Source organism: Macaca mulatta, chromosome 14 (genome assembly GCF_049350105.2).
Source record: "Macaca mulatta isolate MMU2019108-1 chromosome 14, T2T-MMU8v2.0, whole genome shotgun sequence".
Lineage (NCBI taxonomy): Eukaryota > Metazoa > Chordata > Mammalia > Primates > Cercopithecidae > Macaca > Macaca mulatta.
This window is the reverse complement of record NC_133419.1, coordinates 5,546,028-5,614,540: the sequence shown is the minus strand read 5'-3', so window position 1 is coordinate 5,614,540 and position 68,513 is coordinate 5,546,028. Positions and strand designations below refer to the sequence as shown.

General features: G+C 57.1%; 1 protein-coding gene and 1 long non-coding RNA gene across 24 annotated transcripts; one reads left to right on the top strand and one right to left on the bottom strand.

Annotated features, from left to right (window-relative positions):
- The first annotated feature begins 9,823 nt into the window (after positions 1-9,823).
- TPCN2 (two pore segment channel 2) lies at positions 9,824-47,205 on the top strand. Of its 23 annotated transcripts, none has more exons than XM_077961833.1 (26): positions 9,824-9,998; positions 14,904-14,968; positions 15,592-15,668; positions 16,046-16,223; positions 18,604-18,720; positions 24,010-24,116; positions 25,011-25,083; positions 29,232-29,331; positions 30,736-30,801; positions 31,237-31,301; positions 31,840-31,940; positions 32,529-32,610; positions 32,816-32,902; positions 38,049-38,168; positions 38,301-38,360; positions 38,458-38,586; positions 39,467-39,516; positions 40,914-41,013; positions 42,827-42,898; positions 44,088-44,164; positions 44,549-44,630; positions 44,726-44,808; positions 45,387-45,468; positions 45,904-45,998; positions 46,111-46,346; positions 46,651-47,205. In XM_077961833.1, the coding sequence occupies exons 1-26, from the start codon at positions 9,890-9,892 to the stop codon at positions 46,695-46,697; spliced, it is 2,460 nt and encodes an 819-aa protein (XP_077817959.1). In that variant the 5' UTR covers positions 9,824-9,889; the 3' UTR covers positions 46,698-47,205. The 23 variants fall into 23 exon arrangements, 13 of the variants coding, with proteins under 13 accessions (XP_077817959.1, XP_077817958.1, XP_028688929.2 ...); XM_077961832.1 differs by having other exon boundaries at positions 29,229-29,331; XR_013403440.1 differs by lacking the exon at positions 39,467-39,516.
- LOC144334066 (uncharacterized) lies at positions 17,521-19,727 on the bottom strand. Its single transcript, XR_013403464.1, has 3 exons — positions 19,424-19,727; positions 17,985-19,287; positions 17,521-17,682 (listed from the first exon to the last, which is right to left on the bottom strand). It is a non-coding gene; the product is annotated as an uncharacterized LOC144334066 (long non-coding RNA).
- Positions 47,206-68,513: the final 21,308 nt, after the last annotated feature.

Genomic DNA, 68,513 nt, shown 5'->3' with positions numbered 1-68,513 from the left:
ATCAGCTCACTACAACCTCCGTCTCCTGGGCTCAAGCAGTCCTCCCGGCTCAGTATCCTGAGTAACTGGAACTACCGGCATGCACCACCACACCTGGCTAATTTTTAATTTTTTTGCAGAGACAGGGTTTCTCTATGTTCCCCAGGCTGGGCTTGAACTCCTGGGCTCAAGCAATCCACCTGTCTTGGCCTCCCAAAGTGTTGGGATTAGAGAAGCAAGCCACATGCCTGGCAAGAAAAACTTATTCTCAACCCAAGAATGCTTTTTATTCTTGAAAGATTGGGGCATTTCCATCAGTTCTGGGTCTTTAGTTAGTTAGTGTCATCAACTCAGTCTCTCAACCATAAAAAACATCTTGTGGGCAAGATAGTCCAACCCCCTGGAATGTAACCCAGTAGGTTTGGCCTTATCTGGCCTTTATTCAAGATGGAGTCACTCTGATTAGGACGCTCTGACAATCCCAGTGAGCTGCTGTGGGTTGACCAGTGTATTAGTCCATGCTCACGTTGCTAATAAAGACATACCTGAGACTGGGTAATTTCTAAAGGAAAGAGGTTTAATTGACTGACAGCTCAGCATGGCCGGGGAGGCCTCAGGAAACTTACAATCATGGTGAAAGGGGAAGCACATATGTCCTTTTTCATGTGGCAGCAGCAAGGAGAAGTGCCAAGTAAAAAGGGGGAAAAGCCCCTTATACAGCCATCAGATCTCTTGAGAACTTATGATCACAAGAACAGCAGCATGGGGGTAACTGCCCCCATGATTCAATTACCTTTCACTGGGTCCCTCCCACAACGTAGGGTTTATGGGAACTATAATTCAAGATGAGATTTGGGTGGGGACACAGCCAAACTATATCAACCGGCCTGGGTCAGCCTCACCGTCCCGACATCATCCTACCCTGGGTGGGTCCTGGCTTCATGTGAAACAGTGGATGACGTACCAGGGCTGCTTCCAGACACTGTGCCACCAGCCCTCTGGGCGATGCAACATCACAGAGTCTCTCTAGCCTCGACTTTCTCATCTGCCAACTAAGAAGAGTGACAGTGCCCTCGGTTCACAGGCATGGGAAGTGGGGTGTGGGATCTTAGGAGGTATAGGAGCAGGCGTGTACCCAAAGTCTCGCTTACCACTGTAAACTTCCACGCTACATATTGTGGTAGGCAGCCTTCTAAGATGACTCCCAAGGACTCCCACCTCTTGGTGGTCACGGCTTCGCTGTTCCCTCCCCTTGCGGGTGGGCTCGACCTGGTGACTTGCTTCTACCTGATAGAATACAGCAAGAGTGATGAGATGTCACTTCCGAGATTAGGTTGGAAGGACTGTGACTTCCATCTTGTTAGTCTTCTCTTGGGCTCTTCTTGTTTGCTTGCTCTGGTGAAGCCAGCCACTGTGTTGTGAGTTGCCCTGTGGAGAGGCCCATATGGCAGGGAGCTGAGGGAAGCCTTTGGGCAACAGCCTCTGAGAAACCAAGGCCCTCAGTTCAGTAGCCGGTGAAGAGCTCAATCTAGCCCACACCCACTGAGCAAGCTTGGAAGAGGACGCTTCCCTAGGGCAGCTCTGTGCTGTTGTAATATAATAAAGAGTGTATATCTGGTTTTCATCTAGGGTTCCTGGCATAGAGTTTCTGAAACCACTGGAATTTCCTAAGTGAAATGGGTGAGAGAAGTGTCTTTTGTTACTCATAATAAGCCCCCTTCAACCATACTTGAGTTTATTCTAATGAAGTGACTCATGGAGGCTGGGGGCTGGTAGCCAGAGGAACCAACCACGTGATTGAGGGTTGCAACTTTCATCCTCACCCCCAGCCTCCAGGGAGGAGAGAGGGGCTAGAGATTGAGTTCAATCACCAGTGGCCACTGATTCAGTCAATCACGCCTATGTGGCGGAACCTCCATACAAACATCAGATCTCATGAGAACAACAGAATACAGAGAGCTGGTTTGGTGCACGTATGGAGGCTCTGGGAGGGTGGTGGGCCCAGAGAGGGCATGGAGCCCCTCTCCCATACCTTGACTATGCATCTCTTCGATTTGGCTTTTCCTGATTTGAATCCATTACAATAAACAGGTAATGGTATGTAGACTGTTTTTGTGAGTTCTATGAGCCATTCTAGCAAATTATTTACCTTGAGGAGGAGACTGTGGGACCCTTCAATTTATAGCTGGTCTGTCATTAGTGCAGGAGACACTGGACTTTCAATTGACATCTGAAGTGGGGGCAGTCTTGTGGGATCCCTTAACATGTGGGATCTGCATTAACTCCAGGAAGACAGTGTCAGAATTAAATGGAATCGTAGAACACTCGCTTGGTGTCCAGAGAGTTGGTTGATGTGTGGGAAAAAAATCTCAGACACTTGGTGTCAGAGGTGGGAGTAAAAACAGGTCAGAGACCTTGAGATGACTGCAGCCCTGGCTGACACCTTGATTGCAACCTCTTGGGAGACCCAGAGTCTGAGGCACTCAGCCAAGCTGCATTCAGATTCCTGTCTAAGAAAAACTAGGAGATCATCAGCATTGTTTTAAACCACTAGGTTTTGGGGTTGTCATATGGTCATAGATAACTAATACACATATTTATTTTAACAGCTCTTAGAAATATAGAGCAAACACATCAAATTGAGTTTTAGTGTTTATTACTTACAGTGAAACTAAGTAGAGAAAATGAATCAATGTAAATCAATTTGAAGAGAACCGTAAGATAAACGGAGGTACAGATGGGTGTGGGATGGCAAACAGTAAGGGGTGGAAGGACAATGACTGAAGTTTGGTAAGCACTGAGCTAATTGAGCTGACCATAATTCTAAAGCCATAGTATACATGCTCAGTGTTAGGAATAAGGAAGGGTTACGTCTGTCTGGGTGCAGCAGCCTACAGCGTACAGCCAAGTGCTTCCATTCCCATGGTGAGTTGTGCCCTGCCGAGGGGACTGCACATCAGAATCATCCGGGTTCCCACTGCCTGCCACCCATAGCTCCCTCCCGTCCCTAGCTCCTTCTTGCCTTACCCCCAGCCTCTATGCAGGCAGCACGCCCATCATGGAAGGAATGACTTCGTGACCTGTTTGCTGTAGCCCTGTGTCCAGTGGCCTGAGGGGACTGGAGATCCAGGAACCCTGGTTCTTTTTTATTTTTATTTTTTGAGATGGAGTCTCACTCTGTCGCCCAGGCTAGAGTGCAGTGCCACAATCTTTGTTCACTGCAACCTCCACCTCCCGGGTTCAAGTGATTCTCCTGTTTCAGCCTCCCCAGTAGCTGGGACTACAGGCGCACACAACCACACCAGGCTAATTTTTTATATTTTTAGTAGAGATGGGGTTTTGCTATGTTGGCCAGGCTGGTCTCGAACTCTTGACCTCAGCTGATCTGCCTGTCTTGGCCTCCCAAAGTCCTGGGATTACAGGTGTGAGCCATTGTGCCCGGCCAGCATCCCTGGTTCTAGGACGACTTCTGCCATCACCGAAACAGGGACTGCGGAAGGCTTATCTCTCTTCTCTGGGTTGGGGAAGAGGAACAGTGGTGGGTAGGGTGGAAGAGAAAGGAGAGAGAAAGATAAGGGTAGGGGATAGGTGGGAGAGGGTCAAAGGATGTCACTGCCCTGCCTCGAGTCCACTGTAGAACTGCCTCCCAGTCTGGGGCACCTGAAAGACCCATGCATGGGGCAGGCGGGAGGACTGGTAGCTTCACACAACCTCGGCTGCAGATGAGGGGAGATCTTGGCCAAGCCCTTCTTGCCTCTGGGCTCAGTTTCTCCCTCCCTAAAAGGATTGTGGGGGCCTTTCTAGACTGTATAGCCTTGAAGGGGAGGTGGCCAGAGCCACTGAGTCTGTGCCCCTTCTTCTCTGGGTCTGGGAAATGCAGTCATAGCCTCCTCTTTCTGGGTTCAGTCTCCTCCGCTGGACCAGACAGACAAGGAGCTCTGAGGATGGGGCTGGGCACTCAAACTGTGCCTACTGGAAGGATGCCCCCTTCACAAGTGCTTCCCATTGGCCCCGCTTCTGACACATGTCATTTTGTTTGAATCCTCCCAACAGCCATGTGAGGTGCAATTCTCTCCCCACCTTACAGATGGGGAAACTGAGGCTCAGAGAGGGGGTGATACGCCCCGCATCTCACAGCTGGGCCAGTGTAGGCGTGGAAGCAGTAGAGCCAGCAGCAGATCCCCATTTTGCTCTCCCATCTATTGTATCCACAACACCTAGAAGAGCGCACAGCACATACGAGGCGCTCAGCAAATGCTTGCTGGGCAGGGCTGGCTAGGGGGCAGTTTCTGGTCAACCTCGCAGAGCAACTGGTCCCGAAGGAGCAGCTGGAGCCAGGGTCTGGACCTCAGCCATGGCGCTATGTGTGTCTGGGAAGACCCCCTTCACTCCGCACGGGGGCCTTGGGCTTGTTATGCCCCCACCTCACGGAAGAGGCAACTGAGCAGTCAAAAAGTGCTGTGACTTGCCTGAGGTCCTGCAGAGGTTGGGCTGGTGTCTCTCTAGTTTTTTCTTTTTTGGGATGGAGTCTCCCTCTGTTGCCCAGGCTGGAGTGCAGTGGCATGATCTCGGCTCACTGCAACCTCTGCCCCCTGGGTTCAACCAATTCTCCTGCCTCACTCAGCTTCCTAAGTAGCTGGGATGACAGGCGTGGGCCACCATGCCTGGCTAATTTTTGTACTTTTAATAGAGACGGGGTTTTACCATGTTGGCCATGCTGGTCTTGAACTCCTGACCTCAAGTGATCCGCCCTCCTCGGCCTCCCAAAGTGCTGGGATTACAGGTGTGAGCCACCGTGCCTGGCTGTGTCTCTCTAGTTTTACTCCCAGGCTAGCACTGCTCCCTGGGTGACCGGTCCCTAAGCCAGGGCCCAGAACACCCACAAATGGTGACTGCCAGGCTGCTGTGAGGATGGTGCTCTCCCTCCCGACACCCGTCAGTACGTGGCAACAGACTCACTGAACGCCGGTGAGGGACGCAGCCCAGATGCCATCCGTCCGCGCCCCATTCTGGCTGTGCCAGCGGCAGGACATTGCCATCTCAGTCTCAGCTCCCTCTTGCGGGACCTCGCTGGGTCCTGCCCCCATCGTTTTTTTCTGCCCCTTCTGAGCTCCCTCCTGCATCACGCTCCACATGGTGTAACTGCTTACTGGGAACCACATTCCACAAGGGCCTCTGGGGCTGTGTACCCAAACATCAAGGGAATTCTTTAGTGGCAATCAAGACAACTCATTGAGATGTGCTGTTTTTGCAGAGAGCTGCATGCATCTATTATTTCCTTTGTTTGAAATAAAAATATCTTATACTTCTTTTCACGTTTTAAAATGTATGTTCCTTGTTAAAAAAACAAAAAACAGACAAACAAAAAAACAAACGAAAAACAGACAAAGAACAAAACTCAAACCTGTGGCCACATCCTGGGATCTCTCTCCACTCCACTCTGTTCCTCAGAGCTGTGTCATCTTTTAAACATGTGCTGACTTAGGAGTTCAGTGATTTCATTGTTACTTTAATTTGCATCCCTTTGTAGCCTAATGAGATGGAGCTTTATTTCAGGCGTTCCTCATTGATATTTCCTCTTTCTTGGGAACTTCTGGTTCAAGTCTTTTCCCATATGCGGAATTTAAGGCTGAATTTATGGGATTTTAAAGGCTCTGCAGGAAGCAGAAGTTTGGCACCCATGGTCTTCACTCCTGGTGTCCTGCCCATGGTTGTGTTAGATGAGATGGCAAAAAGGATTTTGTAGACACAACTGAAGTTGCTAATGAGCTGATCTTAAATTAGGGAGATCATCCTGGATTATCTGATGAGCCCAGTGTAACTGTTCCCAGAAAGAAGTCCTGGTCTAGAACCCAAGAGACGGTTCTTGGATCTCCCGCAAGAAAGGATTCAGGGCAAGTCCACAGTGCAAAGCAAAAACAAGTTTATTAAGATAGTAAAGTAGGCTAGGTGCGGTGGCTCGTGCCTGCAATCTCAGCACTTTGGGAGGCCTAGGCCGGTGGATCACCTGAGGTCAGGAGTTCGAGACCAGCCTGACCAACATGGTGAAACCCCGCCTCTACTAAAAACACAAAAATTAGCTGGGCGTGATGGCGTGTGCCTGTAATTCCAGCTACTTGGGAGGCTGAGGCAAGAGAATCGCTTGAATCCAGGAGGTGGAGGTTGCAGTAAGCTGAGATCGCGCCACTGCCCTCCCGCCTGGGGGACAGGAGTGAAACTCTGTCTCAAAAAAAAAAAAAAAAAAAAAAAGATCAGGCGCAGTGGCTCACGCCTGTAATCCTGCCACTTTGGGAGGCCAAGGCAGGTGGATCACCTGAGGTCAGGAGTCTGAGACCAGCTTGACAAACTGGTGAAACTCCGTTTCTACTAAAAATACAAAAATTAGCCAGGTGTGATGGCGGGTGCCTGTAATCCCAGCTACTCAGGAGGCTGAGGCAGGAGAATCACTTGAACCTGGGAGGCAGAGGTTGCAGTGAACCGAGATGGTGCCAATGCGCTCCAGCCGGGCAACAGAGTGAGACTGTCAAAAAAAAAAAAAAAAAAAAGAGAAAGTAAAGTGGTGACAGAACAGCTGCTCCATAGACAGAGTTAGGATGTTCCGGAAAGTAAGGAGGAACGCATCCGCCCTAGGTACAACACTCCTTTATATATAGGATGATAAAAGATCAAAGATCATGAGGACATGTGTTCTGCTAACAGGGTTTGTGATAAAGAATTTTCTTAATTACTGTATTTTGCAAGGATCGGTATTATTCTCTTTAAAGCAAAATTAGGAATGCTTCTGTTCTCAAGATATCAGGATATCAGGACACTCCCAAGTCTAGGTCTATTTAGTAAACATTATCAATCTGTTCCCTTAATTGTGAACATCTAGAGGCCGGGAATGCCTCACTTTCTGGGAATGCAGATCAACAAGTCCCGGCCTCATTTTTCCTAGTCCTCACTCAAGATGGAGTTGTAGCAAGTCCCAGCCTCATTTTTCCTAGTCCTCACTCAAGATGGAGTCGCTCTGGTTCGAATGCCTCTGACATAATCATACGAGCCCTTGGCTCACTGCAACCTCTGCCTCTCAGGTTCAAGCGATTCTCCTGTCTCAGCCTCCTGAGTAGCTGGGATTACAGGCGCCCGCCACCATGCCCGGCTAATTTTTGTATTTTTAGTAGAGATGGGGGTTTCACCAAGTTTGTCAGGCTGGTCTCAAACTCCTGACCTCAGGTGATCCGCCTGCCTCGGCCTCCCGAAGTGCTGGGATTACAGGTGTGAGCCACCGCACCTGGCCTGAAAGCAGAGTCTTGACAAATTATTTCTACATCCATGTTCACAGCAGCATTGTTCACTACAGTCAAAAGGCGGAAGCAAGTCAGTGCCCATCCATGGATGAATGGATAAGCAAAATGTCATGGATACATACAGTGGGGTATTATTCAACCTTAAAAAGGAAGGAAATTCAGACACATGCTACATGGATGAACCTTGAGGATTTTAGGCTAAATGACATAAGCCAGTCACAAAAGAACAAATACTGCAGGATTCCACTTATATGAGGAACCTAGAGTTGTCAAAATCGTAGGTATAGAAAGGAGAACGGTGGTTTCCAAGGGCTGGGGGAGTGAGGAGTCAGTGCTTAACAGGTCCAGAATTTCAGTTTTGCAAGATGAAAAGAGCTCTGGAGCTGGAGGTGATAGTTGCATAGCATCATTAACGTATTTAATATCAATGAGCTGTACACTTAAATATAGTTTCATGAACTAAAAATATCTGAGACAGGTCTCAATCTATTTAGTAAGTTTATTTTGCCAAGGTTAAGGAGTGCCTGGGAGGCAGGTCTATGCTTTCCTCGGAGGATGATTTGTAGGACTTCAATCTTTAAAGGGGAAAGAGGCCGGGTGCGGTGGTGGAGGTTGCTGAGTGAGCTGAGATTGCGCCACTGCACCATGGCCTGGGCAGCGAAGCAAGACTCTGTCTCAAAAGAAAAAAAAAACAAAAAAAAAAAAGGGAAAGGGTGGATATTGGGAAAGAGGGAAAAATTTTAAAAATACGTGCAGAGATAAGAGACAAAGGTTGCATTCTTTTGAGTCTTTGATCAGCCTTTCACTGAAATACACAATTTACAGGTTGTGGGGGTAGAGGAATAGTCACTTATGCCTTAGTCTGGCTCAGTGAATCTGCATTTTTACACCAGAGGAAGCAATCAGGCGAGCAGAGGGATGACTTAAGAGTTCCATCCTTTGTTCGGAACCTGTGAAGACCAGCTACCAATTTACATTGTCACGGCAAAATTCAACAGAACCCTTTTAGGGTAAACTTCTTGGGGCCCACAAAAAATTTCCTAGTGGGCAAGTTGTGAGGGAGGTATGTGGCTTTTTATATCTTTGTAGCTGTTTTATTAAAGAACAAAAGGCGAGGCAGGTTTGCCCAACACAGTTCCCAGCTTGACTTTTCCCTTTGGCTTAGTGACTTTGGGGTCCTCAGATTTATTTTCCTTTCACAGTTATGACGGTACATTTTATGTTATATTTATTTTAAACCCTCTTCCCCCACCCCAAAAGCGGGGGAGAAAACAAAGAGATGTAGCAGAAGAGGAAGTCACAGAGAAGCATCTTGCAGCATCTTTTTTTTTTTTTTTTGAGATGGAATCTCGCTCTGTCGCCAGGCTGGAGGGCAGTGGCGCAATCTTGGCTCACTGCAACTTCCGCCTCCCGGGTTCAAGCGATTCCCCTGCCTCAGCCTCCAAGTAGCTGGGACTACAGACATGTGCCACCACGTCTGGCTAATTTTTTTGTAATTTCAGTAGAGACAGGGCTTCACCATGTTGGCCAGGGTGGTCTCGATCTCCTGACCTCGTGATCCACCAGCCTCGGTCTCCCAAAGGGCTAGGATTACAGGCATCTTGCTACATCTTGAAGCATCTTCAGTGTGCTCTTGCTTGCTGGCTCTGATGATGGAGGTGTTCAAGCCATTGTGGAAGGAATGCAGTGGCCTCTAGGAGCTGAGAATGACACCAGCCAACATCCAGCAAGAAGACATGGGCTTCAGTCCTAGGCCCATGGACACAATTCTGTTAATATCCTGGATGAGCCTGGAAAGTGGGCTTTCCCAAGTCTGCAGATAAGAGCCCACAGCAGCTGACATTTTGACTTTAGCCTTGTGAGGCCCTGAGACAGGGACCCAGTCGAGCTGCTGGTTTCCTGCCCGGCAGGACTGAAAGATAATGCATGGGAGTTGTTTTATATTATAAGTTTGTGCTAATTTCTCACCGTAGCAATAGAAAACGAATACAAGGTCTTTAATGCATTAATGTTGAAAACACTTTTTATATATGTTGTAATTGTTTTTTAAGTGTGTCATGTGTTTTTAAACTCTTCCCTTAATTATATTGAATCCTCCTAATTTCACTATCAGAGGGTAAACTCCAGTTCCATTCTTGGGGGAGTCCTTTGCAGTCACCCCAGGTACTCAATATTCACATGCATCAGAATCACCCCGAATGCTTGTTAAAACACAGATTCCTGGGTGCTGCCCGCAGAGGTGCTGATGCAGTAGGTTTAGAAGGGCCCAAATATTTGCATTTCTAAAATGTTTCCAGGTGATGCTGAAGCTTCTGGCCGTAAAGACAATCCTTTGAGAACGTATTTCCTCCCCAGCACTGGGCCCTTCAGGCCCAGAGCGCTGCCCCGCCCTGGGTGGAAGGAAGCTGAGCTCCACCCCAGAGGGGCGGGGCCCTTTAAGCTCCGCCCTACGCAGTTGGCCCGGTTATCATTGGCTGGGAGTGCAGGGATCCCCTGCGTCACAGTGCCGTGCGCTCCCCCGCCAGAACGCCTGGGGCGGGGGTCTCTGCGCCTGCGCAGTGGAGCTGGGCGCTCTTGGGGCTTGAGTTTCTAAGCGTCGGGTCCCGCGTGCGGGCTACCGGATGGCGGAATCCCGGGCAGAGTCGGAGCCCTTGCTGGGCCGGGCCCGCGGCGGTGGCAGCGACTGCCCGGCGGGGCTGACCACTTGCCGCAGCATCCAAGTCGGCCCTGGTGAGCCGCCCGGACCCGGGGAGGGGACTGGCCCGGGAGACCGGGGTCGCGCGTGGGGGTCCCGCTGTCGCAGCACCCAGCGTCCTGCCGGGCGCGCCCCCAACAGGTTCGAGTCCGAGCGGGGCCCGGGCCGCGCCGGGCGCCAGGGGAGCCGGTGTTCTGAGGGCGAGTGGGCTGCGTCCTGCGGACCCGGACCGGGGTCAGGGCAGAGCTAGGATCGCTTCCGTGTCGCTTCCTGATCCCGACCAGCCGAGCGGAGACGCCCTCGCCCAGCCGTGGGCAACCCCGAGGGAACCGGCCCCCTGCGGCAGGCAGGCACCTTCCGTGTGCCCAGGCGGGCCCAGACCCCATACTTCCCGAGGGTCGCCTGATTGGCTCAGAGAAGGCAGCACTTTGATTTTTCCCGTTTCTTCTGGGAAAAGCAGAGGCTCAGAGAGAGGCGTTACCCTACCCAAGGTCACACAGCCAGTAAGTGGCAGAGGTGGGATTAGAACCAGCTGGGAGCTAGGAGTCCTTTCTTTGTAGGGTGCCTTTCCCGGTCCCACGTCCTGTGGGGCTGGGGTGGGCCCCCTAAACAGTGACGGCTTCCGCGCCTTGCTCTCTGCCAGCCCAGAGCCCCCTCCCCACTCCCTCCTGCCGTTCCTGTTTTTTGTCCTGGTCTGAAGATTGCTGAATCCCCCGAGGGTGGGGTGTGTCCGCCCCTCGCTGACACCAGGGGAATTAGGTTCTGGATTAGAGGTGGAAGGACCTTAGCTTCACTTTATAGATGAGGAAACTGAGGCCCAGAGAGGCCCTGAGACCTGCCCAAGGTCACAGCCCTCTGTGCTGGTGCGGCTGCTGCTCGAATCACTCTGAGAATTCACACCTGGCCGCTTCCCTCTCTGGCCTGTCTTTCCTTCTTTCCTGCTGTGTCTGGAAGGAACTGGGTTGGAATACTGGTGCCACCCACTGTCGGTGACATATGCCCATCCATGGAGTAATGGGGGGCCAAGGAGGGGACCCTGACAAGAGATGGAAAACCAGAGACTGAGGTGGCCACCCTGTCTGCTCACCTCAGAAGCTGCCTCCAGGAAGTTCTTCAGGGGCTTCCTGGGACCAGTCAGAAGGGAGATCTGCAGGGAGCAGCTCTGGCAGGCCCCTTGATGAGACGCCCAGCATATGGCAGCGTTCAGGGAACACAGACTTTGTGTCTAGGATTCTGGGCGCCTTTCTGGGGCTACCCTGGCTGTGTGGCCTTGGCAGTTGCTTAACCTTTCTGGTTTTTTTTTTTTTTTTTTTCCCCGAGACGGAGTATCACTTTGTCACCCAGGCTGGAGTGCAGTGGTGCAGTCTCGGCTCACTGCAGCCTCCACCTGCTGGGTTGAAGTGATTCTCCTGCTTTAGCCTCCCAAGTAGCTGGGACTACAGGCGCCCGCCACCACGCCTGGCTGATTTTTGTATTTTTAGTAGAGATGGGGTTTCACCATGTTGGCCAGGCTGGGCTCACACTCCTGACCTCAGGTGATCTGCCTGCCTCGGCCTCCCAAAGTGGTGGGATTACAGGCGTGAGCCACCGTGCCTGGCCCTGCTTAACCTTTCTGAATCTCAGTAAAAGGGAGATAATACTAGGGACTGCCTTGTGGGCATTCAGAGAGCATCCAGAGTTTGTCCTCAGCAGAGGGCCTGATGGACTGGGGTGGGGGCCAGTGGCCATCCTGGGTAAGCACCGTGATCATTGCAGGTCCTGGCCCTGGCAGGTGAGACCTGCTCTGCTGGGCAGTGTGGCTGATGAGAGGAGGCTCTCAGGGAGCGCTCTTTGTCCCTCTGCTGTGGCCTCAGCCAGGGCTTCTGAGAACGTGGACAGGACGCTCTGTGTTCCGAATCTCCTTGGCCAGGGTCCCCAGCAAGACTGGTAGACTATGGAGCCATGGAGACTCCCAAAGGCTCATTCAGTCTCAGTGCCGGGGCCTGTGCCAGACTTTGAAATGAAGGCCCTGTGCTCTGGTTCGCAAGTCCTGTGGTTGGTCTCTTGCCAACGGGTGGTGGGGGGCTGCTGCTGTGGGTGCCCCGAGGACCCCAGTGGACCCTGCTGTCGGGTCCTTTTGACTTTGCCCCACCTGACAGGGCCGAGGTCAAAGGTTGAGGACAGTTGTTTTCTGTTGTTTCTGGGTCAGAAAATCACACTTTTACTGATTATCAAAAAAGAGGACAAGGGATTACAATGCTCTAGAGGCTTTCAGAGTAACTGAGTGCTTATGAAGGGCTCACTTAGCAAAGTACTCTGGCTATGGTAAGTCATTCAGTCTGTACTTAGCTCCTCCTGGGTGGGGGTCCACGAGGACCTGGAGCACCGAGAGGTTAAGGCACTTGCCCAGGGTCACACAGGATGCTGGTCAGGACTCTACATAGGTTGTGCAGCCTGGAGCCTGGAGCAAGAGGGGAGCGGGAGCTCAGACCTGGATGTTGCGGGGCAGAGGCTTGGGTTAGGAAGCCGTGTCAAGGCCTGGTGTGCTGGATGCAGCGTCTCAGCCCCTGTTGTCCTCTGCGCCCTGCAGAACCCTCCAGCCCCCCGTAGGGTGATGGCATGTGGACAGGTGATTGCCCTCCAGGGTAATGAGCTCAGGGCGGGGCGAGCTGCCCCAAGGGAGTTCCTGGACCCACACAGTGGGGGATGGTGCTCCTGGCAGAAGCTGCAACCTGAGTAAAGGGTGGGAGGCTTTGGAGAGCATGGCCTTGGCAGAGCCAAGTTCAGAATGAGTGGCACGGAGGGTTGAAAGAACAGGAGAGGAGCGGGCCGGCAAATGTGGGAACCTGCAGTGCCAGGCCAGGGTGGAGTGTGGGCCTGGAATAGTGGGGACCCAGGGGAAGCCGTGATGTGCTTCTGAGTGTTTGGAGCAAGATTCTCGGGCTGTTGCAGGGTGAAACGGAGGATGGCCAGACCCAGAATTTTATAAACCAGCAACCAAAAAGCCAGGCGAAATGGAAGGACAAGTGCGGGATGGTTCCAGGGGTCCCCACCACTGTTGGCCCGGGATGGCTGGCCTGGGTGGATGTGAGCACTTTCCATGGTCCTGGGGTTGGAGTGAGCCCTGGAACTCGGCAGCTTGTCTCTTGTCTAAGAAACTTGTATCACTAGATCTCTCCTGGTAGAGATTCTATCTTCTCCCAGGGAATTTGGTAAGGTGGGGCCTTTCAGATCACCTGCCCCCAAGGTTCCCCTCGGGGCTGTTCATTTATTCATGGGATAAATCAGCTTTGAGTCCTGTGTGCTTGAGTTTTGGGCTCTGCAGATACAGCAGGGAACAAAACAGTGTGGCTTCTGTTCACAGCGATCCCAGGATGTGCTCAGGGTACATAAACAGTAGCCACTTTCAGAGCTTCCCTGGGGAGACATTCGGCTGTCCTCAGGGTGGGTCTTGTGGCTGTGCACGTGGGTACCAAAGCCGCAGGGAGGGAAGGCTCTTGCTTCTGGCAGTGCAGCAAGGCCGGGCAGAGCCAGTGGGGTTCCCGTCTCTTGCCTCTGTCTGGGACCCCCACATCTCTAATCCGTCCGGGGCCCAGCTGCCTCTACCTCATGCCCCCAAGCAGGAGCCCGGAGGACGGGGCAGCTGCCTCCCTAGGGATGGCCAACAGAGTGGGCGGGTCATGGCCTGGACCTCTGCCTGGGGACCAGCACCTCCCGAGGCCTCTGCTGCTGCCTCCCGTGTCACCACATTGTCTTGGTGCAGCTGTGGGCCCCAAGGGGCCAGGTGTAAAAGCCGAGTCTCATCTGAAAAGGCAGCTGCTTCGCCCTCTCCCCGGGCTGGGAAGTGTCAGCCTCTCCGGGTTCCTCAGTTGCTTCGGGTTGAGCGTTGCTTTTCCCTTGGCCTGCTGAGGAGCAGCTCTGCAGCGAGGCCACACGGGTGGCATGTGCCTGCGATGCGGTGGGTGGCCCGGGCCTCCCGCAGTGGCTCAGTGACTGACCAGGTGTGCCCGCTGGCTGCTCCATGGCAGGCGAGAGGCTTGTGAGCAGGCCAGGATGCTGGGCCTTGGCTTCTGTGCCGCCTGACTTTTCCTGAAGGCCCCTCCTAGTCAGGAGCCACTGCCGCCTTTGCCCAGGCCTGTCGGGAGGCTCCACCCTGCTTGTGCTGCTGGTAAAGGCGGGTGGCCACCCTTCACCACAGAAGGCACTGGCAGAGGCTGGGGGACTCGGGCGTTCCCAAAGCTCTGACCCTGGGAGTGATTTGGGTGAGCTTGCCTGGGCCCATGGGCCGGGACAGTGAGGGGACGGAACCTGGGTAGCTCTCGTGAAGCCTCACGGCGGTGCCTTCGGGTTCTAGATGCCAGTTCTCCCTGTCGGTGTTGAATCTGAGGTCTAGTTTGATGGGGGTGGGTGGGACAGTGGGTGCAGTGTCCTGGCTCAGGAAGGCTGTGCAGGAGCCAGGGTCGGGCCCAGCAGAAGAGGGCTGACAGCAGCCCCGTGTACCGAGCGTGCTTGGGGAGTGTGGCAGGGGGCTCTGGCCCTCCTGCGTTGCACCTCCCAGTACCCTCTGGGGAGCCGAGTGGGTGGCTGTGAATAGCCCCACTTGGCAGAGGAGGAGCCAGCCACAGCCTTCCTGCTAGCATGTGGAGGAGCCGGGCTCTGAACCCCGAGTCTGGCGCCGGGGCCCTGCAGGACGCGCTGCTTCTCACGGGCTTGCTGGGTGTGTGTGCTGCAGGCGGAGCCGCCGTGCCCTGGGCCTGCCCTGTGCATGTGATGCCGGGGCACTTACCTGGTTTGGTCCCTGCCCCGGGCAGGCCCTTGCAGCCCCACTGCCGGGTGGAGTCATCTCTTTACACATGGCCTTGGGAGGAACCGCAGCCGGCATCTTTCCTCGATCCCGGGTGTCCTGGAGGGTGAGGCCATGTCATCCTGCTCGGTCACCTGATGTCCCCCTCTGCCTGCAGGTGCCGCGGCCAGGTGGGACCTCTGCATTGATCAGGCTGTGGTCTTCATCGAAGATGCTATTCAGGTTGGTGGCACCTGCTCCCTGTGGCCTGACCTGGGGGGTGGCCACCCTCCAACGGGCTCGCCCCTCCAGGGGAGACTGACTGGGGCCGAGGCCTCCGTTGCTGGACTGTAGCTTAAGAGAACCGAGGGTGGAGCCTCTGGGCATGGCTCTCCGTCAGTCCCCGGAGAACTTGTTTTCTGCATCCTGGACGCATTTGCTGCTTTGATGCACTGTGTTCTGAGGCCTGTTGGGGACCACCCCATTCTAGGTCCTGGGTGGGTAGGGGTGTCTTGGAGGATGGCACGGCTGCACGGGGCATGGGAGGGTCAGCCCTGCACAGAGAAGAGAGAGCCTCACAGGCAGACACAGGCATGGCCGTGCCCTCAGCAAGTGCTCCCTGAGCGTTTGCTCACACACACACCCGCCCTGGGTGTGTGGCCTGCGAGGTCTTATGTGTTGGGCAAACCTCATGGTTTGTGATGGTGTGGGCCTGCTGGGTCAGGGCCGGCCATGTCCACACGCTGAAGCGTCCCCTGTGATCCACAGCCTGAGACTTGGGCCTGTCTCATGTGTGGTGTGGGGCTCGGGCCACGGCCCACCCTGCATGTACCCCTGTCATGCCTCATGTGACTTTTTGCTTCCAGTACCGCTCCATCAATCACCGGGTGGATGCCAGCTCGATGTGGCTTTACCGACGGTATTACTCGAACGTATGCCAACGGTGAGAACGCACCCATGTGGAACTCACGGTTCCTGCCGGCTTGCGTGGCGGGGGAGGCTGGCCCCTACCTGGGGATCACCTGGTCTCAGGGTCCAGGCAGGCTCCCTGTTACATAGATAGGGCGGTTACCATCGTCCTCTCTGGAAAGGAGACGGCCTGTGATGGAAGGCTCCTTCGACAACAAGGGTTCCTTTCTGGAATGCTGGGGTTAGCCCTCGGCAATGGAGCTTTGAGCAGGTTCGTGATCTCCCCAGTCACGAGTGTCCATGCTCAGGCAGCGCCAGCTCCCGCGCTTCGGACCGGGGAAGCTCCTGATCAGCCTGTGGGCCCCGAGGGCTGCCGAATCCTGCGTTGTCATGTTTCTGTTCCCTTTCCAGGACTTTGAGCTTCACCATCTTCTTGATCCTGTTTTTGGCTTTTATCGAGACCCCATCCTCGCTCACCAGCACGGCGGACGTGCGCTATCGCGCTGCCCCCTGGGAGCCGCCCTGCGGCCTGACCGAGAGTGTCGAGGTGCTCTGCCTGCTGGTCTTTGCGGCCGACCTCTCTGTGAAGGTGAGGCGGGTGCCAGGCCCTCTGCGTGCTGGCCCGGCCTCCCAGCGCCTGGCCGCTGCTGTCCTGGTTTATTGCTGATTCTCTGGAGCGAGCTGCCTTTTCCCCAGACTTTGTACTTTGACCCTGTGAGGAAGGCATACTTTCTTGGACAAGCAAGCGCCTGAGGCAGAGGCTGTGTCAGCTGCCCTCCATCCCCACCATGCAAACCCGGTGTGCCGTCAGCTCTCCTCCCTCCATCTCCACCATGCAAACCCGGTGTGCCGTCAGCTCTCCTCCCTCCCCACCATGCAAACCCGGTGTGCCGTCAGCTCTCCTCCCTCCCCACCATGCAAATCCGGTGTGCCGTCCGCTCTCCTCCCTCCCCACCATGCAAACCCCGTGTGCCGTCAGCTCTCCTCCCTCTCCACCATGCAAACCCGGTGTGCCGTCAGCTCTCCTCCCTCCCCACCATGCAAACCCGGTGTGCCATCAGCTTTCCTCCCTCTCCACCATGCAAACCCGGTGTGCCGTCAGCTCTCCTCCCTCTCCACCATGCAAACTGAGGCCAGTGTGCCGTCGTGGGTGGCGCAGGCTGGCAGGGCCTCTGAGAACGGTCCAGGGTCTGTAGTGCTGCTGTGAGGAGAGGTCCTGAGTGAATAAGTGAGGCCCAGGCGGTCCCTCCTTGAGGCTCACCGTGCCACCCCAAAGAGGAGAGGAGAGGAGGCGGGCGTGGGGCAGAAAGGGGTTTCTTGTGCACACAGCAGCTGCTGCACGTTTGACTCTGGATTCTGCCTGTGACACATGTCCTCCTAGAAGCTGGAGGTGGGGCTTTGGTGCTCACCTAAGCTTCTGAGCCTTGTCAGAGCCTTGGTGACTTTCCAGGGAGGTGCAGGCTACGTGTTCTATTTTTGTCAAACAGTGATTCCAATGCCGCGGTCTCAGGAGCCCCCACATCCCTGCCCATGGTGTTAGATCAGGCCCTGGCTGCAGCCTTCCTCAGCGCCAGCCCTGCCACTCCTTGGGCTTGGGCTCACGTGGCCTCCCGGTCGCGTGGGGCCTCTGCCCAGCGCTGCCCTGTTGTCCCTTGTGGGCAGGGCGGGCTGTGTGCTGACCAAGGGTTGTGGCTGGATGCCGGGGTGTGTGATTGCAGGCCCCGGGCAGTTTCTCATTTCTTCCTTTTTAGCTCCTCATGTGGTTAGCAGGTCTGGGGGTTTTTCAACTGGAACTGAAACTGGCAAGAGGTTGTTAATAGAGGTTTTTGAATGGTTGGTGTGTTTGAGATGTGTCAGAAGGTGAGAGAGGGTACATCAGCAAGTTGTGACCTCTGGGGTCTGTCTTTTATTTTATTTTATTTATTTTTTGAGACAGAGTCTCGCTCTGTTTTTTGAGACAGCACTCGCTCAGGCTGGAGTGCAGTGGCGTGATCTTGGCTCACTTCAACCTCCCCCCTCCTGGGTTCAGGCGATTCTCCTGCCTCAGCCTCCCCAGCCGTTGGGACTACAGGCGCGTGCCACCACGCCTGGCTTATTTTTTGTATTTTTAGTAGAGATGGGGTTTCACTGTGTTAGCCAGGATGGTCTCGATCTCCTGACCTCATGATCTGCCTGCCTCGGCCTCCCAAAGTGCTGGGATTACAGGCGTGAGCCACTGCGCCCGGCCGTCTTTTATTTATTTATTTTTGAGACAGAGTCTCAGTCTGTCGCCCAGGCTAGGGTGCTGTGGCATGATCTCACCTCACTGCAACCTTTGCCTCCTGGATTCAAGTGATTCTCCTGCCTCAGCCTCCCAAGTAGCTGGGATTACAGGTGCCTGCCACCATGCCCGGCTGATTTTTCTATTTTTGGTGGAGGCAGGGTTTCACCATGTTGTCCAGGCTGGTCTCAAACTCCTGACCTTGAGTGATCTGCCTGCCTTGGCGTCCCAAAGTACTGGGATTACAGGCGTGAGCCACCGCCCTCTGGGGACTTTCTCGATGGTGGGAAATGGCAGTTAGGTAAGGGAAGAACAGACCAGACCTCACTTCCCAAACTGCCTTGCTGTAGCGGCGGAGACCTGCCCACTGAGCCGGTACTCTTCGAGCCTTTTCCAGAATGCATTCCGTGCCTTCTCAGCCTGCACAAGGTGGTTGGTTGCATAGGCAGAACAGGCAGGAGCCTCCTGTTACTGATGAGGACCAGGTTAGAGAGCTTCGGTGCTGCTTGAGGCTGCACAGTGAGTCCCTAGCAGGCTTGGGTGGGAGCTCGGGCCTCCTGACCGCTGCTCAGCATCCCGTGGGGACCACACTGTTGTGGGGGCACACCCTGCTCTGGTCGTCCGGTCCCTGCCCTGCGCACCGTCATTCTCTGGCTGCAGGGCCAGTGTGTGGGGCTGCTTGCTGCTCACCCGCCCGTCTCTCTTGCAGGGTTACCTGTTTGGGTGGGCCCATTTCCAGAAGAACCTTTGGTTGCTGGGCTACCTCGTGGTGCTGGTGGTGTCTCTGGTGGACTGGACCGTGTCCCTGAGTCTCGTGTGTCATGAGGTAGGTGGCGAGGTGGCCCTGAGACAGGCGGAGAGCTCTGGGGGTGGTGTGGGTGCAAGGCCCACAGGGATGTTGGGATGGAGCCCTGAGCCCGCCAGCCATCCTGCCCACCCGCCCAGCACTGCCCACCTCCCGTGGCACTTCTTCACTTGTTGGCTGGGGAGCCTTGTTCCCGTCTTGCAGATGAAGCCCCGGAGGGCTGGACAGGTGCAGGGTTCCTCCTGGCTCACCCTGGTGGTGAGGGCAGACCTGGGAGTGAGATCCAGGACTCTGGCCTCCCGGCTCTCCACTTTCTAGCTGAGGGCCTCGTCCGCCCAGCGCCCGACGAGAGCGCCACACCAGGGCCTCACCATGCCCCATAGTCACAAGCCCCAAGCTCTGTGAGGCCTGACAGTGAGAAAGCCCCTCACCCGGCCACGCTCAGCTCTTTCCACCGCAGCGTCTCAGTTTCCCCTCAGAGCACCCGGAAGGCCCCCCGGGGCTTTGGGAGAACAGAGCGGGAAGAGGTGGGTGCGGAGTCAGCAGGATCCACTGGGTCTTGTCGGGAAGCAGAGCCCCGCAGGTGCCCTGTGGAGGGAATGAACAGAGGGCCTTAAATAGGCGCCGAGAAACCAACAGTGAAAGCAGCCCAGTGGAACCAGAACCGCCGGAGCAGCCCCACCCTGGGCAGGGCACACAGGGGAGAGATGGGGGTTGTTAGCACCTGGAGGCCCAGGGGAGGGGCCCATAGAGCTGGGACCTTGCCCTCTGCCCTCTGGGAGGGGGCGCTACCCGGCGGGCGCTGGTGCCTCCCAGAAGCTCAATGAGATTGGTCCCAGCAGTGCCGATGGGGAGGCTGGGAAGCTCTGGGTGCAGCCTAGTGAGTGCGTCTCCTGTCCGCCTGCCCCAGGGCCCTGCTGGCAGGACCTGGTGGGGAGTAGCCGCTGCAGAGAGCTGGAATGGGCGGCGTCGCGGCCACAGCCCGGCAGAGCGGAAGGGTGGCTGGAGGGCAGTCCCGCTGTGCTGCTGTGGGGCCTCCGCGGCCGCCTCCTTCCTGTCTCCCTGACCCGGCAGCGTCCCGAAGCCTCCTCCCTGCACAGGAAGAGCCTCTCCCGTGACTGCCCCAGCAAGGGGAGCGGGGACGGCCCTCCCACCGCCATTTCTGAGTTACGGTCGTGGCAGCTGTATTATGTTTTGTAACTTACAGGCTAAATTGTAGGCCACACCAAGAATCCTTATATGAAATTAGGATGGGGAAGGAGACAGGAAAAAGGGACACAGGTCTATGTTACAAGCAAGGAAGAAAACAAATAAAGGCCTGTTTTTGTACCTGGCCGTGGGCCCTTCCTGGATCTCTTCTGCCACCTGCTCTGTGCTCCCTTCACCTCTGCCAGCTCCCCAGCTGGCCCTGGTTTTTCACCTGGCACAGGGACTGGACCTTCCTCCCTGAGGGGCCCGAGTGGTCCTGCCTTTAGAAGGCTGGAGTTCTTTGCTAACTTTTCCTATGGGACATAGGAGTAAGAGGTGCCCCAGAGGACCCCACCCAGCCCTCCCTGCTGTTCTCAGTGGTAGCGGCCAGCCTGCCCGCTCACCCCGCTGGCACAGCAGCCCTCTTCTCATGAACAAGCTATGGTCCAGACCACTGGCACCAGCGTGTATCCTGGTGGAAGCATCCCCACCTTGGGAGGGGATATTTCCAGACCGGGGACCCAGAATGGGCGAGGTGGGAGGTGGAAAGCTGGCCATCCCCCTGTGCCTCTTCACCACGTTCACTCCCATTGCCCTTGCCTGGGTCCCAGTGGGTCCTAGCTGGGGAGAGACAGCCCCGCCCAGTTGCCTCCAGTTCAGAGCCTGTGCTGTGCCCTGTGACCCTAAGCCGACAGCGTTGCTGAGTCTTCCTAAGGCTCTGGGACCCTTCCCACAGCCAGCTACTGTGGGGCCGTGCCAGGGCTGCCCCAGCTCTTCCACTGGAAGCGGTATTTGCAGGGCTGTGAGTGGGACATAGTGCCCCACTGAGTTCATTCCCCAAGTCCTGGGATGGTGCTGGCAGAGACGTTGGGGGCAGGGCAGGCAGATTCATAACCTGCACGCCTGTCTGTCCCGGGAGGACAGATGAGTGCCGGTTACGGGCAAGGGCCCCTTTGTTGCCGGGGGCTGTCTTGGGCCGGTACCGGGCTCTGCCTCTGGCTGAGCGGCTGTGCTATTGGCACCAGGCATAGCCTCCATGTCTGTCGTGGTGGCCGATTTGTGTGTGGTGGAGGGAGTTAGGAGCAGGGTGGCTGAGGGAAGAGGCCCAGTTGCATCCACAGGATGCCTCGTCCTGGCCAGAGAGGCTCCTCTCCGTGGTGCCCATGGTGGGCGTTCATGTGGGGCCTCGGCTCCTCACGCCACGTGCCGTGCAGAGCAGCTTGTTCAGAGCAGCCAGTCCACATGCTTCCTCCCAGACCTCGTTCCCAGTCTTCCACCCTTCTCTTTCCACGCCCCTGTCCTCCACCTGGGAATGTCCCCTTTCCAGTCCACGCAGGGGACCGCCCACTGCAGAGCTTTGCCTTCCGCCGCGTCTGTGCGGCGCTTTCTTGTTGGAGGCTGAAATGCGTGTGTGCATTTCTGGCTGGACCGGCCATCACTCAGCACGTCTGCAAACCAGGCCTGAGGTTTTCCTCTGTGGCCAGCTGTCCAGTCATACAGAACTCCCACAGGCACTGGGCGGCTTGCAGGCAGGACCGGGTGCCCCCAGCCTTGTGGCCGGGGGAGCTGGATAACACCTGGGCTGCCGGTCACTGTTGGGTTTTGCTCATTCACTTTGTCTTTGCCAGGGCTGTTTGGACGTGGTTTGTCTTCAAAGCCTTGGGTCTGAGGGTCCCAGGGGCTTGACTGGCATTGTGGTTGGTTGTCCTTGAAGGCTGGTCACCTGGATGTACCTTCCCATCCTCATAGAGGCCTCAAGGCCCCAGCTGTCAAGGGAAGGCCCTCAGGGTTGGGCTCTTGAGTCTGGGGAAGCTGTGCCGTGGTCTGTGTCTGACTACAGGTGAGGGTGCAAGTTCCTGGGCAGGGGAGGGGAGCCAGCAGCACCTTCAGTGTCTGCTTGGCCTGTAGAGGGGCTGAGAGAAGCCTTTGTTATCAGGCCCTAAAACCGGAGTTTCCAACCAGTGGCAACAAGTGGGTTCCGGGTGAGCTGGGCGCACAGGGCAGGAGCCAGAGCCCTGAGCCGTTCTCTGTTCACCGCTGTTCCCTTGGCCTTCTCAGTCTTGCGCCAGGCCTTGGGGTCCCTTTTGAGGGTGATGATTCACTTGGAGTGAGTGCTGGGGATCAGTCACTTGCAGACGTTCCGGAGGGCCTGCTGTGCTGCTGCTGGGTGGACCGTGGTGAACAGAACGGGCAGGTCTCTTGTCCTCTGAGACCCCCTTCCGGAGCGACAGAGAGACTGCCAGCGCACAGAAGTGCCAGACACAGAGAGTGATTCCCAAGGGTGGTGGGTGCCGTGCCGGAGAGGAGCCTGGCAGCCCTGGCAGAGGTGGTGTTCTGCAGGTTGGCAGGGGGGCTGAGCCGGCCAGCTGGGCAGAGACTGGCGGCTGGAGGGCCGTGGCCTCTGCGGCCTGGGAAGGGGCTGGACTGACTGGCCGGGCCTGCTCTGTGGACCCTGGAGGCCATGGGCAGAGCCGTGGGCAGCTGTCGGAGTGTTTGGTTTTGTGCAAGGAGCTGACAGCCGTGCGTTTCTAAAACAAGGCACTGATGAGGAGGCGAGACTGCAGCTGAGAGCGTGGATTTGAGATTGACAGGCGCCAAAGTGTAAACGGGATACTCATGGGACTGAATCCAGGTGTGAGGCAGAGAGAGGAGGTGGGGGCAGGGTGCCCAGCACAGGCGGATCGGGCAGTGCGGGGGCCCACAGGGCAGCCGGGAGCACCGAGGTAGCTGTGTCTGGTGCCGAGGGCGCCAGGCAGGATGGGAAGGTTATCATGGGGACCCCCAGGTGGGTCCCAGTGGCCGGGAGGGGAGGATGGGCTGGGACAGGAGCAGGGGAGGTGGGTGAATAGAGGGGAGGGGAGGGAAACGTGGCATGATGGAAGCTGTGAGAAACTGGTGTGTGGTGGTTGGAGCAGGAGGTGGTGATTGAACCAATACTGAGAAGGCTGGGGTGGGTTGACAGGACTGTGGGTGGGCACTTCTGTCCTCCCAGGAGGAAGGCAGGGAAGATGGGAATACCTGTGAGAGTGTGTGTGTGTGGGTGTGAGTGAGTGTGAGTCTGTTTTGCATGGCCATAAAGCAAGACCTGAGGCTGGGTATTAATAGAGAAGGGGTTTATTTGGCTCACGGCTCTGTAGGCTGCATGGAAGCATGGTGCTGGCGTCTGCTTCTGGTGAGGCCTCAGGCAGCGTCCACTCGTGGCAGAAGGAGACGGGGAGCGGGTGTGTCACATGGCGAGAGAAGCCTGCAGACTCCTTTTAACAACCAGATCTCTCGCGAACCCTCACGAGAAGTCATTACCGCAGGGAGGGTGCCAGGCTGTTCACGAGAGATCCACCCCATGACCTAGACCCCTCCCGCTAGATCGCGCCTCCAACACGGGAAGTCAGATTCAACATGAGATTTGGAGGGGACGCACGTTCACACCGTGTGAGGGTTGGGTGTGGGAGCAGTGAGGCTGGAGGGTGCTGTGTGAGTGTGGGGGTGTGGAGGTGGGGCTCCTGGGGGCAGGGTCTGTGTCTGGGAGGGGAAGGCTTGGAGCTGGGGTCACATTGACGCCGTGTGAGTGATGAGTGTGGGAGCAGTGAGGCTGGAGGGCGCTGTGGATGTGGGGGGCTGGTGGAAGTGGGGCTCCTGGGAGCAGGGTCTGCGTCTGGGAGGGGAAGACTTGGAGGCAGGGGCACGAGGGGAGGCGGGTTGAGGGTTGAGGGGTGAGGAGGCAGGGATGGTACCCTGAGAGGCTAGGTGTGCTGGGCAAGGCAGGAGGGTCCCAAGGCAGGCATGGGGCCGCCACCCTTCCAACTGTGTCCTGGGTGGGCAGAGGGGAGGATGACCTTGGACAGGGATGGGGACAGGTGTTAGGACTGGGGAGCCTGTGTGTGCAGCGCCCAGGAGTTGGGAGATGGGCAAGGGGGAGGCCTGCGACGGGGAAGGACTGCGGATCATGCGGCCCGGAGCAGGTCTCAAGGCCAGCTCTGGAGCCAGGCCCTCCACTCCGAGCTCAGTGACTGTGGAGTGGCCCCCAGGGCACGGGGGTCTCTGAACTGTGTGCCCACCTGGGATGGTCGGCGGGGGTGGAACTAAGCACTGCATGTGGTGCTCAGCTGCCCGGATCTCTTCCAGCCTCTGCGCGTCCGCCGGCTCCTCCGCCCCTTCTTCCTGCTGCAGAACTCCTCTATGATGAAGAAGACCTTGAAGTGCATCCACTGGTCGCTGCCGGAAATGGCCAGGTGGGCTCTTCGTGCCCCGGGCTCGTAGGGCTGGGAAGCGGCTCTCTCTGCCCCAGGCCATGTGGTTGCGGGCGGGGCCCATCGGAGTCTCACCTTGGACTGCCTGCTCCGCATCCCTGGCTGGCTGGTGACAGTGTGGGGAGGACGCTGGGGGGGCGTTTGGGGTCTCAGTGGTTCCAACAGTTCCCCAGAGGCCTCCCAGCAGCCTTCGACCTAGGCCCGGGGCTGCAGACACTGTGGCCCCAGCTCAAAGGCTGTGAGTCCCCTGGGCACTCTCTCCGATGGGTCTCCTCTTGTCCCCTCTGTCCTCACTGGGGCTGCGCCTTGCCTCTCCCCTCTGCTGTTCCCTCCCACTCATGGTGTCTGCACGTTGCCAGCCTAGACTTCATAAAGCCAAGCTGCTCCTGACGGCACTCCTGCTTGGAAGCCCTCGTGGCTCTTGTTGCCACTAGAAGCGTGGGGCGCTCTCCCTGTGCCCCAGCCCAGCCTCCATCCACCTCAGCTCACCCCGGTCCCGATCCCCTGTCACCCTCTGCTCTTGCCAGTGGCAACGGTGCGTGAGTCCCTAGTGGCTCAGGTGCTGACCCCTCACCATCCAGCTCAGGTGGGTGGAAGTGGCCCCCTCTGAGAGCCCTGGGCCCTTGGATGCTGTCTCAGCTGGGCCCCCTGGGTTTCATTGGTCACTGTCAAAGAAGGGACCCTGCCAGGGCAGGACCAGGCCTTTCCTCTGGGCCCCATGAGCTGAGCATGAGGCAAGGCCCTCGGGGAGAGGGGGACCCAGCTGCTGCAGACTCCTGGGCGCTCCTGTCACCGAGCCCCGCAGGCAGGTCAGGTGTCCCTGGGTCCTGCCTGCCCACCTGCCTGGCCCAGGCTGAGTGCTACGCTCTCCCCCAGCGTTGGGCTGCTGCTGGCCATCCACCTGTGCCTGTTCACCATGTTCGGGATGCTGCTGTTCGCCGGCGGGAAGGTAGGGCACCCTACCTTCTCAGTGGTTCCAACAGGGTCTGGGGATGGGGCTGCCCTGTGCTGTGACTAACAGAGGGGGCTGGGCCGGTGTCTGCTGCCCTGGCTTAACCCATGTGCAAACTCTGTCCAGGAGTTAGCAGTGGCCCATCAGGGGTCCAGGGGCCTGCCTTCGGGTGGCCACAGTGCTCCACCACCCCACTGCCCGGATACCTGTCTGTCCTGGGGTCTCCTGGGCTCAGGGCCACTTGTTCTCTGTCCTGGCTGCCCCTCTCCAACCCTCCCCTGCTCCCTCCCATCCTGACTCAGTTCCCCTACCCTCCTTCCCACTTCCCTCCCTCCCTGCCTATCCCCTGTCCTCCTCCCCTCCTACCTTCCTCCCTGTCTCTGTCTCCCCACCCCTCCCCGGCCCTCCCCGCCAGGCCCTTCACTGAGGGTGGTTCCTCTGGTTTCTCCTCCAGTCCCGTTCATCCTTCCTGACAACCAGGCTTGCCCTGCACCCTCTCTGACTGCAGCCCCCCAGGCTGCGCTGGCCTATTGGGAGGGCCCTCACCTCCCACGCCCTCTCCTGCCACTAGTCTCTCCCACCATATCCTCCTCTGTGGCTGCCCGGGGCACGGCAGCTCGTTGCTGTGTGGAGGCGTCTGCCTGTCTCCCTACCCCACTGCAGTGTTACGAGTTTATTCTTCCGTCCTGGCCGAGGGCACCATCCTCCTTGGGGCTGGGGCCACGCTGCATCGCTGCGGCTTTGTCGTGGGAGTGGACAGTGCTCAGCCTGTGCTGCTGTTCGTTTGTGGCCGCGTTGGGGTTTGCTGTGTGTTGTCCAGAAGGGGAAGGCTGAAGCCGGGGTTCTCACCCAGGGCGGAAGCAGTGAGTGAGCCCTGTGTGTGCGTGGTGTCTGTATGTCTGTGCATGTGCGTGGTGTATGTATGTCTGTGTGCGAGTCTGTTGTCTGTGTGCGAGTCTGTTGTCTGTGTGCGTGTGTGGTATGTGTGTGTGTGCGTGGCTTGTCTATATGTCTGTGTGTGTGTGGTGTCTTATGTGGTGTGTGGTGTGGTGTCTTTGCATGCGTGGTGTCTGTATGTCTGTTTGCTGTGTAGTGTCTGCATGTGTGCATGGTGTCTGTGTGCGTGCGTGGTGTTTGTGTGCGTGCGTGGTGTCTGTACGTCTGTGCGCGTGCGTGGTGTTTCTACTTCTGTGCATGCAGGGTGTCTGTACGCCTGTGTGCGTGCGTGGTGTCTCTACGTCTGTGCATGCAGGGTGTCTGTACGTCTGTGCGCGTGCGCGGTGTCTCTACGTCTGTGCATGCAGGGTGTCTGTACGTCTGTGCGCGTGCGTGGTGTCTCTACGCCTGTGCGCGTGCGTGGTGTCTGTACGTCTGTGTGCGTGTGTGGTGTCTGTACGTCTGTGCATGCAGGGTGTCTGTACGCCTGTGCGCGTGCGTGGTGTCTCTACGCCTGTGCGCGTGCGTGGTGTCTGTACGTCTGGGTGCGTGTGTGGTGTATGTCTGTGCGCGTGCGTGGTGTCGCTACGCCTGTGCGCATGCGTGGTGTCTGTGTGCCTGTGCGCATGCGTGGTGTCTGTGTGCCTGTGCGCGTGCGTGGTGTCTGTATGTCTGTGCGCGTGCGTGGTGTCTGTATGTCTGTGCGCGTGCGTGGTGTCTGTGTGTCTGTGTGTGTGTGTTCGTGCATGCATGTCTCTGTGTGTATGTGTTTGTGTGCCTGTCAGGAGGGAGAGAGGATAGGGACTCTGGTGTGGATGCCCCCTTGCCAATGGCTGTGATTCGGGGGCAGCTGGGCTGTGGAGATGGAACCGCTGACGGAATCTCAGGCCTTCCTCTGTGTGACTGTCCAGTGACTGCTGCAGTGGCGCTGTTTCCCAGAGCCCATACAAGGTGGATGTCATCATTGTGGGTGCTGGACGTGGCAACAGCCTCAGCCTTGAGGCTGGGGTGTGATCCTCCGCCTGGGAAAGCCGAGTGTCCCATCCTGAGGCACCGGGAAGGGCCGGCTCCTCCTCTAGGTGTGGGGTTCTGCCCCATGGAGCGGCCCTTGGGGAGCAAGGTGTGCCTTGTGTGAGGGGTCAGAGCGCTTGTCGTGGTCTTGGCAGGAGTCTGGATCCCTGTCCGAGGCAGGACTTGAGAGGAATATGGGATGGTGGCCGGCCTGTCCCTGCCTTCCTTCCCCGGCCATCGTGCCCTGCCAGCCTGGCCTGGGGCAGTAGCTAGGCTGTGCTTCCGGATGGCCTTGCTGGCATCGCCGGCTCCTGCTGGCGGGGTGCAGCGGCTGCCTTGCTTTAGCTACCTTTGTGAGCACGGTCCAGAGCCAGCCTGCTTGTCCTCTGCTGGCTTTGCTCGTTGTGAAGCTCCAACCTGGACTGATTTCCAAGAACCAGGGTTGGTGCTGGGGTGTGTGGTCTCCCAGCAGCCGTGATGGTGCTGTCCCATTTTACAGACGTTTCTCAGGTCAGGGCTGTGGGCTGGCTCGGGTCCGTCGTTGCTGGTTGTGGCAGGTTGGGCGGGAGCCCAGGGCTCCTCTGCGTCCCTCACAGAGCTGTGGCTTGGGCTGGGCTGTAGGTATGGGAGGTCACGCCTAGGGTCTGCCCGAGCAGAGGTCGAACTGCAGAGGAGGAGCGTGAGGCCTGCTGGGAGGCTCAGTGTGGGGTGGGAGAAGGGCCTGGGCAGGGGAGTTCTCTCGGCTCTGTGGACCTCAGCATCTGTTAGGTAGTGTGGGTGCCAGAACCTTTCTCAGCTGACTCGAAGCCTGGCCCTGAACCTTGCTCAATGGGCGCTCGGTGGGTTGTTTTACGTTCGGGAATGTGGTGGTTTGACTGGGTGGGAGTGGGAGTGGGGAGGCGCAGGAGGCCTGAGCCCAGCACTCCAGTCCTACTGTCCCCGGTGACCGCTGGAGGCCAGCCTGCCCTCCAGACTTCAAAGGCCTTGCTCTGCTCCTCCACTCTGGCTTGGGCTGAGGCCCAGGAGGGGCCCGCCTTGCTCTCCCCAGCAGGGGAGCCTGTCCCTACCCATGGCTCTGTGCCTGACAGTGCTCCCTGCCTTCTCACTTCCTCTCAGTGGCCTCTGCGCCCCCTCCCCTTAGCAGACTGTGGCGTCTTCACCATCAATTAGTTCACGTGTCCTTGGGAGCCCCTGACTGGGCAGATGAGGGGACAGGGCCATTTTTTAGGTGAGACCTTGCAGGCCTCGGTGCTATTGATGTGGCTCTGAGGCCGGAAGGGCGGCCTGTGTGAGAGAGAGTGGCCGTCACAGGCGCCTCCGTGCCAGGGCCTGCTTGTGAGGTCTCCCCTTCGCCAGCAGCTGGGCTCGTGGCTTTGAAACGATCCCTAAGAGTTTGCTTTGTGTGCCAAGTCCCGCTGTGCCACCGGCCCATCCAGTTCACACAACCAGTCTGGTTTGCAGGAACCACCCATCTTCCAGCTGGGCATCTTCCAGCTGGGGGTCTGGAGGCTTGATCGGCAGAGGGTGCCCACGAGCCTGGCCCCAGTGAGAGCCCCGGGCCCAGAGTCTCGAGTGGAGTTGCTTTCCGAGCAGAAACCCTGCACGTGCCAGCTGTGTTTTGTGGCTGGGACCCCTCTCAGGAGGGAGAGAGGATAGGGACTCTCGTGTGGATGCCCCCTTGCCAATGGCTGTGATTCACCACAGCCACGAGCACGGTGCCTCTGGGTCCCCTGGGTGGCCATGGGCCCTGATACACAGCCTCTAGAGTAGGCTTCACGAAGGGTCCAACCTATCCCACCGTGGCAGCCTGGGCCCCTCCTGCCCCTCCCGCCCCTGCCCGCCCCTGCCCTGTAGCCTCACTGCCCGCACAGTATATGGCAGAATCGGCTGCGAGCAGGCGAGGTGGCCTGAGGGAGGTCACTAGGCTGGCCGAGGGCTTTCTGCTGTGGTTCTGAGCCGTCCTGCTTCCAGGCACCATGTCCGTGCGGGTGAGCGGTCTCCCTGGGTGCCCACTCTTGGCCCTGAGATCCTGAGTTTGGTGCTGTCTGGCCATGAGCTCAGCCTGCTGGGAGGCCACAGGGAGATGCAGGCTGGGCAGTGGGTGGATGGTTCCAGCCGGTTGGGTCCGGGGCCTGGGGCTCAGCCTGTGGGGTGGGGACCCAGTGGCGCCCTGGAGCTGCCGCTTCTGCTCTCAGCAGGATGATGGGCAGGACAGGGAGAGGCGGACCTACTTCCAGAACCTGCCTGAGTCTCTGACTTCCCTCCTGGTGCTGCTGACCACGGCCAACAACCCCGATGGTGCGTGCAGGGCCAGGGAGGGACTCTGGGGGTCGGTGAGCCCAGCATGGGGGGCCGGTTTGGGTCGCTGAGCCTTAGCACCCAGCGGGAGTGTCCGAGCCCTTTTTATCGACAAGTGGAGAAGAAAGGGTGACATTTTCCTTCCTCGCCTTCTTTTCCTTTCTCTTCTTCCTTGTCTTGGTTTTCTTCTCCCTCTCCCTTCTCCCTTCTCTTTCCTTCTTTCCTTTGCTGTCTCATGCCTTTGCTTTCTTACTCCCTCCTCCCTTTTCTGTTCGTCTCCTCTTCCTCCTCGTCGTCTCACTCCTCTGAGAAGCTGAAAGTGGCTGGTGTTCTTCATAGGGTGATGATGGCAGTGGTCAGAGGGTCCCCTGGTGCCCTCCTACTGGAGGTCAGTGGTCAGAGGGGTCTCCCGGTGCCGTCCTGCTGGAGCTCCACACACCCACACTCCTGTTGCTGCTGAGGTTCAGCTGTGGGAGCCACTGGGCAGCAGCACGTGAGGGCCAAGGGTCTTACCAGCCATGATGCTCACCCTGTGTGATGCTGGTGGGGCCTCCGCTGCTCAGGTGCAGGTGTGGCCAGGATGAAGGCCACGGTCCTGGGCTTGGCTGTGGCCCAGCCACCCTGGCTGGTACCTTTCATCTTGCGGACCCTGAGTGCTGTCTCTTGTGTCCTCTGAGTCCTAGCAAGTGACCGCAGGGGGAGCAGGACTGTCTGTGGGGAGAGCTGCAGGGAGGCTGTGAGCTCTGCGCACAGAGGGACATCCTTGATGGGTAGGGAGTTCCCCGTCCTGGAGGGTGTTCGAGCAGAGGCGAGAGATCGAATTCGGACAGGAAGGCCTCTCAGTCCTCCCAGGAGACCTCTTTTCTTTTCTTTTCTCTCTTCTTTCCCTTTCCTTTTCCTTTTCCTTTCCTTTCAGACGGAGCCACGCTCTGTCACCCAGACTGGAGTGCACGGCGCGATCGCGGCTCACTGCAACCTCCACCTCCTGGGTTCAAGCGATTCTCCTGCCTCAGCCTCTTGAGTAGCAGGGATTACAGGCATGAGCCACCACGCCTGGCTAATTTTTGCATTTTTAGTAGAGATGGAGTTTCACTATGTTGGCCGGGCTAGTCTTGAATTCCTGACCTCAAGTGATCCACCCGCTTCAGCTTCCCAAAGTGCTGGGATTACAGGTGTGAGCCAGCACTCGGCAGTGGAGACCTCCTTTCCACAGCGGAGACCTCCTTTCCACAGTGGAGACCTCCTTTCCTCCTTTCCACAGCGGAGACCTCCTTTCCACAGTGGAGACCTCCTTTCCACAGTGGAGACCTCCTTTCTATTGCAGAAGCAAATAGTGTAGGGTCAGGATGGGAATGGGATCAGGAACTGAGGTTGTCAGTCTGCGTTATTTCTTTTTTCTTTCAGTGATGATTCCTGCATATTCCAAGAACCGGGCCTACGCCATCTTCTTCATAGTCTTCACCGTGATAGGTGAGTGCAGGTAACGTGGCCAGCATTCTGTGACAGGATCCCGAGAGCTCAGGGACCGGCATACTCCGCTCCCTCCATGACCTGAAACTTCACATCCGTGTGTTTCACTGCAGAGATCACCCCAGGGATCCCCCGCCAACAGCTTCACCCCAGGGATTCCCCACCCCACGGCTTCACCCCAGGGATCCCCCACCAACAGCTTCACCCCAGGGATTCCCCACCCCACGGCTTCACCCCAGGGAGCCCCTACCCCACACTTTCTGTTCTGTCATCACCGTCGACCTCATCGTCCTCCCACCCGTGACTGCGCTGGCCAGGCCACATTTCCATTTGATAGGGGCGCCCCCGGCACTGTGCTGTCCTGTGCTGGCCGCCCTGGCGTTGGTTTTGCTGCTGTGCTGGTGGCCCCCTGACTGTGGCTGTCTCCTCTTGAAGGAAGCCTGTTTCTGATGAACCTGCTGACGGCCATCATCTACAGCCAGTTCCGGGGCTACCTGATGGTGAGCGAGCTCCCCCATCCTGGCTCTGCCTGGAGCTGCCGGGAGGCCAAGCAGGGTGTGGCTTTAGCTGAGCAGCTGGGTGATCCTTGCTGGCCAGGCTCCTGGTGGGATGGGAGGGCAGGGTTGCCACCTCCTGTGGATCCGCTGGGGATACACATATGTTGTTGCTCTGGCCACTGCCAGAGATGGCAGCTCCCAGGACAGCGGACCCTAAACCCTCTTGAGGGGGAGCCGGGGGGACCCCCAACACACAGAGAAGAAACATGGCCCAGTGTATTGCACAGCACGCCCATCAGACACCTTCCTGTGTGGCCTGTTCCGGGAGTCCGTGACCATCCTCTCATTCCCAGGGGGTGAGGGAGTCTGTGACCAGTCCTCTCATTCCCGGGGGGTGAGGGGCTGCCCCCAGGCATGGGGGACTGGGCCCCCTCCAAGGCTGCCCAGATTCCCCCTCTGCCTGTTCCCCAGGGGAGGGACGGGTTGGGGGTTCTGAGCCGGGGGGTGCTGATCCTGCCGTTCAGAGCCTTCCTCTTTGCAGAAATCTCTCCAGACCTCGCTGTTTCGGAGGCGGCTGGGGACCCGGGCTGCCTTTGAAGTCCTGTCCTCCACGGCGGGGGAGGGAGGAGCCTTTCCTCAGGCGTGAGTGCTGAGCATGGGCCCTCTTCTCCCTGAGGGTGGGCGCTGTGGCTGCTGGGCAGGGGGCGGGTGTTCATTAGGGGCTTCTCGTGCTCGGCCTGTCCCTCGCCGCTGCTGGCTGGCACCCACCTCACAGAAACCACCATGTCCCTGGCGCTCTGTGGTTGCCGGCATCCTTGCCCTGAGTCCATGCCTTTATCTTTGTGCCCCCCAGTGACCCTGGGCTGGTGAAGGGCCGAGTGGCCTGGCTTCTCCTTGTCCCCCTTCTGTGCTGACTTAGGCAGCAGAGCCAGAGGTGCGTGGGCCAGGTGTCCACACCACCGTCCTGCTTGGAAATGAGGGCAGAGAGCTTGAGGGACACTGCGGTGGCAAGTTCTGGTCCTGACTGCTCATAGTGGTGAAGGCAGTTTGCCCCTCCTCGGCGGGGCGGCAGTGGCAGGACACTCCTTACAGGGGCTCTTGTTGTGGCTCAGGCTGCAAAGTGGCTTCACGGCAAAGCTCAAGCCAGACGCCAGGACTAGAGGACTCAGGCCCGGGTTTCGAGCGGGGCTGAGCTGGCCGTGCTGACTGGGCTGTGGGTTTTCCCTGCAGAGTTGGGGTGAAGCCCCAGAACTTGCTGCAGGTGCTTCAGAAGGTGCAGCTGGACAGCTCCCACAAACAGGCCATGATGGAGGTACCCGCCCCTGCTCCCAGCCTCCTCTGGGCTCCTCCCGGGAGGTCACTTGGGCCAGCAGCCCCTTTTCAGGACTGCGTGTGTGGCTTGAGGTCACCTGCAGCGTTCACAGCCCGTCGGGGTGGGGTTGGGGCTGGGGGCACTCACCTCCGAGGGCGTTCACCTTCCCGGGTGCCCCTGCTGACCTGCGCTCCTTCCTCTGCAGAAGGTGCGCTCCTATGGCAGTGTTCTGCTCTCGGCTGACGAGTTTCAGAAACTCTTCAACGAGCTTGACAGAAGTGTGGTTAAAGAGGTAAGTGGGGCCACGGCCGCCCAGGGCGGATAGTGGGGGCCGTCCAGTTTCCACCGCCCTTGATCACCTGGGGAGCTCCTCTAACGATGGGCGCCGGGATTCGCCTGCCAGGGGTCCTGGCTCCTAGGATGGGAACTGGGAATGGAGATCTCTTTGGCTCTTGGAGATTGGGGAGATTTTTATGAAATTCCCCAGACCCCAGGAACTAGCCTGAGCCCAGCCCGACACAAATAAATCTTCCAAATGGTTTTCTCCATTTCCGTGACAGACTCTCCTTTTCCTGTCTGTCCTTTCTTAGGAGGTCCGCGTGCTGGTCCTCTCCAAGGCCTTTGTCTTTCGCCCTTGACACGGGTTTACAGAGTTCCCAGGTGGGCCTCAGCAGCCGTCTAAGCTCTGTGTCCGGAAGGCCTGGGCCAGGGGGGCGGAGACATTGGGAAACAGCCCAGGCGCTCACAGGCAGTGCGGGGGCAGCACGGGGGCTGCCGTTCCAGCTGCTCAGCCTCAGAGGACTGAGCCGGACCCTGGAACGGGGATGGGGCACAGAGGCGGAGTCGCAGACGCCTGCCAGTTCTGGGTCACTTTTCTCGTTTGCTCAGGCTCCTGGGACGGCACCACAGACTGGGGCAGGGGTGGGGCTGAAGCAGCAGGCATTTGTCATCTCACGGTCCTGGCTGTCAGTCCGAGGCCAAGGTGTCACAGGGCTGGTTCCTCCTGAGGCCCCTCTCAGTGGCTTGTAGGTGCCACCCTCTCCCCGTGTCCTCACCTGAGGCCTCTCTCCGTGGCCTATAGACATCACCTTCTCCCTGTGTCCTCACCTGAGGCCTGTCTCCGTGGCCTGTAGACATCACCTTCTCCCCGTGTCCTCACCTGAGGCCTGTCTCCGTGGCCTGTAGACATCACCTTCTCCCCGTGTCCTCACCTGAGGCCTGTCTCCGTGGCCTGTAGACATCACCTTCTCCCCGTGTCCTCACCTGAGGCCTCTCTCCGTGGCCTATAGACATCACCTTCTCCCCGTGTCCTCACCTGAGGCCTCTCTCCGTGGCCTGTAGACATCACCTTCTCCCCGTGTCCTCACCTGAGGCCTCTCTCCGTGGCCTGTAGACATCACCTTCTCCCTGTGTCCTCATGTGGTCATCCCTCTGTGTGTCATCTCCTCTTCTTAAAAGGACCCTATTCAGATTGGATGAGGGCCCATTCTAATGGCCTTGTTTTAACAAATTACCTTTTAAAAGTCACATTCTGAGCTACTGGGGTTAGAGGTTAAAGATACGAATTCTGAGGGAGACAAAATTCAGCCCCCAGCAGCTGTCACCTGCCTCAGGATTCTGTCGGCCTCTGTGGCTGCAGGCCCCTGTCAGAGGTGGTTCTCTAAAAAACATGTTTTCCTAGGGTCCTTCCAGACCTCTGGAGTCAGACCCTGCCCTAACCTGAGCTTGAGTGGCACGTGCTCGTCCCCATTGTCACTTTGGGCATCCCCTTTAGGGCTGCATTCCTCAGTGTGGCCCCCCCAACTCCTTGGGGCATGGGCGATGAGTGTGGTGAGGATCAACAGGCGGCACTTTAAGTATTCACGCCATCAAACCTCTGTTTGGGACAAGGCTGGGCAATGTGGTATCAACTTAAGGTTGTCTTGAAGATATGAAATAAATTTTGAGTGCAGGTGCAGATTTCCCAGAAACTGTGGAGATGGTCCTCAGATGACAGAAAATTAAGAAGCAGTGTTCTAGATAATGGCGCTTGTCCTAGGGCCAGAGATGTTTGGGGCTCAGGAAGCAGCTCTTAGCGACTGTCATAGGCTAGTTTGCTGTGATCCGGCCCCTTGCGGGGGCAGGCAGACGCAGGCCGGGAAAAGCCAGTCATCCTAAAGGTTCTGGAAAGGTGGTTGTCGTTTCTCAGGCTTTGCTCCTGGTGTGCTCTGGGCCATCTGGGCTCTCCCTGAACCGTTGTTGCTGTTCCCTAGGGTGCGGCTGAGTCCTGGTTGTCCAGAGCTGACTTTCCCACCCTTTTCCAGTGTCAGGATTTGATGAGACCTGGAGAGGGGTTCCTCCTCCCGTGATGCTGTGGAGGAAGAGTGGACGGATTGCTTTGGCCGTGACCCAGTAGAGCGGGCTCGTGTGCGCGCAGGAGTGGGGAAGGCCCACCAGGCTGGCCTGGCCAGATTCCCAGCCTGGCCGTCTCCTTTGAGGTCCCAGCGATGCTCTTCCCGGGGCACCGAGCACTGGGCTTTGAGATGGGAGCTTAGGTTCCACAGGTTTTGGGAGCTGCGATATCCTTAATTTGGTTTGCTGACACCTTCTTTCCTCAATAATGCTGACTGTAGAGGGGAGGCCATTGCCCCTCGGTATCTGCAGGGATTGCCTCTAGGACTCCATGTGGATACAAAATCCATGGATGTTTAAGTCTCTTATGTAAGATGATGTAGTGTTTGCAGGTAACCTACACACATCCTTCTGTATACTTTAAACCATTTCTAGACTACTTAGAATATACCTAGCACCTAGGGATGCGGCGGGAGCTTGGGGAATACGGGTAAGCAAACCTGTACGCTCCGCATGGACGCCGTTCCCCCTGAGTGTGTTTTGATCTGCAGTGAGTTCAGTCTGCAGATGCAGTGCCCGCTGATGCGAAGGGCTGGCTGAGCTTCCATTTTGGGAGGTGGATGCTTCTGGGATTGCTGAGATTTGGGGCAGCCTGTGGGTTTGGAAGCACAGAGGTGCTTTCTTGGCAGGCTGACGTCATGGGAGTGCCAGCCTTTTCGAGAGCCCTCCTGTGTGGGGTCACCGCCTGGGCGTCAGTCTGGCCGTGGCCAGGCAGTAGTTTGGTGCTTGCTGGCGAGCTCCAGAGAAGGTGCCCTGCCTGCTGCTGAAAGAAGTCTCCTCTTCATATAAGAAGCTTTTGGGGTTAAAAATGTAGTCGTCGGCCGGGCGCGGTGGCTCATGCCTGTAATCCCTGCACTTTGGGAGGCCGAGGCGGGCGGATCACGAGGTCAGGAGATCGAGACCATCCTGGCTAACACGGTGAAACCCCGTCTCTACTAAAATACAAAAAATTAGCCGGGCGCGGTGGCGGGCGCCTGTAGTCCCAGCTACTCGGGAGGCTGAGGCAGGAGAATGGCGCGAACCTGGGAGGCGGAGCTTGCAGTGAGCCGAGATGGTGCCACTGCACTCCAGCCTGGGCGACAGAGTGAAGACTCCGCCTCAAAAAAAAAAAAAAAAAAAAAAAAAATGTAGTCGTCATTCATTATAGACAACAGAGGAAAGTGGGAAAATCCACCTCACTGGCTTTCTACCCAGAGACAACCACTTTAGTCATATCGGTTACTTCTCAGTTACACAGCTAACGTGTGAACACCTGCTCCCTGTAACAATTTAAACATACAGATAATGCTAAAATCTCTCTTGGCCACGGTCAGTCTGGGTTAAACAGAAAGTGTCGTATATGGAAGTGGCAACTACGATAAAAGAGTAACTGTAAGATGTAAGGAAACCGTGTGGTGTCCTCGGGCCAAGGGGAGTGCGTGAGAAAGGATGGACCTGGATGGGGACCCTCCAAAGCCGGGGTTCAGACCTCTTGAGAGAAGGTGTGGGTTCATCCACAGGAATGCAGAGACGTTCACTGGTCTCCCTGGGCTCCGGTTGGTCTGTGGTCACCGGGTAAGCAGGAGGCGACCCTCCCGGGTGCAGCAGGCTCAGGCTGTGAGCAGGCGGTGGCATTGTCCTGCCGAGGGAATTGTGTGCCAGTGCGGGCAGGTGGCGTTTGGGCACTGGTTTCCACCCTGAGGACTGGGGGAAGCTGAGAAATTTTCAGGAGGTCAGGCTGCGGCTGTAGGTCGCCCGGGGACTGTGTGTCTGGGACAGAGAGCGTCCACATGTGCTTCACACCACACCCCGATCCACCCTGCAGCATCCGGAAACCACAGGGGAGGCCTGCCCTCCTGCCGTGTCCCTCCACTTGCCCTCCTGCCCTCCTGCCCTCCTGCGGTGTCCCTCCACTTGCCCTCCTGCCCTCCTGTGGTGTCCCCCCACTTGCCCTCCTGCGGTGTCCCTCACTTGCCCTCCTGCCATGTCCCTCCAGCCCCTCCGCTGAGAAAGCCTCACCTCCCTCTCACTGCGGACGAGACGCTGAAAGGGACCCTGCCGTTGTGGCAGTGCGTGTCGAGGAGGATATCGGGAGCCGAGAGGAAGTTCGCTGATCACTGGCACCGCCAGGTTGGATCTCACTCGAGAGTAGCCACTCTATTCAACTGGCTATTTTGGTGTTTTCCTTCCAGACTTTTCCCCGTGTAATTTCAGGCATTTGTAGGCACCTGAGGAAACAGTTGCTTTGTTCTTCTTTGACGTATACGTGAAGCATCGCGATTTTCACTGCGCAGCCTGCCTGTTCATGCAGCCGTGTCTTCTCGCCCTCTCCATTTTCATATGGATTTTTTGGGGGGATGAGCTGTAGCGACGTGTCACATGCGGCTGTGGAGTACTTGACACGTGGCTGTTGCCACTGAATAACTGAGTGTTGAATTTCGTTGCATCGAAATTATCATGAAATAGCCGCCGGTGGTCAGTGGCCCCGTGTGGGACGGCAGGTGCAGGTCCCCTTGCTGAGAAACATTTAGGCCGTTCCCGTTGTCGACCTCGTGCACACATGGACGTGTCTCAAGGAGGCTGCTGAGCGTGGGAAGTGCTGGGTCTCGCGAGGATCCTGACAGTGGCAGTGGCTGCCCGCCTGCCCCTCACTGCCTTCTGCCGCTGCCGGCCCACCATACAGGAGTCGGTTCTGTGCTAAGTTTCTGTAGCTCTGAGCATATCACTTACGTGTGTTTTTTCACACAGCTTTTTTGTTTTTAAATATCAGGGTGACACTTTGCATACATTTAAGGTGACTCTAATATCACAGCATGATTTCCTTACAGCCTCAGTGGACATTTCAGTTGCTTCTATTTCTCTTTGGGTGTTACAAAGACCACTGAGATGAACACCTCAATGTATAAAGCGATTTCTGTGTCTGGGATTATTTCCTGTGACTGAATAGATAGGATGGGAGATGAGGTAGGAAAAAATCTAATCCCAGAATAAGAGGGCATGAGCGTTTTTGGGCTGCAACAGCCACGGCTGCTAGACTGTGCTTCTGAGTGCGTGTGTTCCTTACCCAGCACCCGCCGAGGCCCGAGTACCAGTCCCCGTTTCTGCAGAGTGCCCAGTTCGTCTTTGGCCACTACTACTTTGACTACCTGGGGAACCTCATCGCCCTGGCAAACCTGGTGTCCATTTGCGTGAGTGCGGATTTGCCTCAGAGCTGGCCTGGAAGTGCCTGTTCCCACCCACCTTGCACGGGAGCCTGCCCCGCCTGCCTCGCCCGCCGCCGTGCTGGGCCAGCCGGCGAGCCCTCTGCTCTGGCTTTGCAGGTGTTCCTGGTGCTGGATGCAGATGTGCTGCCTGTTGAGCGTGATGACTTTGTCTTGGGGGTAAGTTCTGAGCTGCCCACCTGTCAGGGCCAGGGCGAGGCTGGGCAGGGCTGCCAGCCCTGGGGCCCAATGCTGGGTGCCTCTTCTGCCCCTTTAGATTCTCAATTGTGTCTTCATTGTGTACTACCTGTTGGAGATGCTGCTCAAGGTCTTTGCCCTGGGCCTGCGAGGGTACCTGTCCTATCCCAGCAACGTGTTTGATGGGCTCCTCACCATTGTCCTGCTGGTAAAATAGGCGCGTCCGAGGCCGGCCTCTCCTGGGCGGGTGGGTGAGCGCCACCTGGGCTCTGTGCTGGCCCATCTCAGGCCTCCCCTGAGGACCAGAGGCTGTGGGAAGGTGGGCTTCTGTTCTCAGTGGTGAGGGCTGGCTTCCCTTCCAGCCGAGTTGCTCAGTGGGTAGCCGGTGGGCTTTAGGAGGCTGGGTTTCTACTGTGTTTGAGTGTCATGGGGGACAGGCTGCCACTCCTGACCCCCAGGGGAGGCCCTGAAGGACCCGTAGCCCTGGCCAGCGACTCCAGCCCGGGGCACAGCCTCTAATGTCACTGATAGACGGTGTGACCTCAGCATGGTGGAGCGAGGGGCCGGGGGCTCTCAGGCACCAGGGTGTTCTCGGGAAATGCTTACACTTCCTTTCCCCAGACCCCGTGGGAGTGAGGGCATGTCACCCTCGGGGTGTGTGTCACAGGCGGCCACATCAGAGTGACGTTTGCTGTAGCTGGCAGGCCCCTCGGCACGCGGGTGAAGAGAAGCTTGAGAAGGGCCCTGCGGTCTGTCCTTGACTCAGTAGTTTTCTGCCATCCCCGCCCCCAATCTGTGCAGTCCCCCGATTCCTGAGTCCCCGATTCCTGAGTCCCCCGATTCCTGAGTCCCCCGATTCCTGAGTCCCCCGATTCCTGAGTCCCCCGATTCCTGAGGCCAGGGTTTCTTTCCAGCTGAAGGGAGTCCCGACATCTGCAGCCAACCCACGGGGTCCAGGACCAAGCTCTGGTTTCTCCCCAAAAGCCCCTTTTGGGGAGAATGTGTTAGAGATGAGCTTTATATTTCCTTTAAGGGCTGCCCAGATTAGTGTTGCTGTAGCGAAGCCTTCTTTTCTTTTGTAATTAAAGGTTTTGGAGATCTCAACTCTGGCTGTGTACCGATTGCCACGCCCAGGCTGGTATGTGACTGGGCAGAACCGAGGGCGGCTACAGCAAACAACACCACCACCTAGCACCCCTGGGAGGGTCTCAGTGGTGTCCAGGGAGCCAGGCCTGCCCGCCGGGTCTGCTCTGACTCTAGGGCAGACCCCATGATGGTGGAATGGGTGGGCCGATCCCTCAGCAGAGGCTGTGTCGGGGCAGGGCCCTGCCGTCCTCTCTCCAGAAGCTGGCGCTTGCAGGCTGTGGAGGGAAGCCGTTGTTCCCCCTTGGAGATGCCCTCCACAGTGGCAGTGGGCTCCCCCTCCCAGCACACATGCTGGGGGTTGGCAGTGGAGATGCCCCTGGCTCAGGTCTCAGGGGGGCCTGTGATCACTGGGGTTGGGCTGAGCCCCTCTGCTGGCGGGAAGGTCCTTGGGAGAGCCCTCAACTCACAGAGTGACCTTGAGTCATCACCTCCCACTCTAGATGTCACTTTAGCCCCCTTAAAATAGTGGAGCCAGGGGCCCGGGGCTCGCTGAACTCTGATGCAGTGTGCTGATTCCTCACTGCCAGGGTTCTGGCCATGAACAGACAACCTGGGCAGGGACTCTGCCCTGGCCATCAGCCGGGCTGCTCTGCCCTGGCAGTGTGGCTCTGGTGTGCCCGTGATGAGACAGGAAGGGTGGGGCACAGGGCCCAGTGTGCCAGCCTCGGCCCTGTGGTTAGGCCAGGCTCCTTGGGTCTGTGTGTGCTTTGTTATCCACCCCCCTGCCTAGGGAGCAGCTGGGAATCGCTTGGAGGGGGTGGGCACGGTGAACAGCAGAGGCCTGCTGTTCCGTCACCTCCCTGGGAAGCCCCCCAGGAAGGCAGGCAGTGCCACCGTGCTGCGCCATGGGGCTGGCGTGGCTTCGTCTTTCACGTGCACTGAGCATGCCAGCTGCACTTTGGTCTAAGTCATTACCTTGGGGGGCTGACACTCTGGATGAGAATGGGTTTGAGTTTCAATAGAAATGAAAGCATGGAAAGACCGAGACCCGCCAAGCGCAGGAAACCAAGGCAGGAGACTTGGCTCACCCAGTTCTGCTGGGGCCTGAGCTGGAGCAAGTTCAGTGTCTGGAGCCTCCGTGCCCTCCCGTGTGGACGGAGGGTCTGTATAGAAGGAGGGCTGCAGCCTTCCTGTGAGGACCGGGTGGGAAGGTGTTGGGGGAATGGGGGTCGCTCCGGGGCTGCAGATGGAAGCAGAGCAGTGAGTGACCCAGGCCCCGCCCTCTCACTGCCCGGCGGAGGCTTTTCTGCTCGGGGTTGGCTGTGGGGTGCACTCTCGTCTGTGCCGTTGCCCTCCCTGCGCCTCTGTCCAGGAGCCCAGGCGTCTCCTTGTCTCCTCCCCGTGGGGCTCCTGGGCCCCTCCAAACTCGCCCCCCGTGTCTCTCCCCAGGAGGCCGGAGATGCTGGGCTTGCTGTCGCTGTGGGACATGACCCGCATGCTGAACATGCTCATCGTGTTCCGCTTCCTGCGCATCATCCCCAGCATGAAGGTGCGTGCCGGCCCCACCCCCGCGCTCGCCCCGCCCTCCTGGTTCCTGCTGCTGTGTTGCTCCAGGGTGGGTGAGCCTGGGGCAGGAAGGGCCCGAGGACTATGCCCGTCACTCTGGGCTCCCTGACTGCACCCTCAGCTCTCTGCCATGTTCTTGTGATGCTGGGGTAGGGTCATTAGAAGCAGGATAGCCCAGCCCTGCATTTCTGGGTGGGGAGAGCAAGGCGGGCAAGGGTGTGGAGGGCGCAGTGCTTTGGCCAGTCGCAGGAGCTCCTTGGGATTGGAGCCCTGGACACCAGCGCTCCCCCAGGTCTCTGAGGTTTCCAGAAAGGTCTTTGCCATGGCTCCCAGGGTGCTAGTAATGAGGGCAGCGGTATCTCTGGCCAGAGAGCTCCTTTCCAGGATTCCTTAATGCGGGTGCAGGTGGCTCATGATCATCTCTGAGCACTGGTTTCTCTTAATGCACCGGTTGGGAGCAGTGGGCACTTTGAAAGTGCGGGCAGGCAGAGGTGGGGGTTCTGGGCCTCGCTGCTCCTGGCTCCATGTCCTAAGACCCCTCTTCCGAGTGTCCAGGTCCTTCCTCTGTCCCCATTCATCCTTCCTCTGAGCTGTGCACCTGTCCCACCTGGCAGTATGTCCCACTTGAAGGCAGCTCAGGGATCCTGAGCCTTCCTAGGGGGCTGCTGTGCTGGGACCTTCATACATACACACACACGCACACGTGTTCACACATAATTACAACCATACAGGTACACACAATCATACACATATAGAATACAGCCGTGCATACATAATCTCACACACAACCACACGTGACCATGCACACGCATGCACACACAATCGCAGGCACACATGATCATACACAGTCACAATACACATCATACAATACGCATCATGCACATGCACACGTACATTCATATATACACACACCCTCGCATCACTGTGTGCACAGATAATCGCATGCAGATATCCATGTGAACCTGTGCCTGTATAAGACGCATGATCGTGTGTGCACACATCCACAGTAAGGCCTCAGTGCCACCCACAGGTTCTTGGAAACTGTGACTTTAAGGGAAATGACGCACAGCAGGCCCTGGAATCACGCCGTTTTGCTTGAAGTTGCAGTTTCCCAGGGCCTCTCACGTGAGTATATGCATGCTCACGATGACACGCCCGTGTGCACACATCCATGCTGACTGGTCTCCACTGTGGCGTTTAGCTATGTTGTGTAATTTGGATTCCTCAGGTGGGTTGATGCGGCTGATGTGAAAGCCTTTCTCCCGGCTACCCTGTGATGAGGAGGAGCGGCTCTTTGGAGCTGGGGCCTCCCTGCTGGTTCTCAGAGGCCCCTTCTCAGACTCAGTTCCTGCGGGTGGTCCTGCCACCTCTACCTCTGCATTGCTTTGGCACCTCCAGGCCACAGAGTAGCTGACCCACCCGCAGTGGGTTGGGAGGCAGAGAAGGGCTTCCCACAGGGACTTGAAGTCAGTGCTTGAATGAGGCTGGGCTGGAGGTGTTGGGATGCAGGAGTGGGTGAGTGAGTGCGTGCGGGTGGGCGATGCAAGCGTGTGTGAGTGCGTGTGGGTAGATGTGGGTGTTGGGGTGCGAGGGTGTGTATGGGTGGCTGTGGGGGCCTGACAGGCTGTGTGGGTGTGTAGAGGTGTGTGGGGTGGCTGTGGGTCCAGGTGTGTGTGGGTTGGTGGTCATTGGCCTGCCCCATCTTGCCTTTCCGTCAGGGTCAGGGTGGTAGGCCGGGATGGTGTCCCCCCTACGGGGCCAGGAGGAGTAAGGGCTGGCTCTCTTCCTGTCCTCAGCCGATGGCCGTGGTGGCCAGTACCGTCGTGGGCCTGGTGCAGAACATGCGTGCGTTTGGTGGGATCCTGGTGGTGAGTCCCAGGCTGCTGCTGGCGGTGGGATATGCACTGGAGCGGGAGGCTGGGAGGCTGGCGGAAGGCAGTGCCGGGCCAGCTCACTGCTCTGTCGGCAGGAAGTTTCTTGGGTTTGGACGGCAGCAGGTTCCCGAGGCCAGGGGAGTACAGGGTCGGGGTGAGAAGCCAGAGGCATCCCGTTCTTCGCAGAGCAGGGCGCTCAGGGCGGTGTGGCTGGTGGTGCTGCGTGGGCATGCTTCCCGCCCATGCCACAGAGGGTTTTGGTAACTTTTGAGTCTCTCGTGTTTTCTGGGTTGTGGATCTCGTTGAGAAACTAATGACAGAAATTTAAGAGGCACAGGGCTTTGCCTCCAGGACCCCAAAGCCCACACAAGCCCTAGGATGAGGACTTGGTCGAGGTTCCTTTCTTAGAGGGGTTTCAGGGACTTGCAGCCACATTTGCTGAGCAAGAACTGTGGGACGCCCCGGCCCCTCCCCTTGGCCAGCCTTCCAGCTGAGGAGCCCGTCTGCTCTGCCTGGTGGCCGGGCTTGGGCAGGAGAGGGGCCCGTGACCAGGCAGGCCCCAGAGCTGCTTCGTGTGGAGTGACAGGAGGCGCCCTCTGCAGGAAGCCCGGCTGCACTTCAGGCAGTTTTGTCATTTTATTCTGACCACGTTGACATAGAGACCACTGGTGTGAGAAGGTGTCTCTGGGGCCACGGGGTGCTCTGAGCTGGACCCCAGCTGTGCCTCGTGCCTCTGGAAATAGACGCCGGGAAGAGAATCTTGCCTCAGGTGCTGTCTGCCCAGCCCCCTAACTTGCATAGCAGAGGAAACTGAGGCCCAGAAAGGGGACCAGGTTAGCCCAGGCGTGTACCCCTCCGCTCTCTACTGATGCATATTAGGGATAGGCCTGGGGTGGGCCGGCAGCCTGTCCCCTAACTGTGGCTGCCAGGGTACCTGTATTCCCGTAGGAGCTCCGTGACCACCCCTGCCTGAGCCCCACTGTGTCTGTGGACCTGGCAGCCCTGGGGGAGGCCAGCTGCATGTGTTTTGAAGTAGCAGCCAGGCTGGAATCCCAGCTCTGGGCAGAGGGTCCTGGCCTCACAGGCGTCAGCCTGGCTTTGTGGTTCTGTCTGAGGGCGGGGAGGGGTGGGGGCAGGTGCGCCCATGGGTGGGGCTGACCAGTCCCTGGCTCCTGGCCCCCAGGTGGTCTACTACGAATTTGCCGTCATTGGGATCAGCTTGTTTCGAGGTGTCGTCGTGGCTCCCCCTGGAAACAGCAGGTGAGGTGGGGTCTGAGGTGCCATGGGGAGTGTCTCAGGGGTGCCAGCGTGGGTGGGAGGCCTTGGCGGTGGCCTTGGTGGGCTCAGCGTCTCAGGAGGGGAGGCTGTTCTCCCAGTTCCTTCATCTCCTCACTCCACCCTCTTTTCCTGATCTCCGATTTCCACCTCTGCTCCGTGCCTCTGCTAGGAGCCCTTGCCTGGAGTCTGCTAAACACATTTCTCATGGCCTGCTCAGAGCAGCACTCTCCCTGCCCCCTGACCCTCTGTACCCCAGTTTGGACCTTCAGGCCAGGCTGAGCACACCGGCAGAGGAGGGGCTGTAAGGTGTCAGGCCTCAGAATCTGGAGCCCCCGCCCCTGACCCAGGTGTGTTGTGACCCCCCAGCCTGGCCTCTGCCAATGGCTCGGCGCCCTGTGGGAGCTTCGAGCAGCTGGAGTACTGGGCCAACAACTTCGATGACTTTGCGGTGAGCCCTGCGCCCTGCCCTAGCGCCCTGCTCCCTGGGCTCCTCCCCTCCCCACCTCCTGGGCCCTCCTGGACTGCTGGTCTCTGCCCCTGCAGGCTGCCCTGGTCACTCTGTGGAACTTGATGGTGGTGAACAACTGGCAGGTGCTCCTGGATGCCTATCGGCGCTACTCGGGCCCGTGAGTCCCCGTCTGGGCGGTGGTGATTCTCCGTGCAGCCTGGGGGTTCCCTTGCATCCGGGCACGCTGCACTAGATGCCCGGAGCGTGGCTGCGACAGGGACTCGGGCCTTGACAGGGAAGTCAGCCAGAGTGGCATCCTGGCTGGCCTTGCCCCTGCCCCCTGCATAGCCACATCGTGACTCTCAGGATGGTGGCCAGTGACTCTGGGTTTACACCTCGTGGAGGCCATTGGTGTGTTTGGGGCTTCTGAGGAAGTCCACGGGGGTGGGGGAGCCCTGGGAAGGCTGAATGAACGAGATAGTTCAGCTCTGAGCTTGAGCTCAGACTGGCCCCAGCGATGGTCCTGGGTTTTAATCCCAGCACTGCCTCCTGCTGGCTGAGCTACCTCGGCAGCTTGTTGCACATTTCTAGGCCTCGGCTGGGTTGTTTTGAGGTGGAAATAGTAGCGCGCTCTGTATCATGGTGTGCGTGGACCGGATGCCTAGGAGCCATCCTGACCACACAGCAGCGGTGTCTGTATCGAGTGCTCTTGCTTTGCTCATCATGGTTCACGGGGTGGGCCTCTGTCCTCCGCAGGTGGTCCAAGATCTATTTTGTATTGTGGTGGCTGGTGTCGTCTGTCATCTGGGTCAACCTGTTTCTGGCCCTGATTCTGGAGGTATCAGAGATCCCCACCCAGGCTGTTCTCCGTGGTCATTGTTTCTAATTCACTCTCGATGGGCCTGAGGCCACTGGCCAGGCCTGCCTGGAACTTTGATGGGAGAGTTGTGCTGGGTTAGGCGGGTCCTGAGTGAGGCTGAGCCCTTCCTGTGGGGCTCAGTGCTGCCTCCCCTGGCTGCTGGGGCCTTGGGGGACGCTCCTGACATCTGGGCTGTGGGAATTCTCAGGCCGCCAGGTCGGGCTGAAGGAGGGACTTGGACGTCGGCTCCAGGAGGAGCCAGCAGCCTCCTGAGGCCTGTGCCTGGGTGTCCAGGGTGAACGGCTCAGCCCCCTCAGTGGGTGCCCTGTGGCTGACCCTGGAGGGGCTGGGGATGGGGCAAGGCTGCTTTCACTCGGGGCCCACACTCACTGGCCACTCCCTCCTGCTTGCCAGAACTTCCTTCACAAGTGGGACCCCCAGAGCCACCTGCAGCCACTTGCTGGGACCGCGGAGGCCACCTACCAGATGACTGTGGAGCTCCCATTCAGGTGTGTGAGTGGGGAAGGCCTTCTGTGTGGCCCCCTGGGGTGTGAAGCCAAGAGCTGGGGGGTGGAGGGGCCAAGGTGGCCGGCAGGCCCTGATGGCCCTCCTCCCTCTCAGCCCGGTTATCTGGCTTTGGTCCTGTGCTGCATGGGAGAAGCTCAGAGCTGGAATCGGGAGGCTTCCTCTTCCTGCCACTGGGGTCATATCCTTTGTCCTGTCCTGCTTGGGCATATTTAAGGCACCATCCTTCAGGGTCCGTTGGATTCTGTTGGATGTAAACAGGGGACCTGAGGAAACCGCACCCATCTCTTCTCCTGGCAGCTTTGAGATGGTTCCTCTACTAGTCCGGAAAGGTGACCACCCAGAAGCAGCCTGCTGTGGGGCTGTGCCTTCTACGAGGGGCTGCTGAGTCGCTGCAGCCAAGCCCTGTGGTCCTGCCAGCCAGTGGGAAGATGTGCCCCCTGGGCTTTTGAGAATACTGTGTAGATATTTCTAGGGCCCGCATCCATCCTGAGGCTCATCTGAGTCCCCGTGTCTCTGTGTCCCTGTGACACTCACTTTGCATGTGTTGCTAAGCTCTGCTCCCTTGTTCTTGTGAGCAGACCGGGGTGTCCCTCCTTTAGAGGCCCCTGTGTGCATCTTTCCTCAATTCCACAGGGATATTCTGGAGGAGCCCAGGGAGGATGAGCTCATGGAGAGGCTGAACCAGCACCCGCACCTGCAGCTGTGCAGGTGACATCCGGGCTGCCGTCCCAGCCAGGGCGGCAGGAGAGAGAGGCTGGCCTACACAGGTGCCCATCATGGAAGAGGCGGCCATGCTATGGCCAGCCGAGCAGGAAGAGACCTTTCCTCTGATAGACCACTAAGCTGGAGACAGGAATCAAGTCCTTCGCGTGCGGCCCAACAGCCATCCACAGAACAGCTGCTGGTGCTTCCGGGAGGCGCCACGCGGTCCGCTTTCTTTTATAGCTGCTTCAGTGAGAATTCGCTCGCCCACTCCACAGGGACCTTACAGACAAAAAAGCGAGAAGCAGCGGCCTCCCCTGTCCCCTGCAGCTTCGGGTGCCTTTGCTGCTGGTGGCCGTTAGGGACCACAGGCCTGACCAGGGCCCGCACAGGTTAACCGGCAGACTTCCGGGGCATTCTGGTGGGGATGCTGGTGGTTTGACATGGAGAGAACCTTGACCGTGTTTTATTATTTCGTGGCTTGCATGAGTGTGTCTGCGTGTGTTTCTTTAGGGGTCTGATTGCCAGTTATTTTCATCAGTAAGTCTTGCGAAGAATGGGATTGTCATTCTTAACTTCAGCACAATTCTAGTCCTGCTTCTCCGGAGTGGGGTTGTTGAGTAAAGCTGCTTGGGTTGTGCACTGCACAAGGGCACGTGGCTGTGAGGCGTATCCTGGGGGTGGGGGGCGCCGTCTACCTGCCATGAGGGGCACCTTTTCTGTTTTGCTCAAGGGCATGTATAAGCCAATGGTGACCTTGTTTCCTGTGTCCTCAGGTGTGTGGCAGGGGGCCTGGAGTGGGGAGGTGGGGCAAGTGAGCAGTGTGTGGAAAGCCTTGTTGCCACTTGAAGCTCTCCAGGTCCAGACTGACCAATGGTTTTCTCACCTCAGGGGCCAACCCACGCCCCCTTTCTGCTGAGGTTTGGGTGCCATCTAGTGGTGGGATGGGATTTGGTTGACTATTTTTAAGGCAAGGTGGACCCAGCAACTTCCAGAAACAACTCGGGGGACACCACTCCCTGTCACACTGCACACGGAGCCTGGTGCCCGGTCCGTGCCCGAGCTCAGCAGGACCAGGAAGGGATGGGCCCTGCCAGGGTTGCCTGTGCACTGTGCGTTTTCCCCTGGGAGGCACAAGTTCTTTCATCTGCTTTTCCTTTAGAGTTGCTGAGCCCACGCCGTAGCCCCTGTGGGGTGGCTGGGGAGGGGGTGACGCGAACAACAGCGTGGTTGGTATTGAGACTGGGGAGAGGAGCAAGTCCGAGGAGAAGGTCATGAGTTCCTTTTTACTCATGTCGAATAATAACAATAACGATATGGAAACCACCACAAACTTGGGGAAAAGTTGCAAGTCAAGAGAAGCTTCCTTCTGAATCACTCGAGTGGTTGCCGTTCTGGCCCTGCACCCTCTGTGCTTTGGGACGGTGTCCAACCCGCATTCGCGTCAGGAGTGAGTCGCACGTGGCTTTGTGGTCATGGTGACTTAATCCGCCTGGACGGTGGCTCCATCTCCCTGGGCTTGTACGACCTTGGCACTTCTGGAGATAAGCCCGTGGCTCCCAGGTTGTTCATGTGAGGTTTCCTCGTGGTAGGTTCTGGGTCCGCATTTCGTCTAGGAGTGTCACAGGAGGGACGCTGCCTCCTGGCAGGGGCTGCCCGAATGCAGTTAGCCTCCTGCTGGTGTTCTCTCTTGTTGCCTGGTGAAGGTGGCCCTGGTCAGCTTCTCCACTGCCCAGTAACGACCCTTTGTAATGAATGAGTGGGGAGGTAGTGTGAAGCGATGCCAATATCCCATCCCCGTCAAACTCCTTTACTTTTTCCTTTCTTCCTTGCTCCCACCTGTGTGGACCTGGCCCCTGCTTGTATTCAGGGCTGTGGTCTGTTACGATGTTTACTCTCCGGCTCATCGGAGAGTTTGACCCGTGAGAGCTCCTTCCTCTGCCTTTTGTGTTTCTTTGTTATGTACCTACAGTTCTTTAGCTGTTTCTTCACTTTCTGGTGCAAAAAGATGTTCCAGCCTTGTCTTATACCTGGCTGCCCCTTTCCCTTTCATTGACTGGAGCGAGCCGCGGCTCTGAGGAGCCCTGTTCCTTTGAATGGAGAGCAGCATCCAGGAATCAGGCTGTGGGTGCGAGGGGTGCTCCTGGCTGTTGCGGATTGCTGCGCACGGGAGCTCTTAGTGGACAGAGCTAGAGGATATGTGCATGTACTTCCATTTCTCTCATCTATTAACAGCTGAGAATGACACCAGTACCTCTGATTTCAGCCCAGCACCACAGGTTATGTTCCAGCTTTCTCTCTTTCCATAGTTCTAAGGCCCTTTCTGGAAATGGTTCTTATTCTCCTTATTCAATCTATTATTGGGTCAGTTTCCCTGCATGTCACCAGCCTCCCATCACTGCCACCTACTCCCCACAGACAGGCCCTGCTCATCTGACTGGGGCTTTGACTCCCACACTATGTGCCCCTCTTGTGTGGACGCCCTCCTGCCAAAACCTCCGACAAACAGCTTTCCAAATGGAAGTTGTCACTGTCAGGGCCTTTACAATCAGGAACAGCAAAATCTACATGCTGCTGAGGGTCCTGGCTCATTAAGATGCAATAAATATGCAAGTACATAGAAATAGCAGTAGAAGAAATGTAATGCTTTCTTCTCAAATATGTCTACATACAAAAGCCAAAATTATTAAAAATAGTAAGAATTCAGCACAGTTGTTTTCTATGAGATTTAAAAAGTTTTTACTTTATTACCTATTCATGTATTTATTTTAGGGTCTTGCTCTGTTACCCGGGCTGGAGTGCAGTGGTGTGATCATGGCTCACTGCAGCCTCTAACTCGTGGGCTCAAGCAGTCCTCCTACCTCGGCCTCCTGAGTAGCTGTAACTACAGGCACATGCCACCAGGTCTGGCTAATTTTTTCATTTCTTGTAGAGATGGGGTATTTCTGTGTTGCCCGGGCTATTCTTGAATTCCTAGGCTCAAGTGATCCTCCCAACTTGGCCTCCCAAAGTGCTTAGATTACAGGTGTGAGTCACCACACCTGGCCTGCCATGAGATTATATACTGGAATCAATTGCTTTTCTAGATACTAGCAGTACGCTTGTAAATTATATTCAAGAATTCAGTTATATTCATTTTTTTTTTTTTTTTTTTTTGAGGCGGAGTCTCGCTCTGTCGCCCAGGCTGGAGTGCAGTGGCGCGATCTCGGCTCACTGCAAGCTCCGCCTCCCGGGTTCCCGCCATTCTCCTGCCTCAGCCTCCCGAGTAGCTGGGACTACAGGCGCCGCCACCACGCCCGGCTAATTTTTTTGTATTTTTAGTGGAGACGGGGTTTCATTGTGTTAGCCAGGATGGTCTCGATCTCCTGACCTCGTGATCCGCCCGTCTCGGCCTCCCAAAGTGCTGGGATTACAGGCTTGAGCCACCGCGCCCGGCCAGTTATATTCATTTTTTAAAGGATATTTAAGATTAAAAATTCTTAAGGTTTCTAAAAATAAATGGAAGGAAGATATTCAAGGCCTACATACAGAAAACTATAAAACTTCATTAAAGCCCATGACTGTTGATACAAGTAAATAGAGACTATGGTAGTTTTCTGTTGCTGTGTAACAAGTCCCCACATACTTGGTAGCTTATCACACAACCTCATTTCTTAGCTCCAAGCTGCAGGTCAGACATCCAGGCACGACTTGGTAGGTCCTCCGCTCAGGGTGTCACACAGCAGAAATTGAGGTGTCAGTGGGCTGGGTTCCTTCTGGGAGCTCCGGGGGAGTTTGCTCCCATACTCACTTGGGTTGTTGGCCAAATGTAGTTGCTTGCAGGTATAGGGCTGATGTCCCTGTTTCCTGCTGGCTGTCAGCCGGGGGCTGCTCTTAGGGACTAGAGGCCACCCACATTCCTTGCCATAGGGTCCCCTCCATCTTCAAAGTCAGCAACAAAGAAGCCGCCTCACATTGACTCCCACTTGCCCTTTGAATCTCTTTAAGAAAAGCCTGTGCCATTTACAGTTTCACCTGATTAGGCCAGACCCACCAGGACAGCTGTCCATCCTTAAAGTCCTGTGTGCCACCTAACACAGCCCAAGCCCGGGAGTGACGTGTTCACGGGAGGAGACTGTGTAAGGGTAAGGATCACTGGGGTCACCTGTGTGCCACCTAATAGGCAAGCCACACACTGGGAGAAGATTTTGGTAACTGATACGGCTAAGAACTTATATCCAGACCACATAAAAACTACCTACAAATTAGGAAGAAACAGACAAAGCAATAGAAAGTTGGGCTTTTACCAGAAAAGCAAACACCAGGTTCCATAGCTATGTCAAAAGGTGCTCCATCTTACTAGTTATTAGAAATATGCAACATGAAACTGAAACACGACATTTCACTCACTCCATGGTCAAAGTGGAAGAGGTTGGACCATCTAAATTGTTGGTACTTACATGTTTACCCTTGGAGACAAACGAAGCTGAAACAACCTCTTTGGAAAATTGTTTGGTGTCATTTGTTGCAATTGAATAGGACATATCTTAGTAGTTCTCTGCTAGATACACTGACAAGAGAAACTGCTGCGCATGTGCACTGGAAGACAGTTGGCAGAGTGATCCTGTATCAGTACTAGCAACACACCTGCCAGCCGAAACGTCCTCAACAGAATGACAGGTACACTGCAGCTTGGTGACAGTGGAATATTACACGGCCATGAACATGAATGAACTCCAGCTGCAAACAGCTACCTGGAAACATCTTAGAAACATATTGTGGGGTTAACAAGTTCTGAAAGTCTCCACATGGCACAGTATTATTCATGTAATCTTCAAAAACAAGGTTTAAACAACGTACCATGCAGGCATGCATACGTCAGTGATAAGATTACTTCAACACAAGACAGAAGCCTATGGTCCAGGGAGTGGCCACCTCTTGGGGAAATGGGGATGGGATGGGAAGGAACTGACTGCCATGAGCAAGTTCCGGGGGACGTTCTTGTCCTGGTGGGGCTGGGCAGGGCTCATGGTCATGGTATTAACCTTTGGAACATACACATGTATGTGTGTCGTTTTGCATGTGCCAGATATTAAAAGGAGAATGAGAGGAGAGGCATTGAAGACAGGGAGGGTGGACGGCTCCCCCAGGGAATCTCGCTGCAAAGGGGATATTGTGGTGGTTTTCACGTGGGAGGATCTTGTGTGGACTGATGGGGGAGACCTGGGGTGCAGCCAGAAAAGGGACAAAGCAGGAATGAGAAGGCCGGGCAGGGGTCAGCTACGGGGACGTTGCTGGGCAGTGGCAGGACATGCAGTGCCAGGGGCACAGTGGGGCAGACGCAGGGTGGGGCTGGGTTGGGCTGGCAGGGCCTCTGCCCCCAGGGCTCAAGCACAGGGCTGACCAGAGCTGTTGTTCTGCTGGCCCCACAGGCCTGGTGTCTCCAGTGGGAGCCCTCAGTGGCCATCAGGGTCCTCTCCCAGTTTCCCTCCCACGTGCTGTCCCCAGTGCAGGTGGCTGGATGGGGTCCGAGATCCATGCCCAGTCTGTCGCTGGGGCCTGGGATCAGGGTCTTAGCAAGCAGGCTGGGGCCTTTCATGTGGTCTCTGTCCCGCTCGGCACAGCAGGGAGAATCTTCCCTACCGCCAGAATGGCTTGGCTTGGGTTTCCTGCCTGAGATAATTAGTGGTTCTTAGGAAAAGGTTAGAACAGTTCTTGCTTAAAAACCACCGAATGGGACTGGGCACACCGCACCGCTCCTAAAAATCAAAGAGGAGGCGTGGAGCCCAGACAACACTCCTCACATCAAAGCGGCCAGCAGACGGCCCAGGGCAGCGGGCACAGCCTCCTGTGCGCCTCTCCCCAGCCCTCGAATCACGTGTCAGGGTGTGTGTGTGGGGCAGCTATTCTTCTGAGTAATTCAATCGGAGCCTTACAGGGTGGTGGGACCCACACCTGTGGGGGGGTCTGTATAGGCCTGGGTGCCTCCCTGGTTCCGACCACAGTTGGCTAATCCACACCTGGGCCTAGGCCCCAGCAGCACCTGTTGCCAGGTGAGCCTGCCTGCCTGCCTCCCAGGCCCTGCGGGTTGTGGCCTTTTTAAGCGCAGCTGACGGGCACACTGACTTGTGAGGTGGGTGGGGGCCCGATAACACAAGTCCATGGCGAACATTCTAGAGTGGTTCTTATTTCCGAAGCTGAGACCTACGCAGTGCTGGGTGTTTGCCAGCACGTCTCTGACTTGAGTATGCGTCAGAAGTCCCTGGGGAATGTTGACAACGCAGATTCCCAGCCTCTGCCCCCGTTTCTGATGGAGATGGCCAGGCTTGAGGATGTACATGTGTGAAAAGTTCCAGGTGCTGCTGCTGGCAGGGGCCACATGTGGAGGCCGGGTGGCCTAGGAGCTCCAGCTTCCCTCCCTCCTTGCCTTGTTTTCTTTCAGTAAATTGTAAGGAGCACCCAGAGCTGCTAGGGACCAGTTTGAAACCAGCAGTGCTTTGGGAGGAGCAGCTGCAGAACGGCCCCTTCTCTGGGTGGTTGGAATGAACCCAGCCTCTCTGGGTGGGGGAATCAGGGAAGAGCGCTGGCTGCTCAGTGCTGCGGTGCCCCTGGCCACACTGGTGGACGTGTGGCTTGGCCGGCAGGAGCCAGGCAGGACGTTGGCCCGTCTGCCTGGGCTCTGGAGTGTGTGCAGGGTGCACGGCTGGATGTGGAGAACCTGACCGGACCCTGCTACTCCCAGGGGCACAGATACCAGCAAGAGACCCTGGGCATGAAGAGAGCAGAAATGGGGTCCCGGCCTCTGTGGGGTCTGGTAGCTCCCGGCTGATGCCTCCAATCCTACAGCTCCATGCTCCTGGGCTTTTGAGCCCCTCCACTCCCCCTGCGAGGCCCTGTGGTGTGGAGAAATCTGTAGTTATTCGTGCCATCGAATGCCAGAAAGAACAGAAGGTGGCTGACATCTGGTGCTGTAGCACGCAGTCAGTGTTTGTCTGGGGCTACTGTGAGCCAGGCACAGGGTGCTCACGTTCTCACCTGGACGTACCAGGGGGACGACAGAGAAAAGGCTGGGACCAGGAGGAGGAGGAAGAGGCTGGATATGAAGCGTGAAGACCTGCTGTTACTCCAAGCCAGCTTGGAGCTTCCTAAGGGCCTTTGGGAAAAGGGAAAAGGTTTCTACCTGAAGAGGCACGGGTCTTCATGTCGGTCAGCCCGGCCCTTCCTGGCGGAGACGAGCCTGGGTGGGCTAGGCCTGGAGGAGGCCACCACCCGGCGTTGGTGACCCCAGCACCATGTTGGGAGACATTGGGATGTGAGCCAGGACCCAGAGAAGCCTCGGTTTGGTCGTCTGCGTGTTTCGAAGGCTCATGGCGGGAGGCCCAGGGGGTGAAGGCACTTTCTAGTCTTGGAGGCAGGGAACACATGGCCATTGTGTTTTAGTCCCCTTGAAAGGAATCTCAGGAGAGTAATAATAGTGATAATTGGTTGGGAGTGACAGAAGTCATGTTGCTGGGGGCCTGCTGGCCTCTAGGTGCTTTCCGGAGCCCTTTACCTGCTGGCCGGAGGAAGGATGTGTTTAATCCTACAGAGTCACCCACTGACAGATGGGGAAACTGAGGCTCAAAGAAGGTGGATAACCTGCCAAGACTGCACGGCCGGCGAATGGTGCTGCTGCTGCTGCTCCTCCCGGCCCCAGCCTTCTCTGCTTTTGACCACCTGGTACCTCTGGGTGGAAATGTGAGCTCCGTGTGCCTGGCTTCTTCTAGCCCCGGATAAACACTCACTGAATCAATGCTGCAGCATCAGATGCAACTCCCAGGACGGCCCTTTGCCCACCACGGCAGGGTGGCCATTCCCAGTGGCTCTGTGTGTCACCGTGGAAGGTAGCAGGTGACACTCGGCCTAGAGTCTGAGGCTTGGCCTGGGTCCTGCCTGCTACTGGCCGTGGTCTTGGACTTGAAATCGGCTTTCCCTGGCTCCTATCCTGTCTTTTGGAAAAGGAGGCAAGTGGGCTTGTTGGGAGAATGGCAGTGAGGAAGCCGAGCCAGCGACCTGGGCTGTGAGCTTCAACCACCGGCTAAAACCCTCAGAGCCCCTTGCATGTGGGGTCATTGTCCCCGTTTCGCAGGTGAGGAGACTGAGGCACAAGGTGATTCAGGGGCCCATGCAGACAGGTAGCAAGGTGGAGCGTGAGCCCAGGGCCCCTCTGCCTGCAGCCCCAAGCCGTGGCCACGGACTTCCCATGGGGTGGCTCCTGGGTTTCCAGGCCTGGGCTCAGCCATAGCGACTGCGGTCTGGGTGGACCACCAGCCTCTCTACACTCAAGTCCTTAGCTCTCAGTGTTCAGGATGGCGGTGGGCATATGGCCCCTCTCCTTTCCCATGTCCCGTGGTAATGACCTTGATAAGTGCAGAGTGGAGTGAAGAGTGAGGGAGGGAGAAGCAGTGTGGGGTGCAGCAGGCGGAGCTCCCAGTAGCAATGCTCTGGGCGAGGGACCCTCGAGGCCGTGGTTGCCGCCCGCTTGCAGGACCCATCCCCGGTGCAGCCGGGCCCTCCCATTGCCAGGTGAGGGGCACCAGGCATGTCGGAAAGGAGGGGGCTGTGGGTCAGCCGTGGAACTCATGGGAACTCTGTTGGGACGGGAGTCCTGGGATCTGGCCACTTCCTTCCTCTCTCCTGGCACCTCTTCCTTCCAGATTTGCCGATCGAGGCACTGGCAGGAGAGGTCAGCGGCGAGGGGCCTGCCTTTCCTGGGTCGATGGAGGTGGGCTCTGACGTCGGTTGATGCGGGTGGCCTCCAGCTGAATCGGGCTCCCTGGGTTCCTGTCAGCTCCTCTACTGGGCCCTTCATTGGCCCAGCACCTCAGGCACTGGGGACCCTGGTCTTCCTATGGGTCCTTAAGCCAGTCTTCAAATAGTTCATGCCAGGGTCCTCTGCCCCTCCCGCGTGGTCCCCACCTGGATCCCGGCAGCATCAGTTATTCTTGGGCCCACTGGCTGGAGGCTAGAGGTGCCCTCCCCAGCCCACCCCCACATGGCCGGGCTGCTGTGGCATCAGGCACCATCTCCATGTGGGGGCCACCAGGTGGCCCTGAGCCCTGTCACCAGGCTGGGCGTTGGCTGGTGGAGTGGCCACACCCTTTGCACTAACCCCACTTTCTGGGTCCCTCTGGGTGTTCTCTCATCTCCAGTGGGTGAAAGGTGAAGAGGCCTACAAGTCGGGAGCTGGTTTTTATTCGTTTCCTCTGTAAATTCTTATGTCCAGAGGCCTCCTGCCTTGGTATGTCACATCTCCAGTTTTCGGGTGGAAATGCCCATTTTAAATCCCGTTACAGGTGTGTTTGCAGAGCAGCAACACTGCATACATATGAACGCGTCCCGTGGATGGTGGGTCAGTGGGGCATTTGCTCCTTTTATTGTCCTTTTTAGTATTTTATTATTGTTTGAGACGGAGTTTCGCTCTTGTCACCCAGGCTGGAGTACAGTGGCGTGATCTTGGCTCACCGCAGCCTCTGCCTCCCGGGATCAAGCGATTCTCCTGCCTCAGCCTCCTGAGTAGCTGGGATTTCAGGTGTGCACCACCACGCCTGACTTTTTTATTTTTGTATTTTTAGTAGAGATAGGGTTTCACTGTGTTGGCCAGGCCGGTCTTGAACTCTTGGCCTCAAAGGATCTGGCTGTCCCGGCCTCCCAAAGTGCCACGCCACTGCACCCTGCCTCACATAATGTATTTAAATCAGTCCCAAATTCACGGAGATACAAGGAAAATGATTACATTGAGCAGCAGTTAACAGAATATCCTAGACCCCGAGGTGTGACGGAGCAAGGCCTGTGCAGCTGCAGCGCAGCGCTGAGCAGGGACGCGTGGAGATGCCGGCTGCGGTGGCCGCGTGATTTGAAGGTAGCTGTGCCTTCTGCTCGGGGTGGGGCGGAGGCCTCAGGAACACGACTGCGGTCTGTGGCGTGCTCATATTGGAGGGAGTGCCGGGAAGTTCCCAGGCCCGGAATGGGTGAGCCTTCTGTTGGTCCATACAGGGCTCCTGCCTGTCTTTTGTGAGTGTAATATCGGGGGTAGCTTAGTTCTCATTTCAAGCTCAGCTGCACCTCAGCTCCGGTGTAGTTTAGTGGCTTAGCCGCGACAGGGAGTGCATGGGGTCGGCCCAGCCCCCTCCCCACGAGGCCTTTCCTGATCTCCCCCATCAGAGCAACGCCCTCTCAGTTTCTACCACCTGTTCTGTCTGTCCCAGCATCAACCTCGCCCTCCTGTCTCACAGCTGGCTGTGGGCCTGTGAGTGCTCCTGGAAAGCCCTGGTCACAATAAATGAGCTGATAGCATGGCACCCGATCCACCCAAAGCTGACACTCACCAGTACATATGGAAAGTGGGGTGGTGGGGGAGCTTTCCGGCATTGTTCCAGTGGTTTCCAAACGTTAGTGTCCGTCGGGATTCCTGGAGGGCTCATGGAAGAGGCCGCTGGGCCCCGCACCAGGGTTCCGATTTTGAGGCCTGGGAAGGACCTGGGAATTCCGCTCCTGACTAGCTCCCTGGTGATGCTGATGGTGCGGGCTGGGGGTCATACGCTGAGAACCACCTCTCAGCATTAGCATCACTGTAGTGGGCTGAACAGGGATCCCCCAAAGTATGACCAGGTCCTAACCGTTGGTACGTCGAATGAGACCTTATTTGGGTAACAGGGTCTTTGCAGATGTAATTAGATTAAATGCCTTGAGGGGAGGCCATGCAGGATTTGGGGTGGCCCTGGATAGAATGACTGGTGCCTTATAAGAAGGGAGAATGCAGAGACCACAGAAAAGGCCACGTGAAGACAAAGAGGGCAGAGACTGGAGCGATGTGGCCACAAGCCAGGGAATGCTGGGAGTCCTCCGGGGCTGGAAGAAGCAGGGAAGACCCTCCTCTAGAGCCCCCTGGTGGGAGCACGGCCCTACCGATGCCCTGACTTCTGACCCCCGGAACTGTGGGAGAAGAAACCTCTGCTGTTCTGAGCACTGGTTGGTGGTGATTGTTGTGGTGGATGGAGGAGACCAGCACAGCCCCGAACTGTGCTCATTAGCAGCTGCTTCCGGGTGCCGAGCTCCACAAGACCTCACGTCGCGACCTCCAGGCAGCCAAGGCTACATGGAGCGAGTGCAATGATTTTATGCTTCTGTGCTCTGCTGTTTCTCCATGAAGCGGCCCAGGGGTGCTTCTGGAACACATCTAGGCCTGAGCCCCTGGGTTCCGGGAGCCTCTGGAGGGCTTGCAGCCTGGGGCCGTCCCCAGGGCTCCTCTCTCTCTCAGTTTTGTTTGGAGCGGTGGCCTCGAATGCTGCCCGAGCCTGGGTTGGGGGTACCAGCTCGGCAGAGGGATGCCCTGTGACCTCTCAGGGGGCTGTGGCATTTGGGAACAACCTTTCTTGGGCCCAGGGTGGGGGGTCCATGGGACAGGCATGGCAGGGTGGTGCTGGTGCAAAACCGCCTGCCCAGGTGGGGAGTGCTCCAGCCGCATGGGGCATCAGTCACCTTGGGTATTGCTCCAGGAGCAGGCAGTCTAGGAGACCTCAGAGGAGGCCTGCCGGCTGGTCCACTGGTTTGTCAATCACTGGCAGGCCAGAGAGTGATGAGCTGGGCTTGGAGGGGACACAGTCTTGGATATGAGCCCAGCTCTGTGGGCACGGGCACTGTGGCCCCTTCTCTCCACTGGCCTCAGGTTCCTGGTGTGTGAGATGGGGTGGAAGTGAGGGGAAGGGGCTCCTGGCAGGGCTGCGAGCCTCCTCCCTCTGGGTCCCACATAGGTGCTGGGTCCCAATGCCCACCTTGTCTCAGGGGTGACGTCATCACCTTTTGGAGAAGCCCCAGGTGGTGTTGAATAGCGAGCCCCACCCCAAGTGTGCACCAGGGAAGCAGTATCTGCATTGCAGACCTAGCAGTCGAGGGCAGGCATGACTGAGCCCATTCCAGCTGGGCCTGGGGCAGGAGGCTGGCATCGCTGGCACCTTGTAACCCACAAGATGCCCTCAGAGCATAATTTGCATACAGGTGAGGGCCTGCGACAGAGACCCTGGATGTCCAGAGGCAGGGCCAGGTAGAGCAGGTAGGCTAGACACACCTGGAGATGCTACCCTGGGTACATGCAGTTCCTGGGTAAGCCAGCGGAGGGCAGCAGAGCCTAGTGGCAGGAGACCCGGTGCCCAGGCCCTGGTACCCTCCTAGCACCGCCCAGCACCAGGCCTGGGAGGGCAGGGGGAGTCCCCTCCCGGCAGGAACTCCTCCTCCTCCTGGCAGCCTTCCTGGGCCTGTGCTGGGAACCTTGCAGTCCTTGCCTAAGGGACCCTAGGGGAATCCGCATGGTGGCGGTGACAACCAACACTTGTTAGATTCTAGCCAGGAGGGAGGGCAGCTTGCTTTTAGTGGGGAGAGGGTGTGATGAGGTGGGCGGCTGGCTCCCGTCACCAGGCCAGCCGGCCGCCTGGAGTGCAGGGCGCCGATGGAGCCATCTCTGGCTGTGGGGTTCCCTCTGGGTGGGGCTGGAGCCGCCCCTGGGTCTGTCCACCTGCCAGCCACTATGGGGACACTGAGACTCCCTTCTCCCCGGGTGGGGCACGTCAGTCCCACCAGGTATGTGAGGTGCTCAAAAGACCCTGTGATTCTGTGGGTATGCGACTCATTCCATCGCAGTGGGCCACTGGTGAGGGGGGTCGCGCTTTGCAGACAGGGCCAAAGTCCCAGGAGGGGGAATAGGTTGGGAGCTGTCAGAGGTCGAGGTGGACAGCTGCCCCTTTCCCCCTGAACTCCACAGCCCCTCCTCCTGGAAGTGGACAGGGCAGGGAGGACTGAGAGGGGAAACTGAGGCCCAGACATGCTGGGCAATAGCTGAGGTCACCCCAGTGTCTGTTCCTTGAGTGTAGCAGCAGCTTGGGCCCCAGGTGCCCTGCCCATCTGTCAGCTCCCCCCCAACCCTTCCCTGATTTTTCTCCTTGACATAGCCCACCCAGCCTCTGGCACAGCCCTGGAAAAATCATCAAAGAAAACTGGGTGCTGGGCCAGCATCAGAGCAGAGCCTGGGGGACTCTGGACCTCCGTCGGTGGCCGCAGCGAGAACACTCTGGGTAGAAGTGTGTTGTGCACACTCATGCATTCTCCCTTCTGACTTACAGAGGAGGGAGCTGGGGCTCAAAACATCCCGGAACACGCTCACCCCTGAGCACACCTGGGCTGGCTGCCTCTAGGCACCAGGGTGGTGGTGGCCACTCTGATGGGCAAAAGGGATTGCATTTGTTTTGGGGACTGTCTGAGGTTAGGAGTCACCCAGTTAGGACAGGAGAACATGGGTGGGGGATATTGTCTCGGTCTGAGTGCCCGAAGGTGGCGGTGTTAGCTCAGCTGTGGGGACAGGCGATGCACAGCCTGCGCTCTGGCCAGGAGGTGGGGACGCATCAGGGGCTCTGTGGCTGGAGGCAAGGAGACCTCTCAGCAGTGCTGGGAAGGGGGAGTGAGGGCCCTGCTCCCGTGAGAAGTGGCAGGTGGGCAACAATGGCCATGGCTGGGCTGGAGGAAAGCTGCTGACCCACACCACTCAAGCGGGACATGGGACCGGCCCAGGCAGAAGGGCCCGAGACTCCGGGGCCCTCATCAAACGTTCGCTGGCTCCTTGCGGTCTGATGAAGGGTTCGCACGCCCAGCAGCATGCCCCCTCTGGGAGGCAATCTTGCCCAGCTCCTCCACCTCTGGCATTTGTTTCAGTTGCGAAGAATGTGTTTGGGGGCGCCGGGGCCGATGGTCCCGCTTTCCACCTGGCGAGTAGTCCTGTCACATAACTGAAAGTCAGTGGCTCCACCTGACCACGGGGCAGGCAGGATGGCGAGCTCTGCTCCCACCTGCACGGGGGCAGCGGCCCCAGGAGGCGGGGACTCCGGGCTGGACGGGAGAAAGGGGGAAAAGTGAATCTGGTAGAGGTTACAGAGGGGCCACCCACTTGACTGGTGCAAGCAGGAATGCTCCCAAGAGAGGCCACCCTTCCAGGCTCTGGGGACCTGTGTGCACCGGGGTGGAGAGTTCTAGCATTTATTATTATGATTTGTTCCAGAACAAAATTCACTCCCATCCTCAGCTGGCCAATAATGTGGTAGGAACAGGTGGGAGCTGAGCCCCATGGCTCAGTTGCAGGGCGCTGGATGCTGTATTTGATTTTCTGGGGCTTCTGTGCGAAGTACCACAGCCCGAGTGGCTTTAGACAATGGAAATGTGCTGTCTTGCAGTTCTGGAGGCTGGAAGTCCCAGGTGCAGGTGCTGGCAGGACCGTGTGCCCTCTTGAAGGCCCGAGGGAAGCGTCCCTCCTTGCTGCTCCTGGCTTCTTGCGGCTCTGGCGTTCCTTGGCTTGTGGCTGCATCGTTCCAGTCTCTGTGTCTCCCCTTCACGTGTCTTCTCCCCTGTGTGTCTCTGTCCACATTTCTCTCTACTTATAAGGACACCCATTACATTGGATTCAGGGCCTCCCCTGCTCCAATATGACCTCAACTTAATTACATCTGCAGGAACCTTATTTCCAAATGAAGTCACATCTGAGATTGCAAGTGGATGTGAATTTTGGGGGCACACGATTCTACCTTTCCAGGTGTTTTCTGTCTCACAAGCATTCATGAGCAGGCAGCTGTTTGATTTTTACGGTGAGGGACGGAACCCGGCATTGCTTTGAATGGCCGCCTGCTAGGCACTGGGAGGGGTGAAGGCCAGAGAGTGGGGTGCAGGTATCAGAAATGAAGGGCCGGGGGCCGGAGAGGCTCCAGCATCGAGTCTTCCTTCTGATCCCAGCCTTGCCATTTTCAGCTGTTTGGTGTTTGGGCAAATTATTGGACCTGCCTGAACTTTAGTTTCCCCATCTGTAAAATGGGCCCATTAGTTCTCTGTGCTGCACCGGCCATCAGTTGCTGGTTCTCTGAAGCCAATGGAGACAACAGAGTGGGTTTGTACAGGGCCAGGAATGGTGTCCTCAGAAATGTTCCCGGGGCAGCCACAGCTCCGCCTCCACCCGCTGGCTGCGCAGACTCCTTGTGCCTTGGGTGCCTCATCTGCAGAGTAGGAATAACCACAGTCCCTGCCCTGTTGGTTTAAGGCGAGGACAGGTGGGAGATGGGCCCAAAGCCCTCCCAGGTGCCTGGCCTGGGACCAGCCTTCGATGCTGTTCTGCCTCCGTGCAAATCGGCTCTGGGGCTCAGGCATCTGGAGGTGGTCGGGGAGGCCCTTGCAGATCTTTCGTCTTTCCCCCGAGGCCCTGGCTCCACTGTGGGTTTTGTTGGCATTATTGGCGGGCGGCAGGGAGTGAGTGCCAGTGAGATGAACCTGGTAGCGATGACAGTTGCCAGCCACATATCCAAGGTGGACTTGGTCCCAGCCTGGCAGCACGGGAAACCGGGAGTGGGGCGTGCAGGGCTCTCTGCGTAAGCGGCATCCTGGATTCTTTCTCTTGGACACTGGCTGATGGGACGTCGGGTCACGCGCGTCCACGCACAAGCCCTTGCCACCAGTGTGTCTGCAGCGAGAAGACGTCAGGGGCTTGTGTGACAGCGGGGCTGCCAGTGCCCACCTGCTGGGTTGAAAGCACTTGCCCCTGCCCAGAAGGGAGGCCCCCGTGGTGGGTGAATGAAGGTTGGGTTGGTTTCGCGGACCCCCCTTATGCCCACTCTGCCCGTCTCTCTGTCTAGACCGAGGCCACGTCAGCTGGCAGGGCCTGTGAGCCCTCTGGCCTTACATTTCCTTGGTCTGGGCCTCTCTCTGTCACATGGCGAATGATCCCTGAACAAACAGTGCCATGTCCTTGGGGAGCTTCGGTTTGAAGGGGCCTCACCATGGGTCTTTTGTAATGTGAGCCATTGCCCCGTGGGTTGGGGTTTCTATGGATTGGTGGGGCACACCGCACCTGTGGTCAGCCCCCGCCCCCATCTTTGAGTCTGGGTAAGACAACTCCGGCCTTGCCCAGCCCCGGGTTCCCCCACAGCTCATTCACCTGGCACAGAGAGGCAGTGAGCAACCAAGAAAGGCACTTTTGATCTGGGGACGGCTGGCACGTTTGCCAAGAGCCCCCAGACATCCCTGCCTGGCTCGAGCCCAAGACAGCTTCTCAAAGGGCAGTTCCTTCGAGAGAGACTGTTGGGAAACACCTTTGAAAAATGGCTTTGTGCAGCCGGCCTGGAGGGCTGTGGACCGAGCCCCAGGGCTCCTCCTTGGCCACCAGCCTGGGTCCCAGGACGCAGGGCCATATGGCAGGTTTAGAAATTAAGCCAGGCGCTGACATTCCTGTGTGCAGCTCCAGCCCCCCACCCCAACCGCTCCACGCCTGCAGCCCACTCCCTGCCTCTGCTAGCCTGGGGCTCAGCGCCTGCCCTGCACTTGGGGTGGGGTGAGGGGCTGGGCTTCCCCACCAGCTGACTGGGAAGCTTTTTGCAAGTGGTGAAACCCAAGGGAAAGCCGTGGAATCTCTCCCCGCCGCCACCCGCTTTGGTTTAGAGATGCTTCGCTGGGCCACGTATCCTGCTCTCAGAGTTCGGAAGCGACTTAATCTATTTTTGTCCTGTTCTGCCAGGATGATTATCTTTAATAAGGCCATCTTGAACGTTTCCTTGTCAGCTCGTTTTAAGGAAATGTTTGCGCATTAAGCATTTTCCCACAGCGGTGAGACAATGTGCTGTCCCTTGCCAAAGATCACATTTGCCATCCTCGGCGTTCCTGCCTCTGGAGGGTGAGCCTGGAGGCTGGCCAGCCCAGCGCTGCCAGGGGCCCTCCATTGATCACTATCAGGATGTGTTTGATTAATATCTCACGGAGGAGGAGGCCTGCACTTGGCTGGCCTGGAGCTCCCTGCTGCCGAGGGGCTCTGTGGGCAGGGTCCCTGACCACTGGCGGTGGGGAGGGGCAGCAGCAAGGTGGTGCATGGGCCTCTGGCAGGTGGCCTGAGTGATGGGCTGAGCTTGGCCGTGGCTGTGTGAACCGGCTGCCCGGCCCTGCTCCCAGCTCTTTGAAGCACTTCCAGTTTGCCCAGCTGGGTACGTCCAGTGCAGTCCTTTACATTTCCAGTTTGTCCAGATTCACCAAGCAAAACCAAACTGTCCAGGTCCCCTGAGGCCTGCTGGCCTTGGCTCCCAGGCCCGGCTGCCCAGTGAGGCGCTGTGGGAAGGTGCCTCTGGGTGATTCTCTGATCCTGTGGGCAGGGGACGGAGGGAGCTTGTCCCAGCCTCCTGTCCTTGGTGAACTGCTCCAGTGGGGACAGGTCTCCTTCTACCATCTTCCCACTCAGGGCTACACAGAGGCCAGGCTCCCAGGGCCCAGCCCTCACCTGCTGAGTGACCAGGGCAGGGGACAGCATCTGTATCTGGCTGTGTGGGGGCCCAGCCACAGAGAGCCAGGTGGGACAACAAATGTCAACGTTTGGGGTTTCCAGAGGCCACAGCTTCTGGGGAGAGGAGGATCCCCGAGCATGAATGATTGCAACAGGATGTGGGGAGGGAAGAGGAAGAACTGGTCCAGACAGAGAAGGAGTAAGGAGGGTAATGCTGTGTCTGCTCCGTGTCCAAGAGGTGGTATTGGGGCTGATGCCTGCGGAGAGTTGGGCAGCCCAGGGAGTGCCTGGCCTGCTTGACGAGCTAATGGCTGGATGGGTAGGGCCATCCAATGAGGGTATTTTCTAGATTGGAAAGTCCCTGATCTTTTGGGAGTCGGAGAATTTTAAAGTGGGAAGGCCCTGTGGAGACCTTGGCATCAGGCCCCCTGGGGTTGGGGAGGCTGAAACCTGGCATGGCAGGAGTGGCCCAGCCCACACTGCTGGGAGAGGACCAGTGGCTGCTGCACTGAGATCTTACCTGGGGCAGGTCCATGGGTCTCTCACAGTGCAAACCCCAGGGCCTGGAATGCAGTATTCATACCAGAAACACCAAGAAAAGCTCTACCATCCAGGGACTGTGCTGTGAGGGTTTGCTGAGCACCAGGATTTTCTGAGCAGTAGGGTTTGCTGAGCACCAGGATTTTCTGAGCAGTGGGGTTTGCCAGTCACCTGGGTTTGCTAAGCACTAGGGTTTGCTGAGCACCAGGATTTTCTGAGCAGTGGGGTTTGCCAAGCACCAGGGTTTGCTGAGCACCAGGATTTTCTGAGCAGTGGGATTTGCCAAGCACCTGGGTTTGCTAAGCACTAGGGTTTGCTGAGCACCAGGACTTGCTGACACCTGGATTTTGCACTTCTGGTCCCAAGAACTGAGAAAACAAGTCTCTGTTGTTCTGTGTTATCCAGTTTGGGATGGTTTGTTACAGCGGCTGCAGGAGACTTGTACACATTTGTTCTGCCAACATGCTTTTCTCATTCTCACACGCCTTTCAGGTCTCAGACCCACTCCCTGGGGGAGGAGCTCCCTGGTGCCTATCCAAGCACCTGCCCCTGCCCCTTTGGGAGTCTCACCACAGTCTATGATCATGCATTTACTGATCACTTTTTAACTTATTTATTGGCCAATTACACATTTGTTGATTATTGAAAATGCGAACTGTGTCTGGTTTACCTTTGAATCCCAGCATCTGTGAAGAGCCAGCTCCTGCTATTATTATTGTTAATTAGTATTAGTATGAAATGAATGAACGGATACCTCCTCATTCATTCATTTACCCACTCAACTACCATTTACTGAATGCTGTTGGGTGCCAGGGGCTGGGAATACGGCTGTGAACAAGACAGGCCCAAGTGCTTGCCTTAGTGGGCTCTTCTAGTCAGGGTGGCCAGGAGAAGCAGACAAAGTGTCTGGTGCATCAGGTAGTGGTGGGCTCCAGTGGAGATTTAGGCCGGGCCAGGGCAGGTCTGGTTGATGAAGGAACACACACCCAAGGAAAGGGAGGCAGGGATCCCAGTGGAGACCTCGGGACAGAGCAGCATGTGCCAAGGCCCTGAGGTGGGGCATGCTCAGCTCCTCGAGGTTCCCCGAAGGGGCCTTGTGTGGAGCAGAGGAACTCCTGGGGGTTCGAGTGGAGGAAGGATGAGATCCAATGCACTCTGTTAAGGCTCGTTCTGAGTTCTGATGGCTGGGATGTCCGTGGCCTTTGAGCTGTGTAGTGGAGAAGTGAGGATCTGCAGGGGTGGCTCCAGGCGTTTTTGAGGCTGCAAGCGAGACAACTGATCACTTTAATCGGGCACTGCAAACTCTTTAGATCAAGGCCTGGGAGATGTGGCCATTTTCTTGTTCACTCTAAGGTGGGAGATAGCTGAGGTGTTGGTGTTGACCAAGATTAAGACAGGGCAGCACCACTGTTTGCCAGACTCTGCCATGTTTAAAGGCATCTCCCACCTGGCTGCCTTGAAGAACACTCACTCCCTTCAGAGTCTCAAATTGATCAACTGATAAATCAATCAATACATCAATCCTCGTGTTACTTTGTTAATCACCTCCTGTTTCAGTCACAGTACTGGCATCTGGCACACATTATCAAATGTAATCCTTCCCACTTTCCCTCATGAGACCCTTTATACAGATGAGGAAACCGAGGCTCAGAGAGGAAAGTCTGTGGCTTCAGGGTCATCAGCTAGGAAGTGGCCGACCCTGGCCTGGAGCTCAGGCCTGTGTGAGGCTGAGGTCAGTGTGTCCTGGCATGGAAGAGAGAGAAGTTGGCAGATGCAGCACCCCAGCATCTACTTGGAGGAAAAGGTTGGGGTCCTTGGGAGAGAGGGCTTTTGGAAGTGCAGGTGTTCTAGGAGAGAACTGTGTGAGCAGTGCACAGTGCTGGAAAACATGGGACCAAGAGGTTGGCCTGGTGGAGTTCTCTATCTCCGAGGCTACGACTGGGGGACACAGCCAGTGGGGATCCCTGACTGAGATCTTTGTAGAGTTCTAGGGAGAGAAAAGCAGAAAATATAAATTATTCTACCAAGACAATTGTCTTTCTGGGGGATGACCAATTTTCTCCACCATCCATCCATCCATCCATCCATCCATCCATCCATCCATCCATCCGTCCGTCCATCCATCCAAACATCCGTCCATGCATCCAAACATCCATCCATCCTAACGTCCATCCAAACATCCATCCATCCATCCATTCCATTCATCCAAACATCCATCCATCCATCCATCCATCCATCCATCCATCCATCCATCCAAACATCCATCCATCCATCCATCCAAACATCCATCCATCATCCATCCATCATCCATCCAAACATCCATCCATCCATCCATCCATCCATCCATCCATCCATCCATCTATTCATCCATTCATCCATCCAAACATCCATCCATCCATCCATCCATCCATCCATCCATCCATCCATCCATTCCATTCATCCAAACATCCATCCATCCATCCGTCCATCCATCCATCCATCCATCCATCCAGCCAGCCAGCCAGCCATCCATCCATCCAAACATCCATCCATCCATCCATCCATCCAAACATCCATCCATCATCCATCCATCATCCATCCAAACATCCATCCATCCATCCATCCATCTATTCATCCATTCATCCATCCAAACATCCATCCATCCATCCATCCATCCATCCATCCATCCATCCATCCAAACATCTGTCCATCCAAACATTCCCCAAATATCTATCCAAACTTCCCTCTTTGTAGTCTATGACAAGCATTCTTCTTGGCACTGGGGATACAGGATGGACCCTAGTTCCTGTTCTCAGGAGGCTGGGAAGCTCTGAAGAAATGATTACACAAATAATTCTACTGGAATTGTGAGGACCACCAGGAAGGAAGGTACAGCACTCACTAAGAGTGTGTATCCAGGCCCCCCTCACCTGGTGCTCAGAGCGGGCTTCTCTGGCAAGTAAGCTGAGATGAATTGGATGAGCCAGGGTGACCTGGTCGGGAGCAGAGAAGCCCAATCCCAGTGGGAGGAACAGAATGTGCAAAGCGCCTGAAGAAGGAAGGGCTTGTTGAAGTGGGAAGAACAGAAAGAAAACTGGTGTCTGGAGGGGTTGGTGGGCAACATGAAGAGGCTGTGGAGGAGGCGGGGGGCTCAGGCACTGGGTCAGGGGGGCGATACTCTGATGATGCTGACACACTTAGGGTCAGGTGATCACTCCGGGGTGTGAACTCAATGTGGCCCCCTTCCAATTCTGTTTTGCAGTCTCTGCTTTCTCAGGTTACTCTGAAAGGGGACTGCAAGGTCAGGATGGGCACGGGGAGGCTTTGGATGCCGAAGCAGTTTTATTTTGGCAAGTCAGCCTAAGGAGCACGTGCGCCTAAAATGAGGCAAGAGTGTGAGCTGCACACAAGTTCACACGCTCAAAACTCCTGTGGGCAGGGCCTGCGCAGCTCTCCTCTGTCTGTTAATGGTACAATCTGTTCAGACCTTTGGAACATTCCTCAGCTTTTATTTAATGTAGGAAGAATAATTTCTGGAATTAGCATATAAATTGGCAGAAGTCAGCAGCTCTAGCAGAAGTCACTCTCTGTGTCAGGACAGGAGAGGGAAGGCCCGTGCATGGATGGGAGGTCCACTCCCCTGGCGCCCTTCTTTCTCCTTCAAGGGGCAAATACATGCTCCATTTAAAACACTCCAGCCTTCCCAAAATGTGCAACTTGAGAAGGAATCCGTGTCCCTTCGGCGGTGGCTGCAAGGGGAGAGGGGTCGTGGCCAGGGACAGGGTGCTGAGGAGAGCATGGGAAGCGTTTCTGGCCAAATGGCTTGCTTCGGGAAAATTTTCCCATAGGAGTGGCCCCGTGGCCTGCCTCCCAGTGCAAGGTTATTGAAAGGGGAGGCAGAGAAATGCTTACTGCCCTAAGCTGTCTTGTCTGGTCTGGTCGGGGGCAGATATTTTACACATTTTAT

Coding starts and splice junctions, on each gene's coding strand:
- TPCN2 (XM_015113465.3), top strand. CDS start 9,890: ATGGCGGAATCCCGGGCAGAGTCGGAGCCCTTGCTGGGCCGGGCCCGC. Junction 42,899..44,087: donor CGTTTGGTGGGATCCTGGTG/GTGAGTCCCAGG, acceptor CCTGGCCCCCAG/GTGGTCTACTACGAATTTGC. Junction 45,469..45,903: donor TTCTGGCCCTGATTCTGGAG/GTATCAGAGATC, acceptor CCTGCTTGCCAG/AACTTCCTTCACAAGTGGGA.